The sequence below is a fragment of the Sabethes cyaneus genome, chromosome 2 (assembly GCF_943734655.1).
Source record: "Sabethes cyaneus chromosome 2, idSabCyanKW18_F2, whole genome shotgun sequence".
Taxonomy (NCBI): domain Eukaryota; kingdom Metazoa; phylum Arthropoda; class Insecta; order Diptera; family Culicidae; genus Sabethes; species Sabethes cyaneus.
In genome coordinates, this window is record NC_071354.1 from 186,431,115 (window position 1) to 186,502,962 (window position 71,848).

The 71,848-nt window shown below is 41.1% G+C and overlaps 5 protein-coding genes across 7 annotated transcripts in view; 2 read left to right on the top strand and 3 right to left on the bottom strand.

The window, feature by feature from the left end:
- The first annotated feature begins 3,378 nt into the window (after positions 1-3,378).
- LOC128736444 (uncharacterized) lies at positions 3,379-6,662 on the top strand. Its single transcript, XM_053830928.1, has 11 exons — positions 3,379-3,529; positions 3,589-3,788; positions 3,852-3,956; positions 4,031-4,201; positions 4,278-4,412; positions 4,490-4,603; positions 5,103-5,248; positions 5,345-5,491; positions 5,858-6,117; positions 6,249-6,416; positions 6,562-6,662. The coding sequence occupies exons 1-11, from the start codon at positions 3,379-3,381 to the stop codon at positions 6,660-6,662; spliced, it is 1,698 nt and encodes a 565-aa protein (XP_053686903.1).
- Positions 6,663-11,798: 5,136 nt separating this feature from the next.
- On the bottom strand, positions 11,799-31,998 carry LOC128734514 (uncharacterized). 3 transcript variants are annotated; one of them, XM_053828757.1, is made up of 5 exons: positions 31,751-31,998; positions 18,475-19,163; positions 13,121-13,406; positions 12,910-13,056; positions 11,799-12,850 (listed from the first exon to the last, which is right to left on the bottom strand). In XM_053828757.1, the coding sequence occupies exons 2-5, from the start codon at positions 19,109-19,111 to the stop codon at positions 12,523-12,525; spliced, it is 1,398 nt and encodes a 465-aa protein (XP_053684732.1). In that variant the 5' UTR covers positions 19,112-19,163; positions 31,751-31,998; the 3' UTR covers positions 11,799-12,522. The 3 variants fall into 3 exon arrangements, with proteins under 3 accessions (XP_053684732.1, XP_053684730.1, XP_053684731.1); XM_053828755.1 differs by having other exon boundaries at positions 31,564-31,998; XM_053828756.1 differs by lacking the exon at positions 31,751-31,998 and adding an exon at positions 31,469-31,579.
- Positions 31,999-32,846: 848 nt separating this feature from the next.
- LOC128736445 (RING finger protein nhl-1-like) lies at positions 32,847-46,170 on the top strand. Its single transcript, XM_053830929.1, has 12 exons — positions 32,847-32,968; positions 33,027-33,166; positions 33,247-33,428; positions 33,548-33,634; positions 33,834-33,953; positions 43,992-44,079; positions 44,229-44,434; positions 44,506-44,648; positions 44,714-44,860; positions 45,083-45,271; positions 45,452-45,524; positions 45,590-46,170. The coding sequence occupies exons 1-12, from the start codon at positions 32,847-32,849 to the stop codon at positions 46,061-46,063; spliced, it is 1,971 nt and encodes a 656-aa protein (XP_053686904.1). The 3' UTR covers positions 46,064-46,170.
- Positions 46,171-48,711: 2,541 nt separating this feature from the next.
- LOC128735004 (ras-related protein Rab-43) lies at positions 48,712-55,868 on the bottom strand. Its single transcript, XM_053829452.1, has 4 exons — positions 55,419-55,868; positions 54,338-54,422; positions 54,011-54,267; positions 48,712-53,952 (listed from the first exon to the last, which is right to left on the bottom strand). Exons 1-4 carry the CDS (start codon positions 55,629-55,631, stop codon positions 53,848-53,850), a joined length of 660 nt encoding a protein of 219 aa, XP_053685427.1. The 5' UTR covers positions 55,632-55,868; the 3' UTR covers positions 48,712-53,847.
- Positions 55,869-70,964: 15,096 nt separating this feature from the next.
- The window catches only part of LOC128738500 (transportin-1), a 20,250-nt gene continuing 19,366 nt past the window's right edge, over positions 70,965-71,848 (bottom strand). The window contains exon 9 of the mRNA XM_053833689.1: positions 70,965-71,848. This exon is cut by the window's right edge and continues 7,371 nt beyond it. The gene's annotated coding sequence lies outside the window, so the exon portion shown is untranslated.

Consider the following 71,848-nt stretch of genomic DNA (forward strand, 5'->3'; position numbering starts at 1 on the left):
GTGCATATGTATTGGAGATCTGTTGGGCAGGCAAAAGTGACAGCTCCATATAAAATACACGGGCTGGGAAGAGCAAAATTTTTTAACTGATTTATTTTCTTCATTTAAAACAGAAATTACAAATTGCTTCATACATATGGCAAGGTAATATATTTGTTTACTAAATAAAAAAAATATTTTCAACCAATAAGCTAAGACGCGGTAGCTATGATCAAAAATGTAACTATGACCTGTGTTAGCGGGATAAAACTAAACAAATTTCAATAGTCAGCAGTTGCTTTCGGCTAAGAAAACAATTTATTTCGCTAAAACCAATTTTATATTCCGTTACTTTCAACTTGGCCTATGTCGTATACTGCTTCAAAAAACAGTATATTTGGGACAGCGATTTAACGCGAATTCAGCGAAACCCTACTTACCAAAAGTCAGCATATATTTCAGGGAACATTTGTCGGTTACTTTAACTATTAATTGCTTTAAAATGATGAATAATTTTAGGAAAAATGATAATTTTATCCAGCATGTTTTTGCTGCATCGAATAGGAAAACATGCAATGTGTGCCCAACAGATGTCTTGCATGTGTGTGTAGCAAAAGCCCTATTGATCCCCGCCAATCTGTCTTATAAAGAAGATTGCGCACTTATAACAGAACATTAGAAAAATAATGAGGAATTCAATTTTATTAAAAATTCACTGCACTACGGAAAACCCTTACTTTTATTATATTGTAATGCTTTTTGTAGAGCAATGGTAGTTCCAGATTGACATGAAACTGGCTGTAAATAACTTTTAAGCAGCTGTTTAGCAAATTACTGTGCCAGCACCATACTCAAAACAATTCTGGACGCAGATTTATCTCAAATGTTGACAATTGAAACAAATTTATCAACATTAAATCGTCAGTTTCGGTGATTAAATTGATTATTAATGTTTCAGAAAAATCTACAACTTTCCAGAATTAGGCACTTTTCTGAATATGGTCCTGACACGATATCTGCAAACAAAATATTTTAAAATATGTACAAATACCTTCCTCAAATAGTGAAAAAAAATGCTTTCCTTTTCGACAAACTTTCTTATAGGTCCTTCTCCGCCGGTCCTCCAGAATAAAGGAATGAAATCAGAGATTTTCGCTGCCGACGGTTATCCGCCTTGGCTTTCACCTTTCGCCAGGATAGGTTCTCGTCAGCAGCCCGAACGTTATTAGCGAATCTGCGTCACCATGAGCCTTTGGGTCTATCTTCTCTAAGTTGTCCTTGCGGGTTCCAATCTTTTCTTCAAGGTACGTCTGATCAACTTCCATAGACGTTCTCGAATGCTATCGGCCGTTTATGATATCTGACGACGTTATGACGATAGAGTTCCTCATTGGATATCCAGTTGCTAGGCCACCAGGCACGAATGATATATTGCAGGAAGCAATCAAAAAATACCTTCAGTTTTTGCGTTGTCTCTGCAGAGACGCTCAAGTTTCGCAGGCGCACAACCTGCGAAAATTGGAGTTTTGGTCTATAGAGTGAACTGGTTTGAATACTAAATATTTCACAGACCTGCAGAGGCACCCCTGGCCATCGTGATCCGTGCGGTTATAGCAGTCTTAGTACCACTATTAGGCGTTAAAAGGCTTCCACCTACTCAACCTGTTCTCCCGCTACTGTGAAGTTGGAGGGATTGTCAGTGTACTCTACCGTAGACTTAGTTTTCGCAACATTGACTGTGAGACTTGCTGCCTGAGAGCTCTTGGAGAGGTCATCTAAACTGATCTGCATATCGTTTCGCCGTTCTGCGGGCAAGATAATGTTGTTGGCTAGGTCAAGCTTATTTTACTACTCCATCGTTAGAGGATTCCAGGGTAATCCTCGATTTGGTCTACAACAGCGAGGAGCAATAACAGCGGTTGTAGCCCTATCTCACAACAGCAGTAACCCTTATAGACGGTCCGAGAAGACGCCATTGTTCAACGCCTTGCACAGGAACGTTAACGCCTCGTACTGATCTCGATGAGATCAACTAGCTTATCTGGAACTCCTCTACACCTAAGTGCGCCCCAGATATTTTCGTGGTTGAGACGGTCGAACGCCTTTTCAAAGTCAACGGACACCGGCAGAAGAGAGTCCTGGAATTCGTTGATCTACTCCAATATGATGCGGAGCGTTGTGATATGATCCACACATGATCGGCCAGCACGGAATCTAGCTTGCTGTCGCCGGAGAGTAGCGTCCATCTTCTCCTGGATCCAGTTGAGGATTACCTTACAAAGTACTTTGAGAGTAATACACAGCAACGTGATGCCACGCCAGTTACCGCAGTTCAGTTAGATCTCGGCTGAAATATAGTCTATCCCTGGCGTTCTATTGGAATTCATTCTCTTGATGGCTGTTTCAATTTCAACCAGCGACGGCGCCTCTGAATTGATGCGATTGACTCGACGATCTGTTGGCGTCAAACGCTGCTTGTTTTGTTGGTTTTGACATTTGAAACTCGGAAGAGTTGTTCAAAATGTTCAGTCCATCGCCTAAGCTGTTCTGTACGGTCAGTCAATAGCTGACCAGCTCTGTCCTTTAGCGGCATCTTTGTATTCATCCTGGCACCACTAAGGCGGCGAGAAATATCGTACAACAAACGGATATCACCATTGGCGGCGGCGATTTCTCCTTGTTCGACTAGGGAGTTAGTCCAGGCTCTCTTGTTCCGCCTACAAGCACGTTTAACAGCACTCTCCAGTTCGGCGTATCGTTGACGGGCAGCTGTCTTAGTCGATCTGGTCCGCGCTCGCTCAATGCCGGCTTTCGCCTCTCTCCGCTCGTCGATCTTCCTCCAAGTTTCATCCGAAATCCACTCCCTCCGCTTGCTGCGCGCTTTGCCGAGGGTTTCATCACTGGTTGTGATGAAGGCGTTCTTGATGCCGGTTCATTGCTCTTCGACGGTTCCCCCAAGCGGAAACTCTGAGGCTTGTGATTCAAGCTGTTCGACAAAGGCTCTTTTCACCTCAGGATTCTCGAATCGGCGGGCGTCGTAACGACACCGCTTCCCGTCATTGGCCACGTGCGATGTACAACCGTATCTCATTGATAACAAAGTGATGGTTGCCAAGGAACGTTTTTGTTACATAGCAGCTTATCAATCGCTTGCTCGGGCGAAGGTAGTATTCAGAAAGTTGTCAAATCCGTACCCAATGGGCCGGACATGATATGAGAATGCCGGACAACAGCACCGCAAAAACGGTGTTCCCCTCGAATCCAAAACATACACGAAAAGTACTAAACTTGTGATAGGTACTTGCTACCTTTATTCTGCTCTGACCAATATACATCTCAGCAACCATGGAAAATAAAATAGTTTGTAACCTGCAAACGTGAGGCGGTCATTAATCAGATATGCAAGCAGATAAGGTTTTCTTTAGTCCCAAAACCGGGGAGAATCATGGTATTTTTGGAAGTAAATATTTGAAATATCATCGACTAAGAGATCCAAAATGGCCAGCTGGGGAAAAAATTATACAATATGTTGGAATCGCCAAATTATACGGTAAGATCTTCTGTAGATGAAAAATTTAAGAATATTTTATAACTATTGTTATATCGTAGAGCGTGACCACAAACTGAAGGCTCTTAAGACTTCTATGAAACGAAAAAACAAACAAATTCGGGCTAAGCATATCAAGAAAATACTGAAAGATGATACCGCTTCTTTGCATATTGCTCATTCCGGCGATGCTCAGCGAGTTAAAAACATTTTTCAGGGACATTTACAATTTCAGAGAGTTTTCTACCCAATGATGATTGAGGTAACTGGCAATATCTTCCCTCATTTGACAAAATAAAAAGCTAAAGTTGCTTAATTGCTGTAGAAAATTGTAGTTGAAGTAGATGAAAAAACCCTAGCCAAACGAAAATTATTAAATCGATTAGTGCATCAACTCAATAGTTTAAACAAAGCCTACGAAACAGAATTGGTAAGAGACGCCTCATTGCTTAAATGTTTCTGGAAAATCAATTTTAAGATTATATTTTACATACTGGAAACAAGCTGGAGGTATCCAGACTACAGGACAGGACTAAGTTCAATGATCCGCAAAAACTACATGAGGAAATTGAAGCAACAAACTACGAAGTTGAACTACGAAACTGTGGTACACGCACCTTGACGGCGTATACCGTTCAAAGGGCACTGCTGGAAGTGATTAAAATTATGTTGAAGGTTCAAACAATTTAGTTAAAACTATAATATGATATCAAATATACATAAAATAAATTCTTCCATTGCTTCATTTTAGGATTCAATCTATTACGATCCGGTTCTAGGCGCATTGCACGAAGATTTACTCGAACAAGATCGTTTCATAAAAAATACCATTGGAGCGGGGGTTCCGGCGATAAAAAATATCCAAATTTTACAATCAGAATTCGATGTAAGCACATGTCTACCTACAGAAAAAAAGGGATGATTTATTACAGTCCTAAATGATTCCGTTTTCTTCCATTTCAGGAGTTAGATAGAAACACAAGTAAAGAGCTTGCGGATAGATTTAAAATTTTAATGCAGCAACGAGATATTCTGAATTCGAACAATATACGTGTTAAAACGCTGGTTCGCAGAGATGTGAGTATTTTTACTATTTTCGCTGTTTGTTTTTATAAATTTAGTTTTCTGCGTAAAATGTAATTTTCTGTGAAAATTTTGAAGATTTTTTATTGTTGTCTGCACAGACATTTTGATGGTTAAAGTTTCCGAAAAAGTAATCTGCAGTGGCAGTTGCAGGTTTTGCAAATATGGAAAATAAGCATTTCTTTATGATAGTTTTTGATGTCTCAGCACAGTCATCTTTTTTGTACTTTTATTATACACTTATTTGACTTCAACGGATGTGAAGCAGAAGTGCATCGTTAAAGCAATATATGATTCAGCAATATTGTAGCTGATGATTAGTTCTACAAGTGTCCCGTACATAATTTTTTTTAAATTTTGCTTGGCTAAGGTACAGCTAACTAAATAAAATCTGAATGCAAAAATCATGATGACCGTTCGTCAATACGTCGCGGTTTAATTTTTCGTTAAGGCAAGATTGGTTACATTAATTAGGTGCTAACATTATTTCCAGAGTGATTTTGATGTTAATCCTTCACGATACGACCGAGACACAGGTAGCATGATTGATCTCAAAACTCAACTGGAAGATATTGAGCAAATCTTGAAATTGTTGAAAAATGCAACTTCCTGTGGCAAAGCAGAAGAAATTTATCCCAGGCAGGTGCAATTTCTAGAAAGCCATATTACCTTTCAAAAAATAAGTTTTTTCTAAAAATTTTAATAATTTAATTTTGTTTGTGTTCTCATCACCAGAGTGAAGCAGCAGGATCGGGACAATGAACAGATGAACAAAACTTTGCGCAGACGATCACATCAACGAAAGGTGGGGGAAATAGAGACAGAGCTTGCTGAAATACAACACAGTGAGCTTACAAATGATTTAACTCCGCAAGAAATTCAGTAAGTATTGAATTTATACCTATTAGAAATAATTTACACTACGGTAGTCCTGAAAAATTACCAGTGTAACTTGACATGAGTTTAAAATTGACATTTCAAGTTAAAGGTTAAACCCAGGAACGTTAATTAAATGTTCAAAATTCCGAACTTAAGTCACGTTTTAATAGTTATTTCATATAATTTTAAATTTGTCGTAAATTATTTTCATAAAATTGAAGTTCAAACCGCATCCATTTCAACCCTAAGCTTAGACTTAACTGGTCCCGATAAAAATGGCCTAAATTAATTTAATGGCATAGATAAATGATTTAATGTAAGTGAGTAAAAGTAAGTAAGTAAATGATTTAATTTACAACCATTTTGCAGACGAGTTGCGGACTTCAAAAAACTTCAGGATAAAATAGATAAAGAAAAGCAAAAACAAAAATCATTGCTATCGACTCGAAAAAACATAGCGGACAGCAGCACTTTGCTTGATGTCTCCTTCAAGCACATTTTGAATGTTCTTCAAAATGTAGAAACTGACAAAGAAGTGGACTTCTATGGGCTACGGGCTTCGTACATCAGCTTGCCCCTGAACTCGGATGCGAACGAGACCTCTCAGGAAAATTCAAACAGTAGCAAATGTAAGTTGGTAATTTGGAATTTCCAGCTGCATTACTTGATAAATACGAAGAATGATGGATTCAATATTGCATTGCTAATTCGATTTTATTCAATAATCTCTAAACAAAATAAACCAAGCATTTATTTTTAGGCGCAACCGTCATCTCAGCAGCGAAGGAAAAAATCAAACATCTCATGAGCTTACATCAAATCGATGCAACTCGGAAACATGACTCTTCATTAGAGAAAAACTATCAGAATATCATACTTAATGAGTACAACGAGCAATACATGAAGAGTATGAAAGAAACAGAAAGATGTAAGTTGGTTTCTTTACTACGTCAACGGTACATTTAGAATATCTGAGACGTGTACCTATTTAATTTAGTAGACAACCATAGTCATATTTCTATGACTGTCATCTGGCTTTTTTCTTATATATTATCTTATTTTCGATTTTACAGCATTAGACATAGTGGTTGAAGATCCTACGATATATACCAGAAAACAAATAAAAGCCATCAGTGCGCAAATAGTGGAGAAAAATATGAAACGAGACGATTGAATGGTTAATTCGTAGATGAAACACTATGTCGTCAAATAAATAAATAAAAATATTGGCACTAATTAACATTACAATTTTATGTAAATCTAATTAAAACCGTCTATTACCTATCCTTGCTTGAGGCCGTATACACTATGCTTGCTTACTTAATTGTCCTTACGTCTTATGGCAAGGCCTGCGGAACATAATTCATCCATCCAATTCGGTCCATGGTAACTGGTCTCCAGTTCCGCGGGCACCCAGTCCTCGCCAGATCTCGCTCCACCTGGCCCTGTTACCTCGCTCGCTGGGCCCCTCTTCATCTTGTTCCTACCGGATTTGATACGAAAACCATTTTTATAGGATAGTTGTCCGGCAACTGGATTTATTGAAAATCTTGCCCCGCATTTCGATCGCCGTTCGTCTTATAATACTTTCAAGCACAATATGTTGAATAGCAGGTAGGAAAGACCATCTCCTTGCCGACGTCTCCTGCGAGATTCGAATGGGTCCGACAATCCACCCGAGATCCTCGCACAGCACTGGATCCCATCCATTGTAGTCAATGATAAGTCTAGTAAGCAACAAAAGATGTTTTCGTTGTTCTCGCAGTTTTTTCGGTAGGTGTGTAACATGCCGAAAGACCATGTCGCAAGGAAAACTGGTAAATGACTTCAAATTTGTGTCACCAACCAGTACATTTAACGGACCTGATGGATACAGAATTACAGATACTCCTGAAGTGATCGACGAAATTATTTGCCTTGGCACACTGATGATATTTGTCAATGGTGTTAGTAGTGAAATGGGGAGAGTTACTTGGAAAGAGCGTCAAACATAGCTCTGGTTCTCTCAAGCTCCAACCTAGCGCTTCCACGCAGATCTAAGTCAATTGAAGACGATCGATGGCCTTATCTGGATATGCTACAAGTACAAACTGTAGCAGCAGAGCTAGGAGGTGCGTACTTGAGTGCCTGTACCCCAGGTGAAGGGCGGCTCACACAGCGTCTGTCTCGGAGCGAGCGGCTTTCCACGTTAGAGTATTCAGAAACACACCTGTAGGCATCCAAATGTAAACTGTAGCTCTCCGATCGATCATGTCTTGATTGACGGTCGACATTTTTTGAATGTCATCGATGTACGGTCTTTTTGGGGACCAAATATCAACTATGATCACTATCTCGTAGTGTAAGGCGCAAGGCTGTCGAACACGGCGAAAGCTCGCACTGAGAACAGGCTGCGTTTCAACATCCAGCGGTTGACGGCAGATGACGTGGCAGTGGAGTACTCCAGGAAGCTTGATCAACGAATCGCAGAACAGCAGGTAGAAGAAAAAGATATCAATGGGTTGTGGAGGAACATCCATGGTGCCATCAAAAAAGCTGCGAGTGAGGTGGTAGGCACGATGCGTGGAAGACAGCGTAACAGATGGTTTGATGCCGAATGCCAGAGAGTGACAGATGAAAAGAACCTGGCAGAGAGAGAGAGAGAGAGAGAGAGAGAGAGAGAGAGAGAGAGAGAGAGAGAGAGAGAGAGTCTAGAGCTGTGGAAAAATAGAACCCATCGTCTGAAAAACGCGAGTACGAGGAGCACGTGCTCGCCGGCGGAGAGGAGCGAAGTTTCTACAAAACGGTGAGATGCAGCAATTTTGCCATGCCTGTGATGTGTAATGATAACGCTGGTAACCTGCTTACTGACAAAACGACGGTAACAGCTAGGTGTAAGGAGCACTTACAGAAACTGTTGACTTAATTACTTAATCAGCTCCAGGCCGTAGTTTCCTCTGCTGTACGAAAAAGTCGTCTCCATTCCACTCGGTCCATAGTCGCAATTCGCCAGCTACGTAGTCTGCGTAGGGTCCGCAGGTCGCCTTCCACTTGATCGATCCATCTTGCTCGCTGCGCGCCCCGCCGTCTCGTTCCAGTCGGATCATTATTGAGAACTTTTTTAACCGGGCTGTCTTCCGACATCCTCACGACGTGCTCAGCCCATCGCAGGCGACCGATTTTTGCGGTGTGAACGATGGGTGGTTCCCTAAGCAGCTGATGCAATTCATGGTTCGTTCGCCTCCTCCACGTTCCGTCTTACATCTGCACTCCGCCGTGGATAGTGCGCAACACCTCCCGTTCGAAAACACTAAAAGCGCGTTGGTCCTCCACAAGCATAGTCCATGCCTCATGACCGTAAAGGACTACCGGTCTAATCAGCATCTTGGAGATTGTTAACTTCGTGCGGTGGCGAATTTTGTTCGATCGCAGCGTCCTACGGAGTCCGAAGTAAGCACGATTTCCTGCCATAATGCGTCTTTGTATTTCTCTGCTGGTGTCGTCATCTGCGGTAACCAGAGAGCCCAGATACACGAACTCTTCTACCACCTCGATTTCATCACCGTCTAAATGAATCCGGGGAGGGAGGTCAGCATTCACTTCTCTAGAACCTCTTCCTCTCATGTATTTTGTTTTCGATACATTAATGACAAATCCGTGTAATGATGTCAACGTCGTCAGCGAAACCAAGAAGCTGGACGGACTTCGTGAATATCGTGCCACTCGTGTCTATCCCCACTCTTCTTATCACACCCTCCAAAACGATGTTGAACAGCAAACATGAAAGCCCATCACCTTGCCGTAACCCTCTTCGAGATTCAATGGGACTCGAGACTGCCCCTGATACTCGAACAACACACATTACTCGATCCATCGTTGCCTTGACCAATCGCGTTAGTTTATCCGGAAATCCGTAGTAGTGCAAAATCTGCCATAGCTGATCTCGATCGATCGTGTTGTACGCCGATTTGAAGTCGATGAATAAATTATGCGTCGGCACGTTGTATTCGCGACATTTCTGCAACACTTGCCGAAGCGCGAAAATCTGATCCGTGGTGGCACGGGCACCCATGAATCCCGCTTGATATTGCCCCACGAACTCCTTTGTAAATGGTGATAATCGATGACTTAAAAGTTGGGAGAGTACCTTGTAGGCGGCGTTCAACAGTGCGATTGCGCGTTAATTACAACAATCCAACTTGTCGTCCATTTTGTAGATCGAACACACGATGGCTTCCGTTCACTCCTTAGGTAGTATCTCATCCTCCCAAATCTTGACAATGACCCAGAGCAGCGCTCTAGCCAGTGCGTCACCACCGTATTTCAGCAGCTCGCCGGGTAGCTGATCAGCCCCAGCCGCCTTATTGTTCTTTAGCCGACCGGTCTCTTCTGCTACATCCTGGAGGTCGGGGGCTGGCGTCTTCTGCACGTGCTCCAAGATCTATTGCCATCTCGTCACCTTCATGTTCAGCTACACCGCAGTTAAGGTGTTCGTCATAATACTGCTTCCACCTCTCGATCACCTCACGTTCGTTTGTGAGAAGATTACCGTCTGAGTCCCGGCACATATCGGCCTGCGGCACATAGCCTTTGCGCGAACGGTTTAATTTCTCGTAGAACTTCCGTTTATCGTTAGCACGGTACAGTTCTTCCATCGCCTCGCGATCTCGTTCTTCCTGTAGGTGATTTTTCCTCCAAAAGACCGAGTTTTGCCTGATCTGTGCTTGTTTATATCGCTCCACATTCGCCCTCGTACGGTGTTGCAGCATTCTCGCACGAACTGCATTCTTCTCCTGCACTAATTGCTCGCATTCGCCGTCGAACCAATCGTTTTTTCGGTACGGATTCATTGTACCTAGATTCATTGTGCCGCTAGAGCAGTACTATCGATGGCGGTCTTAATGCCTTTCCAACCATCTTCAAGAGTTGCTGCGCCAAGTTGCTCTTCCGTTGGTAGCGCTGCTTTCAACTGCCGCGCCTATTCCTGGGCAACTCCGGTGTCTCAAAGCTGCTCGATGTTGGGTCGCGGCGTACTACTTCGACGCGTGTTATACAACGTCGAGAGTTTTGAGCGCCTGCGGACTGCAACTAGGAAATGGTCGGAATCTATATTCGCACTGCGGTAGGTGCGAACGTTTATAACATCAGAGAAGAATTTACCGTCAATATCATCAGAATCAACCGTAGAGCAGTGAAAGAGGCGGCGAGATTGGTGCTTGCCATTAACACCACTAAAACGAAGTACATGATTTCTGGCAGTGGTGTTGGTGCCGAGGTGGAGTTAGATGGGGAACAATATAAAGTAGTGGAGGAATTTATATACCTTGGTACACTCGTGACATGTGACAACGATGTAAACCGCGAAGTGAAACGACGAATTGCAGCCGCGAATCGCGCTTTCTACGGATTACGTAGCCAGTTGAAGTCGCGCAGTTTGCAATTTCGCACAAAAATGGCGCTTTACAGAACATTATTCCTCCCGGTGGCCCTTTACGGACCATAGTGGCCAGAATGCCCGACGAAAGAGTAGCCAAAACTATTTTCAGCAGAGGATCAGGAAGAGGCCGTAGACTCCGAAGCAGACCCTGCACCCGATGGGTACTACACGGCAGTGTAAAATGCACTGACAACCTAGCGAGAGTACCTGATGAACAGCAAGCAAAGACAATATTCAGTAGGAACCTGGTAGGATTAGCATTTCCGGCTCGAGCAACACGTTCCTCACAATCGTGTGGACGATTTTTGCCTGCAACATGTGGACAACTCCAAGGCAGACCAGCACACGACGAGTGTTAAATGACGCTACAATCACACTAAGTATAAGAATGGACACATTCGTATTTGTTTATTTTTTTATTTAAAATTCACTATCTAATATCTGTACATAACATATTATTACAAATTAATACTTTTCACATTATACAATAGTTATTATATGACAACGTTTTAAAAGGCACTGTTTGATCAGGGTTTGATGGACTTGAACATACACAAAACAAACTTTACAATGTCCGTGTAGTGCTCAAAAGATTCGTAATAGCCATACTATCTAAAAATTAATGTTTGCTGTCTTGTAGAACCGAGTGCTTTAATAGATTATTGTTCTTTTCTCACGTGAAGCAGCTATGGCAAATCTTAATCTTTTCCCTTTGGGTACTTAATATTTACTATCGGAATAATTCCATTTTCGTAGTTTTGAATTAATAAAAACTTATGAATTTGCAGGAGCAAATACAAAAGTTTATCTATAAGAAATCTATAAAAAAATATTAAAAACAAGTTTTTTTGAGCAGTTTATATAACATGTCTTGACACAGACAAGAGAGCTCAAACTATGTGCTTTTTATAAAAAAAAAACTTCTTTTTAACAAATCTTCAAAACAAAACATGATTTGTAGCAAGATTCTTAAATAATAGTGATGTAATAAAGAAAATTTCAATGGATATACCCAACTACAAATTTTATGTTTAAACGAGACATGTTATAATGTTCGTATCACCAACAGGATATATGAGATATTGTTAAAATTGCAACAATTAAAAATTAAATAGAAAAACTGATTGTGGTCAACTTTTGCCAAAACAGTAAACTAATGCTGTATATTAAGTTCTTTGATTTATAATGAGTTGTTTCGTGGAAAGATATCACGTACATAAACAGTTTTACGTTCCCCTAATCTAGCATTTTTCAAATAATGTCCTAAATCTTAGTAAAGCTACTACTTACATACATATCTATCACCTAGGTTTCCGATGAGATATTGTATGCTACTTATATTATATGGTCACAAAGCACAGCTGCAATATTGAATTCTATGTTTACCTATAACTTCAAATTATGAAATCGTTCACACTGGATTAACAATAATTGCATTCAAGTCGATAAATTAACCGCACATTCAAACGCACAGTCCTTATATAGTACATACCAAACAAGCGTTGTTTCCAATATTTCATTGTCATAGTGTACACACTATTTCTGAAAGAAAACTCACCAATACACACATTTCCAGTAAATACTTCAGCTGTGATATCAAAACGCACAGTGACTCCGTTTACATCGCTATTTCGCTCAGAATGCTGTCTAACTGTATCATGGCTTCGTCTTTGGATTCTACCGTTGATTCCGGTTTACCTGAACTGCGAATCTCGCGTTCAAAATCATCTATACTGTCCTCGTATAGACCATCCTGTCCGTTTGACGACTCACCAGTTTCCCCGGTGGCAGAGTAGCGTTTTTGAAACTCACTCGGCGTTCGAAATAGACTTCTCGGACAATCTTTGTAGTACGGAAAACATTCACCGGGGCCCGTTTTCCCTTTGCCAATATTTTCTGCCGATACATACTCGCTTAGGTGTTCGGAGTAAGGCGACAGAGATGCTCTAAAAAGGGTTTTAATTTTAGCAATTAGTGAAAATATATAATTTCATTTCTGACTTACGTGAAAAACAGTTTCAAAAATTCGCCGACCAGTCCAAAGTTCTCCACCGGCTTGGAATGCACCTCACAAATGGCTCGCAACATACACGCTTTCCCATCAAGGCCAAAATTGGCGATGAAATCCTCTACCACAGTGTAAAGTAACGCTCTACGGGGCAAACAAATGCTAATCATTTTTTTCCACCACCGGAAACATCAATCGAACAAATCACCTTTCTCCTCCATGAAAAGCATGCTTGTGCTCCTCGGGCAACTCGGGCGGTAGCCGCTCGCCATCGTTATCGTCACCGTCCTCGTCTATAACGTTTGCGGTGATCTTGAACTTGTCGCTGCCGCCAAAGCTGGGTACACTTCGCTTGCGCCTTCGGTTGCGCATGTAATCGGAAACATAATCCGCCAGAAAACTGCCCGCGGCACGGCCCATCGACCGAGCGAACAGTGGCGGCAGCACACCCAGCGGATTCTGGTTGTCCGTCAGACCTAGCTTGTCGAAATCAACTGCAACGAGAAAATGGTAGGTTATGTGAAATGCGAATAGAATTACTCAATTAATAATAATAGAAGCGTAAAACACAAAAAATGGTACTGAATTTGTCTGCCTTAATATCTACATCAGCGTTTATCTAAATGACAAGTTGTGATGATCATACGTCATACAAAAAGTTAGAGGGTAAAACAAATTTTATGTTGTATCGCATTTGTTCGAAATTTCATAGTACTCTTTTATGAAAATTTTCTACCCCATAACGCTAGCAATAAAAATAAGAAATAAATTTGTGAAATGCGATGGACTCGTATGGTGTTTTATTTTTGTCAGCAATAAAATGGATATTTTTGGCAAAGACGAATCAAAAACGCGTTTCTATGTCAAAACTATCCGTTTTATTGCAAGTAAACACCAAAACCATGCGTCTTTATTGCATTCTTGCCACTTGATTGCTTTAAAAAATTATTTCTCTAAAAAAATTATACATTTATACTCAAGTCGCGAAGGATGCGTTCCTAGTAAATCAAAACCGCGTAAAAATAAACTGCTTAAATCACAAAATTCGCGTAGAAAAAAAAACCGCGTAAATACTGAATTTAGTATTAAAGTTATTGAAATTGGCTGAGTGTATGAATTTTTAAAGAAAGAAAGTTTGGCAGAACAGGCGAATTTTGAAACCACGCTGACTCAAAAGGGGAGAATCTAATGCGCCAAACAAAAATACGAATCTAAGAATATTTAAAATCAGGGATGGTTCGATCACTTTGACTCAATTTTGATTCATTTGACAGTACCGCCTTAACGAGGCCAAATATGACAAAGCTATATATGGGACATTTGTAGAATAGGTTATTATCTATAATTTTGCTGAATAAAGCTTTACTGTATCTTTTGTAATTATGGCGCTACAATGCTAATATCTTATTAGTGACTAAATGAACGTTCATTTAGTCACTGATGAGTTACTAGCGTTGTAGCACCGTAACTACAAAAGATACAGCAAAACTTTGTTCAGAAAAATTGTAGATTAGAACTAGTTCTACAAATATCCCATATAAGACATTGTCATATTTGGCTCGGCTGAGACGATATTGTCAAATGAATCAAAATTGTGTCAAAGTAATCGAACCATCCCTGTTTAAAATATTTATTTATTTTGCGTTTTTATGGGTTGTAGACCAAAGATCCCTATCCCTATTTTTTATATTTTCCTAAAAGGCTGAAAATTTGTATTAGGTACAAATCAAAAATCAGGCAATCAAAAACCTACATCAAAAATCCAGAAATACATAATATTTGTCTCTTTACCTTGAAGAAGCCAATTGTAAAATGTAAAAATTTTACAAAATACATGATCAGGAGCAGATTGGTTTTGAGATCGTGCATTTTACTCATTTCTGGTTAATAAAAAAGAGCTTCTTCAAATTGTTGTTAAATTTTAAATACACAAACTCAACTTATAATTCACTTTAAGATTAATAAACGTTAACTTTTCTTTTATGTACGTACATTTTCATAAATCCTTCCAAATTTTTATGTCATGTTGTTAAAACGACTGCACAGAAGAAGGTGTGTGCATCCAGTATTAATCTAATGGAATTAAATCGTGAAAGTTTCGACTTTTCTTTACGGGAAGAGTAAATGATTGATGCGACAAATCAAAAATAAGATGGGCTGAAAATCTTGAGCTTAGACTTAAAATATCGACTCTGCGAGGGTGAGAGTCGAACACACAGCTCAGTACATCACAGTAGAATAACGACTCATATTGCATCGAAAACGTAAATGGTTCGGCATCCGTTGGTAAATGGTTGGATAGCGCGTAAAACAGACCCCATTGTGGTCCCTAGCCTCTTATCTAGCAACTCCTACCCCTACCTCCACGTGGTACCAGCTGGAATACGAGCAACCTTAGCGGAGATCGGGTAACCAACCCCGGTGGAAACTAAGGTCGTATACCAACAGGGGAGGAGGCACAGTGTGTCTCGACACTGCAAGATGGCAGCCCCATCATGAGACTCGGTAGCGTAAGCCCTAGTACGGCTACCTATCTAAACAACAAAAAACTTACAACAAGAGTCAAGAAATATCTTCTCGGAATATTCGGCATGGACCAAGGCGACGAAATAAGGACATGGAATGGAGACTTGGTACCTGGAACTGCAGATCGCTAAATTTCGTTGGCGGCGACAGGGTGCTGCTCGATCAGCTAGAACCCCGAAAGTTTGGCATCGTGGCACTGCAGGAGATCTGTCGGAAGGGCGAGAAGGTGTGGAGGATCCGTGGCGGCAGAGCCCGATTTTTCCAGAGTGGTGGAGTGACCAACGAGCTGGAAACGGGCTTCGTAGTGTTGGGTAAAATGCAGGATCGCGTAATGGATTGGAAAGCGATCAACGAGAGGATGTGCGTGTTGAGGATAAAAGGCCGTTTCTTCAACTACACCATCATAAACGTGCATTGCCCACACGAAGGTAGACCCGACGACGAGAAGGAAGGGTTCTATGCGAAGCGATAGAGAGGAAAAAAGAGCTTGGGAAAACTATCTGAGCATATCCACGAGAGAGAATATGGCCAAGTATCGACGAGCGAGAAATGAGTTGACCACGATCCTGAGAAGGAAAAAGTGCCAGAAGGAGGACAGAGATCGTGAGGAGCTTGAAAATCTATTCCGGGCTAATGATACCCGCAAGTTTTACGAGAAGGCCCCCGCCACACCCACACACCAAATCCTGACATGTGTAGGGACGAGAGAGGGGATCTAATCACAAACGAGCGCGAGGTGGTCGACAGGTGGAAGCAGTTCTGCGATGAGCACCTCAACGGCGATATAGCAGCAGGAGACGCAAAGGAATTTAACCTCGGAGTACCTACAAACGACAACAGCGTACCGGCTCCCGATCTCGAAGAGATCCGGTGAGGAATCGGTCTACTGAAGAATAATAGAGCCGCCAGAACGGACCGACTCCCGGCAGTACTCTACAAAAATGGCCAAGAACCTCTAGCAACGGCACTTCACTGGCTGATTTCAAGGATTTGGGAAGAGGAGAAACTACCGCAGGAGTGGATGGAAGGCGTAGTTTGTCCCATCTACAAAAAGGGCGACCGGCTAGACCGCTGTAACTACCGCGGCATTACGCTGGTCAATGCCGCCTACAAGGTACTCTCCCAGATTTTGTTGTGTCGTCTATCCCCAATAGCAAGAGAATTCGTAGGGCAGTATCAGGCGGGCTTTATGGGAGCCCGTGCGACTACGGATTAAATTTTTAATCTCCGACAAATCCTTCAGAAATGCCGAGAGTACAACGTGCCCACGCATCATATTTTCGTGGATTTCAGAGTAGCATTCGATACCGTTGAACGCGAACAGCTATGTCAGATAATGCATGAGTACGGTTTTCCGGACAAACTGACGCGGCTGATCGAGTGATGTTCTACGTGCGCGTTTCGGGGACACTCTCGAGTCCTTTCGAATCGCGCAGAGGGCTACGGCAAGGGGATGGACTGTCCTATATGTTATTGAATATCGCTATTGAAGGTGTGATCCGGCGAGCGGGCATCGAAACGAGAGCAACGATCTTCAGCAAGAGTAGCCAACTCCTAGCCGTTGCAGACGACCTCGACATTATTACTAGAAACCGTGGGACGGCGGAGGCAATCTACGCCAGACTAAAAACGGAGGCTAGGAGGATAGCCAACCAAATACGTAACGTAACGTTAGCCTCCCACGGACAGTGACTATTGACGGCGATGAACTGGAAGTGGTTGATGAGTTCGTATATTTGGGATCTCTGGTCACCGTCGACAATAATACGAGTAAGAAGACCCAACGACGCAGTCAAGCTGGAAATCAAGCCTACTTTTCCCTCCGCAAGACGTTTCGATCTAGGAGCATACGCCGTCGCACAAAGCTGACGATGTACAAAACGCTAATAAGACCGGTAGTCCTCTATGGACTTGAGACAGTACCTCTGCTTACGGAAGACATACGTGCACTTCGTTTTTGAACGAAAGTTGTTGCGGACTATTTTTGGCGGAGTACAGACGGAAAGCGGAGAGTAGCGGAGTATGAATCATGAGCTACACCCGAGCAGGGTTTTAGAGCAAATTGAAAACAAAATTTGATATCTTGATGTAACGGATTTTGAATACTCGGTGTGATTTCATTTTGGTCGACTTAGCGGTTAAAATATCAAAATTGATTGCAAAAATTCCACGTCGTGAAATTAAATTGAATACTACTTTTGCTATCAAAAATATCAAACGGAATACTAATCTTGCTGTCACACAATATTAATAGGAAAGCAGAATTAGTAGTCATTTTACTATCATATCATCATCATTTTGCTATCATCATATAATTTGAACCAACCATTTTACTAGAAAAAAATTTAAGTGAAAATAGATTAATTTAAATATTGAAGGTTTATTTACATCATATATAGAATCTGCCAACACATTTTCTTTCAATAAAAATGAAAGCAAAATGATAGCAAAGTCTGATACATCATAAGTGCCATTTTGAGTTGGTAACAAAACATGTTTTCTAGTTGATATCAACAGCAGAATATGTAATAATTTTGATATATTTTTGTTGTAAATCCTTGCTCGGGCAGGCACTGCTTGGAGAGATTCCCATCGTACGCCTGGCGAAAGTTGAGAGATTACGGTGGGCCGGCCACATCACAAGGATGCCGGACGACTGTGCAGTGAAATTCGTTCTCTTCAAGAACCCTCTCGGCATCAGCAGTAGAGGGGACCAACGTACTAGATGGCTCGACCAGGTTGAAGCTGACTTGCGTGAATCGAAACGTCCAACGAATTGGCGACGATTAGCCCAGGACCGAGTACAGTGGAGAGGAACTCTTGATACGGCGAGAGCAACCGCGGCTCTCTGCTGGTAGACGTAAGAAGTACTTTATATTTTGCAGTCATTGTCCTTCAAAAAGAATCCTATTTTATCACTCATATAATAGTATAATCCGTGTTCATTGAATCATGGTTGAGCATTCCTCCCAAGAATTGAACAAGAATTGTAGGAATTTGAGAGTGATAAGAGGAATAAGCATTCAATTTACTCACTTGTTATCGGTAAACTGACAGAGATGTTGGAAAGAAATCCCGTCGGCGGATACCGGACGAAGGGTAGTGCAATCGTCGGAGCGATAGTCAACGTGGTTCCGGGAGGAAGTGCCAGCCTTCCGTCGTCCGTAACCCAAATCAGCCGTTTCTTGCGACTATGTGGTTTGTTAGATTCATCCGAAAACTTTTTCGATGTTTTTTCCGTCTGCTCATCTTCACTATCGCCGGCAGTTCTATGTTCTCGAATTAATGGTTCACCGGATGGCTGAGATGTTGTTTCTCGGTAATCTCCGTTAGAAATGTACTTTTTGCGATACTTTTTGTTCTCTTTTGCTGCATATTTTTTCACCTTTTTTGTAGTACTACCATGCGTACTTTCTAGTTCACTGTTTACATTTCCGAGTGTTTCAGTAGAATCCCCATGGTTAAGGGCTTGTCTTCCGGAATCGCCTTTTAAAACGATCGACTCTTCCAAAGCGGGCTGTGTACTACTTTGGCTGCCTTTACTGCGGATCGTACTAAGAGGGACAACATTTAAGTCTACACTATCTCGAGAATCCACCATGTCGTGTGTCACTGCCATATGACAGATCACTATAAGGAGCGTTGGTGCAATCCAGTTCCATCGTATTTCCATCCTAATGGTAGCTTTTGATATTCAAAAGGGAGAGGTAGATCTGGTTCGGCAACTGTAAAAAATAAATAAAAAATAGAAATAAATTTACTGTTTGCGAAAACATCAATTGAGGTGACGCGGAATAAACATAATTAATAACCTGATTTGTTTTTTTACACAATCAAGTGCATGTGGAAGCATAGTTAAACTATATTTACAAACTGACAAATGTGTTATACAATATTTTCCGAGTCCCGTCAAAACAGGTTTTCCTCCCGTTATGTACCAACCATATTTCAAAGCTCTGCTCACATGACTCATGGAGATAACTAACGACGCCGGAAACCTGAAAACTAGAAGCCACATTTCATCCACATGCTCAAGCACATGGATACCCGGCTCCAGACAACAGTAGGAAATTTTTCCTGCCGTCGACAGCAGCTAGAAAAACCACTTTCATCTTCACTAACAGCGATAACTAGCCGATAATAGCATGAAGCTGCCGGTCGATCGCAACGATTTCTAGTGAAGTTTTCTCCAACGGAAAGCAAAGTTCTTCTGCAATGCAAAATCTGCATGCTGCAGCAGTGACAAACCAACCAAATTCACTTACCATTTTAGCAATAAATTTTACTGCCTGCTTAACTTTACGACGCTCGGTGCTCATCCATGCGTGAATCGAAGGTTGCGAACCAGATTCAACTGACCGCAAAGTGGGACATGCGTGGAGCCTCCGCAGGCGCTGGCGCGAGTCTCGAACATCGAAGCAATAAGAAATGCAACCAACCCGAAGATGACGCAAAATGAGTCCTTGCAGAATTGACCTCAAAATCGACCGAAAATTTCACTTTTGACTCGCATTCGAAATTATGGGGTCCGGTTTTTGCGGGATCGGAGGGGTCAATTAGCAAACATAACGAAAAGACAGTAAAGTAAGGAAGAAAACTAGAAGATGAGTCGCAATTTTCGTTCCGATATGTGATCAGTGATATGGAAAAGTAGCCTATAATCTAAAACAGTAAATAAGGATGCTGGTTTTTCACAAATTCGGGAAAATTTGTATATTAATAATTTATTTTATTTTCATATTCAATCTAGTTGAATAACTGACAAACTAACTAAAGCGAACTGCCTCGCTATATGATTGAACTAATCTCGATTTTTAACGCTCCGAACAAGCACGTACCACTCTGGACGATGCAACACGCTTGTTTGCTTTTCCGATTTGTACGGGAAGAAACGAAACGGTTTGCCTGGTGGTCGATGCAATCCAATGCAATGCTCACCTGCTGCTGGCCAGACATAAATGGGCGTTCTGTTTATTAATTTATAACTATTGAGATGCTGAGATTGTACCTGGTAGTTGGCACTTGGAAAATTACGCGATCAACTTGTTGGTTATGAATGTTTGCATTCGATAATACAAGTATTATGCAATGATTGATATTGATTAATACAATGGTTCTTTTTATTTAGTTATTTTCTATAATTGTACAAATTACTTGATTATTTTCATATCTTAACACTCTTCAATACTAGAACAGGGCCAGGGGGAAAAGTTGAGCTCGAATCCGATCATAATTGACTCCCATTATTGTTTGACACGTTTTACAAACTTGATAAACGTTGCTTCAATGATCCCCTCCATTACCTAAATTTGCGCTCTCTCCTCTCCACATCTTATTTCATCCTGGAGATATTTTCAATACCTTTGTTTTATTATTATGTTTTCGCACCAAAATCTTAAATCTATTTTATTAAAGCAAATACCTAAATTTAATTTCTTAAACTGGACACCTGCCTGAACAACATTTATATATTTTGTTGTCCAAACTGCGTCATGCGTTTGACGCTCCAGTTTATACCAGTTCATTAGCGTGAAACGCACTGCAACTAGCTCTCAAATGTTAAATTTTCAATGCTCAATGCAATAATGTTGCACTAAAGTACCTAGCTATCGCTTGGCAATAAATGCCTAATTGCTAATTAGAGGTTTCAAACTTTTAGGTAACATTCCAAAGTAGCTCCCTCATCGAAAGCAAGTTTTATCGACTTTCTATCATATGATTCTACGAAAAAAAAATAAAGGATGACTACCCACTACCGGTTGTCATTAACACATGAATCAAACACCCGCTGAGGCAGCAGCCAGTGCCGAGTCCTGCGCGTTAGGTGTTGCTTAGGTGTTACAAGTAATCATGCGTTTGGTCTATTAGAAAAAAAAAACCTCCGCAATTTTTCCTCGCTTCACTTTCGCTTGCCATCATAGCAATGCGCAACTTCTTCCGCTCAGTGCTTCACTCTTTCGGCATGCCTGTCCGAACCATCCCTGCTGACCAGTCAGTCGTCAGTGCCTTCGGTTGAAAAGAAAGATAAAAAAATATCCTCATAGTTGGGTCAAGGTTTCAGCAGTTGGATCGCGGAGGGAATCTGCTGCAGCCAGGCTGCGGCGCAGCGCAGGCAGGTGACCGACGGCTTTTTCTGTATGATATTGGAAGTAGACAGAGTGTCGACAGGGGGGCGGGAATGGCGAGCTGCCCGCCCGCCAGATCGGCTCAAGTGGCTCATGTAATAAAACTTGTTTCTGTGCCTCGGCGATTTTTGCATACCGTGCGATTGGGTTTTCGCTCCTTCGGCGTATTCCGATGGATGGCCGGCGAGGCGTTCAAGTTCAGCAGTACGCGAGAGCAAGCAGGGCGAAGCTGTGGGAAGGGATCGCCGTCATCCATCGTGTATGATCACAATCAGGTACGTATCATACCCGCCCGTCGTCACCTCACCTGCATTGCAGAGGAGCGGTCGATGCAAGCATGGCCATCACAAAATGATCATGCGGGAAGAAATAAACGCTTTCGATTATTTACTTCCGACTAAAGTGAAGATGCTGCCGCTTCTGGAATGGCTTTTCGATTTCTGCGCGATGTGGCTACGTGCATTTATGGAATGAGGCTCCGATTGTTTTTGGGTCACACGGTGAACCGCTCGCCATAGGACAGACGACGACGTTGCCGAAAGTGTGCATAGGATAAAATTGATTATGAGGGTTCATCGAACCGTGGGTTATTCCGGTTGTTCCATACAGCAAGTCACGATCAGTGACTAATATTGGGAAAGCATGGGTCTTCGATTCGCGATATTTGGAAAAACGGACCCTAACCCTCCAACGGGTAAGGCGTAGACTAAGAGCCTGGAGTCATAAAAGGAAATTTGTTTTAAATGGATAACATGAAAAATGTGCTCAGAACTACTTTCTTGACATTTTGATGTAACATTCTATACAATCATGTTTTCTGCCCAAATTTTTTTCTATAATTTTTCATGACTATTGACCCAACCCAACCCGCAAACTGCTCCGGTTTGGTCGCACCATTTTCGGCATGATAGTGCGGAGGGACACCATTTTGAAATTTTGACTAATCAAAAATTTTTGAGTTTTCTCGATGGCCATTTATTCCAAAATAAAATATCAGTAAACTAAAAGATGGCACATTTGTCGACAGGCCTTTACAAAGTCAACGCAACAAACAAATCAAAAATCGAGCAAGAATCGGTTCTAAATCGGTGGTTTCAGGAATTCAACTATATTATTTTCATTCAGAATTCACCCGAAAAACCGGGACAACGCAATATTTGGAAAAATCCTGGGCTACTCGTCACCAATTCGTTGAGCGTCTCGACACGCAAGTCGACTTAACCTGGTCGAGCCATGTTGGGCCCCTCTATTCCAGGTTTTGGTGGGGTTCTTGAAGTGAACAGATGTCACTGCACAGACGTAAGGCATGCTTACAACATGACTGACCTATTGTAGCCTTTCGCCATGACTGTTCTATTGTAGCCTATTGTAGATTTTCGCCAGATGCTTGATGTAAGAAATCTTTCCAAATAAAGTTCGTGGGGGGGTAATAGTAGGCCCGATGTCCAGTTTGAATGCGTCGTTGAGTCTCCCTACTTGTATTATTATCGGCGGTGACCAGAGATCCTAAATTTTATGAACTCATCAACCACTTCCAGTTCATCGCCACCAATAGTCACTGATCGTGGGAGGCGAACATTTTTCTGAGGAGCCTTTACCTACCATATATTTGGTTATCGACACATTGATTTGTAACCCAATCCTCTCCAGCCTCCGTTTTAGTCTGACGAAGATTACCTCTGCCGTCCCAAGGTTTCTAGTAACAATGTTGAGGTAGTCTGCGAAGGTCAGAAGTTGGCTACGTTTACCGAAGATCGTTCTTCCCGTTCCGATGCCCGCTTACTGGAGAACACCTTCAATAGCGATGTTAAATAACATACAAAATAGTCTATTCCCTTTCCGCAACCCTCTGCGAGATTTGAAGAGATTCGAGAATCCTCCTGGTACGCACGTAGTACATCGTTCGCTCCACGACCAGAGTAAGTTTGATCAGCCGCGACAGTGCCTTGAAATCTACGAAGATATGTTGCGTGGGCACATTGAACATTTCTGGAGGATTTTTCGGAGAGTAAGTATTTGATCCATAGTAGCACGGGCCCCATGAAGTCCACCTGATACTGCCTTATGAAATTTCTTGCTATGCTTGGGAAAGAGCTATCGTACGTTACTTCCAGCTGCTCTGTGTTTGTGGATGGAAGTTTGAGGCGGATGGCCTACCGAGTAGAAGTGTGCGCCGGTCAGATTATCGGCGGCGGCGGCGGCGCAGGAATCATTTTTATTCGGCGGCGGCGGCGTGACGCCGTTCGTTACTATCGGCGGTGGCGGCGTGCATCAGCGTGCAAGTATTTTACACCGTTAAATTACCGCATTTCGTATCAGTTTAAGCAAAATCTTTTTAGAATACGCAATATGGTAGACACTAGTACGTAAAAGGCAGGGAAGATTGGGATACGCACCCCATCTTTCTATTTTATGCCATACATATGAACGTCCGATTGCAATAGATCGAATTTAAATTTCAGTTTTCTGCCAATGGGTTTTTTTTAATTAAGGGAAATTACAAGCATTGCGAATGATAAACGGCGCCTAAAATTTGGCGAGTGAAATCGGTAATGTTGCAAATCGAGCAAGAAGTAAAGTATGCCCAGTCTCATGCGAGCGAGTATAAGCAGCACCCAGCGCTTACGCAACTGACGCAAGCGTACGATAAGCAACCACCGATGCTGCGTCCTGCTATGGATCCTGCTACCTACTTACTAGCGAGCGCACAGCCTCGAAGTGTCTTTCTGCAAAGCCCGCTTACAAAGCCAACAACTTGTGAGAAGCCAACAGCCCGTGCGGGCTAGCGGAATACTAGGATATATGGATACTTATTTTGCATTTTTTTTCTTTTTTGTTTACTTTACGCCCTCACTTACACACGCGGATAAGACTGCGAGCCCTTGCGAGTGATCGGTGTCAGCTGCTTGGATTGCAATGACGTGCGAGAGCGCCGACTGAGGCCGATAGCTAAATGCACACTCGCAAAAACTTGTCACAGTGCATGAAAAAATAAGAGCGAGAGTCCGTAGGAGATACTCATGCCGGCGTGTTCGTTAGAACTAAAACGCGCATGTGAGAAAATTAGACCACACCAGTGTGGGCTTGCAACACTGGAAATCAGTATGGGGGTAAGACCGGCACCTAATTTTGGCACCAGTCAGTTTACAACCGCGAAATGAAAAGCAATAATGTCCAATATGTCGTTATTGATTATGGTTGGATTCGGCTAATATATGGCCAGAGTAATTTTCAGTAAATACGGAATATGAAAATGGACGCAATTTGAAATTAACCAAACGTATTATGTGATACTGCACATCACACTAGAATTCAAAGATATGCACGATGAAAGTCAAATCAAGTACTTGAGCCTCAATGATAGAGTAAGTTCCGTATCCACCGACAAAGTGGCCAGTCCTTTGACTTGAAGATGGGTTATACGACCTCAAGTTACACAAAGATACAACAATTAGTTCAATAGACGTCTATCTACAATATTAGCTGGGATAACATTGACTAGATCTAAACATGTCTCGGATACTTTTGAAGAAATAGTTTGGTGACCGGACAATAGTTGTATATACGGCATATAAGAGATACCCATAACAGCCGTAACATTGAATAACATCTGTTTTCTGTAAAAGACTGTAAACGAGTTGCCGATCATTCCGAAATAATGAATACTAACATGTTCAGTGTTTAAAAACACAATTAATTGACGCTATCGAAATTTTGTGTTTGGTAACTCTTGAGGGTCTAAACCCAATCACAGGCACGCATTGTACATGGTTGTTTTCGGACCAAGACCAATACTGGCATCTGATTGTATTATATAGTGACAAAGGGGAGAAGATGTGATTATCCAGACAAAGCTAAACCCTCTTCAAAGGATGAGTTTGATGGCAAAGTCTGGAGTATTCACTACAATAACTTCTCCTCAAATTGTCAAAAACAAGTCTAATCTCTACATCCAACAGATTCGATGATTTATTATATTAATATTAAACCTCTACATTTTCACCTGAAGGCAGAGGCACTGATGCGTGCTTATCGACTACGCGATTGGCTTTTAGTAGTCTCTGGATGACTCCGTTCACCATACTCGAATTTTTCTATGGTGAATTGAGACCCCTTCGCTCTTTAAGAAGGGAATTATGACTCCTCTCCCCTTTAAAAGGATGGGGGAGGACGAGAGGGCTTCCATACAAATGAAATACAAATTTCCTCATAACTTGAGAACTAATCAAACAAATGGAATTAAATTGTGGGGCATGTGGGGATTTTCGGAGCCAGAAATTTTTTCTATGGTGAATTATGACCCCTCCCCCTTTTAAGAGGGGGGGGGGATCCCATACAAATGAAACACAAATTTTCTCATAACTCGAGAACTAATCAAGCAAATGGAACCAAATTTGGCAAGTGGGGGAGTTTGGAGTCTTGAATTTATTTTATGATGGTTATAGACCTCTCATCCCTGTGGTAGGGGGATAAGAACACTCATACAAATAAAGCAGAAATTTTTGCGTAACTCAAAGACTAATCTAACTCAAGAAATTCGAGACTCTTCCATAAAATATTAGTCAATAACAAGACCACAAAAACTAACTATAGTAACACTAGATCATTCAGGGCGAGACGGCCGCGAGTGTGGCCAGCGACTCGCCCTCAGAAGCGCCTGCCACTGGGGGGACAACCCCACCGCAGAAATCACCACTGTCTAGGTTTGTTTGTTTTCCTAGGTCTACTGACCTCTATTGCCTTCTATTTCCTTCAGTTGGGCCCGAACTAGCAACAGCGAGTAAGGAGAGGATCACCCCTGCGAAATGGTACATTTCACGAAAAAGTTTTCCGTGAACTGGTATTCGGCGGGGTGTTGTACAATCACGGCAAATATTGCTATCCGCTTTCTGGCTAAGCAATAAGGCGAGTTGTTTTCTACTTTACTGTGGGGAAAAATTGCAAATTTGTATATTAAACTACCCAGGTAACCATGCATCCAAAATTCTATTCAAATTATTCGTGTCAGTAATTAGCTGCAAATTAGCATTGTCAGCACTATAAGAAGGTTAGCAGTAAAGTAGCTGTATATTTTGCCAAGATAGCATTTAAGTAGCATTTGAGGCGACTTAAATGCTTATTGGCTTGCATTTGAATGGCATTGGTGATGTTACCTGGGATGCCAAAATAAATCATCTAAGGTTGAACTCATCAGAAACTTGCAAAACTCGAGATTGTGACAAAGATCATCCGAGATTCATGATTTATGTCCAACACAGTTTAATTTGTGGCAATACGAAGTTTGTCGGGTCAGCTAGTCTTATATATAAAAATGGATTTCTGTCTGTCTGTCGTTATGTTCCTTATAGAAACGAAAACTACTGAACCGATCGGCGTGAAAATTTGCATGTAGGGGTTTTTGGGGATGATTAGAGACCCCTCCCCCTACTAAGAGGGGGGCTCCCATACAAATGAAGTACAAATTTCCTCATAACTCGAGAACTAATCAAGCAAATGGAACCAAATTTGGCATGTGGGGGTTGAAGACGGTAGAAATTTTTTCTATGGTCAATTATGACCCCTCCCCTTTTAAAGAGGAAGGGCTCCCATATAAATGAAATACAAATTTCTTCATAACTCGAGAACTAATCAAGCAAATAGAACCATATTTGGCATGTGGGGGATTTTGGAGTCTTGAATTTATTTCATGATGGTTAGAAACCTCTCACCCCTGTGGTAGGGGGATAAGGACTCTCATACGAAATTTTTGCGTAACTCAAAAACTAATCGAACTCAAGAAATTCGAGACTCTTCCATAAAGCATTAGTCAATAACAAGACCACAAAAACTGTCTATAGTAACAAGAGATCATATTGTTATCCGCTTTCTTGCTAAGCAATGAGGAGAGTTGTTTTCTACTTTACTGTGAGGAAAAATTGCAAATTTGTATACTAAACTACCCATCCCAGGTAATCAATAAGCATTAACATAAACAGCAAATCAGCATATCTGGCATTTTATACTGCACGTTGTTGTATATTAGCTTTTTGACTGCATAGGTGTTGTAAACTGGCATCCAAAATTCTATTCAAATTCGTCGTGTCGGTAATTAGCTGAGTATGTGAAATGCACTATAAGAAGGTTAGCAGTAAAGTAGCTGTATATTTTGCCAAAATAGCATCTAAGCCGCATTTAAGGCGACTTAAATGCTTATTGGGTTGCATTTGAATAGCATTGGTGATGCTTGTTGGTTACCTGGGATGCTTTCATAGCACCCCGGTGGCAACTTTGACGTTTGCGAACAAAATAGGTGAAGCCAACATAGCTGGATCACTGGATCACTTTTATACGTATCGGATCACTAGTGTGCGTGTAAAAGAACGATTCACACGCTATTTCTGCAGCGCCAGACGTAATTTTCGCTGCATTATCATTTATTTATTGTCCTAAAGGCGACGTTTTCTGTTAGTTGAAACCAAATTATTTTTATCGATGAATTGTTATTAAGATTCATGTAAAATTCTTCATTTCTACGTGATTATGTTTTGTTGGCTTGATCGCCTCACTTCACTGCCGTGTGAATGCTGCGAATTAAAAGCAAAACGCCTGTAGCGCCACCTCATTTTGTGGCGGTTTTAGGAAACATAGTAGATGCCCGGGGGTTGTTTCATAGTTACGTAACTGCCAAAATGAAACTTGCAAAACTCGAGATTTTGACAAAGATCATCCGACATTCATGATTTATGTACAACACAGTTTAATTTGCGGCAATACGAAGTTTGTCGGGTCAGCTAGTAAGCCTGTAAATGAAATACCACGTAATTTTATATTCTTCGTGTGTTTCATTTATGTGCATGTCAGAAAACGTAAAATTATAAGATTTTTTCTAAGTGGTAAAAACTCGAAATCTTCAAACTAATCAAAAATTTAAATCAACTGTGAATCATGTCAACTTGATCCCATGCAGAAAAAAATCACGCGTGAGTTTTTCTGTTTTCATAACAAGAAGCACAAAATTCACACATATTCCTTCCCGCTGGATCACATTCTGCTTTGCTTCAACTGCTACCCGGAGCTATACACATATATGTACATACAAATTCGTTGTTGAACAGCATAGGCATTCCCTCGTGCGATACATAACTGTGAGCGAGCGTAAGAGAATGAATCCCTTAATAAACCGTGAAGTTAAACTAAAACACACATTTACCCTACATTTTTATCTAACTCTTATTAGGCTTGTTACTTTCTAGTTAAGAAAATGTCGATTCCCGCGAAGGAAAAATGTAAATTCCGCCAATATGTTTGCCATCCTAATTCATGAATGTGTGTTGCGTTTTTCGCTACTGATGTTTTCTCTGACGATAGATTCTCTTTTGCTTTCTGGTTCGTTGTATGAAATGTTGTGGAAGAATTGCAAAATGCTCACAGCTGAATTTGGTTCACATCGCATAGCAACAGAGACATCGCGTATAATAGCGAGAGAAATTCATATGTGAGTTTCGCGCTTGTGATCAAGGTTAAAATTTCATGTGTTTGAAATCTCATTGAGTTTTTTGCTGCTATGAATTTTTCAACACTAAATACTTTAAACACCTTTGCTTCATTACTTTCTTCTACCGTCCGCCACGTCGATTGTAAAAACTACCGTAATAAAAAATTAAATATTTCGTGATGGATGCAAAAAGGTGAAGGATTATATGTACATATGTATGTACATATAATCCTTCATATGTACAAAATCTAACATATGTACAAAATCCAAAAGGTGCCGAAGCGCGATAAACGACAGAATACAGTAGGGAAATTACATGCACGGAAGCTCTTGTCGAAACCGTTGTTGACAAAACCGCATTGGCTCGTTGTGGATTACGAAACCTACACAAAACCAGACTATCGGCCGCTTCACTTCTTCACTGCTCATTATAAATTCCCTGTGTCCCTGAAATATTAGTAAGCAGATGTCAAAATTTGCCAAAAAGTAGCAAATTTGGTAAGCAATTTGTTCGTTTGGAAAATGGAGCACCCCATTCGTGCGTAACAGGGTGGCCAATGGGAAAGTATACCCAAAGGAATACTGCCATAAGGATCTACTTCCACTTCTGAGATCACAGAATGGTCCTACGCTTCACTGGCTGAATTTTACCTCATACTATTACTCGAAATATGGCTACAAGGCTAAGGAACAAGACCTTTATATATCGAATCCTTCGATATATAAAGGTCTTGTTAGAAGCAATCTTAATTTTACCAACATAAATTGGAGCCCACGGCACATTGCGCATATTTCAAAGCAAAATAAACCTAAAAAATAGCTATAAAATTGTCAAGTGTTTTAGTTTTCGGTTGTGCATTTAAAAGTTTGGAAAAATATGTCATTAGATGCTGTTGCTATGCTAAACTTTTTATGAACAACATTGACAAAACCATTCAGAACAATATATTAAATGTATTGAAAAAGGGCGGAAAAAACCGATTTTTCAACAGTTGCTAACTATGTACTAATTTTTAACCTTTCGTTACTCGCGTCAACTTCGATTTATAGACATGCTAAAATCTAACAGAATTTGCTCGAATACTAATGTCACTTGGTGAAAACCCTATGAAACTTTTTCCACCGTTTAAAGGATCTTGGTCTGCGGATCAACTTTACTGAAAACAGTAATTTTCTTTATTGCTGGAATCCCGAGATAAAGTTACCGGTTCACAGGCATTGTACAAAATACAACAGCGCGAGTAACGGAGGGTTAACAATAAAAATTCGTTTAAAATCATTTAAAACTATCATAGAGTAATTAAGAAGTCTCAGTGATGGAAAATTTCGCATGTCCCAATAACATTAGACAATTCAAGACATCTTTCCATCAGGATCATTACTTCCTAGCGGAGTACAACACGATCTGAGTTTTACGATTATTTCGATATATTATGGGCCAATCAGAAAAAAACAATCCGATGCGAAAGTCCACTCGCGTGCAAGTTAATAATTCCACTCACAGACACGTCGCGTTAATCGAAAGTTTCATTCCGCTCGTTATCGCGGATGATTTCGAAGTAGGCGAACCGCGGGTAGCGAAAAAGGAGACACTTGTTCCAAATCTACAAATCGTGACAGCAGCGGCAGTGTGCGATGGTGATCGACGCGCATAGCCAAACACTGCAGTGCGATCATTTATTCACCTCACAAAATCGTCGCACTGACTGGCCCACCACCCACCCAGCCCGTGGAATGTAAGCATTGCTGCCAGCGCGCAATGTTATCCAGACGGATTGCAACGTTGATCGACAACACCCGGAAGTATTTGTTTGATGGTAACGAATGGAAATTTTCAAAATCCAATGGATTAAAATGTCGATGTCGATCATTTAGAAAAGCCGTATGAAATGCTGTAATAAATCCATTACCCGTTTTTTAATAATATTAAAGTAAAAATCAAATTATTGGAAAAGTGTTAAAACTGGAACAGCACATATCAAACATCAAAGAATCACTCTACTTCCGTTTGTGCACTAATTTTTCCTTTCAGAGAGGAAGAATCACTTCAATCAGAATGATAATGGCATTATCGTTAATCACCTGCCAGCCAGTGCAATAGTCTGATGCATCATGCATGCATGGAGCGTTTTTCAGAAGGAGGACAAACAGCTACAACTTCACAAACGAACGGATAGTCGAAGCGACGAACAGCATCAGCTCGTTATTCTTGTCGTAATGGTCCAGATCAACTGAGACTGAGAAAAACTGCTAAAGCTAGGCCGGCTTTTCCTCTAGAGAGTGTACTTGGGCCGGAGCCATGCAATGTTGGCAAGTGAATGCAGACGCACGCAAAGCATCCAACATTGGCATCAAAATGTCGCATATAGACCGAACAAGAGTAAGAGCAAAATCGTTACAGATAACATACGGATGTGCGTTTGACAAGTACCTCGCAAGATTTTACTTTCTTCTGTCGGTGCGTTTGCCCATCGACGAGCGACAAGCGCTTATCGACGGATACGGGAAAATCCAGTTTTCACTTACACTTTTCTCAGAGAGATTTCATCTATTCCGGGTTGTGGCACTGATTAGGAAGAATTTTTTTTACAATTTTGCTGATTTCACTGGTTTATTGCAGCTTAACATACACTTCACTAAAAAATTTATTTTGTTTTCCTGCAGATTCATTCACAATATAAATCCCGTTTGTGAAACCGAAATCGCAATTCACCTTGTTTCAAGCCGTAAAAGTCCACTAAAAATCACATGTTCCTTGAAGGCACGTGCCGTTGAGCTGTTAATTCCGTTCAGTCATTCCGCAGTTCATTCCGCGCAAAAAATATCTCAAATTAGCCTTCTATGGGCTCCAGGCACGGCTTCCTCTTTTTACGGGCTCAACACTGAACAGCCTGAGGCGCCGAAGAAACTCCGTACTCCGAAGAGCTGTATCAAGAGACCAAATCGAAGGTGCGACCGCACTGCCAAACGTCCAAAGGAGCACTGAAATCAATGAAGGAACAAAATGATATTAAATGAATAAATAAAATGATAGTAGCGGCTACCAATGCAACAGTCAGTGATAAGTAACGTCGAAGTTGAGAGAGAGAGAGCTGCTAAACCATGTGCAAAGTACGCAGCCAAAAGCAACGTTTTGCACTCCGGGTTCTGCCCGTATGGTGATGGTGCGAGTCGCAAAACCCGCGCGACGTTTAAAGTGCCGGTCTCCGAGGTGTGGTAGCTTGATGACACTCTCCTGCGAAAACAGAAAAACGCAACTTCTCTCCGTTGGAGATCTGCTGGAGATAATAAGCCTAATCGTGTTTACATCGATGATTTGTTTAAGCGCCAGAAAAGGAGTTAATTATGTGACCATAAACAAGTGTTTTAAAGAATGAAATCATATACTGCATGGAAAAATATTTCCCCTATTAATTCAATTTGAATTTGTCAGTAAACATTTTGGCGCTCTTGCAAACTGAGAGGACTTTCACTCGTGCTTTTGCCGATTCGTCCAAACCAATCACGGGAGACCATTATAACCAGGACTATACGTTCATCAATGTCTTAATTCGTTATGTTATGCACTTTGATTCATAATAGATCTCTATCAAATCGTAGTCAAGAAGGAAGCAGCAAAAGTGAAAAAGCAAATTTGTGTCACTGGATGTATAAACAAGTTCCACCTGATGTGCCAATGAACTGAAACATACAATCGTGTTTTGATACTCGATTAGATAAACGAGAACTAAATTGAATTTTTACAAATTGAAAGTTGATGGACAGTAGATTCACAGTTCCCGACCGGTTAGCACGCAACCTTTGCTGTCATGGCCAAAAATTTATCCCGATCCGCTCAACTTATAGATTACGAAAGTGATTCAGAAAATGCTGCCAATATGCAGAAACAACTCGGCCCGAGATCACTTTCTACCGGCGGAATTTCATCAGAGTAAAAAACTATCGTATAGAAAGTGAAATTTAATCTAACCTATTAAGTATGTTTGCAGTGAATCCATGCGTGCCTTGGAGAATTTGATAATTTGTACAATTTGCCAGAACCGCCTGCGATCACCAAAAATGCTCCAGTGTCAGCATACGTTTTGTCTTGCGTGCCTAAAATTATCACTTAAGCAACTTGATCATGAAAGTAGGTTAAAAGGAAATAGTATCATGATACGTTATTTTATTAACATTAGAATGTACACAACAATTTTGTTTTTTTTACAGATTATATTATGTGTCCAACCTGCAATAGCATGCAGGAATTATCGTCCGTTTCCGGTGATATATCGAACTTGCCACCAAATTTGTATATTGACTCTGTAATGAAGGTGCTGGACGGTCAACAGAATGTGCCAGTCTTCCGAGACCAACATCAGTCCTTATCGCTGCTGGCTACCACCGGCAAAGTAAGTTAAGTTTGATAAAATAGCTAATGATGTTATCACTACTGCGGGGTACAAAACATTGCTTCTTCATTAATTTAAGTAAGGAAACGCCAGCTAACCATACTTGGAATGTTTTTCAGTGCCCTAACGAAGAGTCCCATTCGAAATGTTACAAATGCGATACGTTCGGTAGCGTTATGATGCAAAATTGTGATCACTGCAAACAGGTAGGTGATAAGCGCTGCATTGCTGGCCTTACAGTAGAACAAACGGGTGGTGGTAAAGATAAGGATACATGTTTGGTTTCAGAACCTTCTGTTCAAGCCACCTATTAGTTAATTATTAACAGTGATCTTCGTTACCATAAATACGATATTACAACTAAGAATAATATATTGTTGATCACCTCAGACAATTCGATTCCAGATCCTATGTGCCATCTGTTGGCAAACCCACATGGATGAACTTGCCAAACAAGTTCGGCAACTTGATGTGCAACTCAACTCGGCCAGTGAAAAAATGGACCACAAAGTGACCGCCTATAAGGTAAGTCAGTCTCTTAGTTGGCCAATACTATTATATTAGATTACCGTTGTGGTTTTTTGCATCTCTAACATGTATATATTTTGAAATTGAATGATAATGGATATATTAGAATAATATCCCACGAATTCCGCTGCTATTTCAACTTACAAAGACAGAAGAGCTATTTTCAGCTTATTAAGCAGCATATTCATAAATTATTGTAAAACAATGTAGTCAATTTGGAAGTGTTTTTAAAGATTTTTATTTTACTTTTATTAGCAAAGCGTGCAGGGCGCTATATCTCTGCATATTAGCATTGATAGGAGGAAACGCTTATCAACTTAGGGACTATATTGGCTCGTTTCGTTATCCCTGATTTTTATTTTCAGGTATAGGTAATAAGTTCAAGTTGTCACGTAGTTTTCGAGCCGTAAATCTCGCATGTGCATAGTATTGTTCGATATAAATAGAATTATGGTTATATATGAGCACCATTGACATTATATTAAATTTGTGAAAAAGGTATTGTTTATATCTTAATTATTGTAATTACTGGCTTTACAAGAAAATTTTCGAATATCCAGGGTAGTCTCATATAACTGGTGCTTACATACTTACCCTATCCATCTAGCTCCCCCCATCTACTAACAACAATCCCTTTCCCGAAATACTTGTGAAGATGCAGAGGATTCTCTGGTCTTTAGTAGCAACAAGTATTGGACTAACATTCCTTCCCATCCCATCAGGACCAGCATTCGGACGTGGCCGGCGTCGGTATTGATCAGCATGCAGGGACCTGATAAGGTTGCACAATGAGGAATAGCGTGCTGTCCCAAGTATGCTTTTTCCAGCCATCATTTTGCAATTTTCATTGGTCCTGGTCAATAACGGAGTAGCAGCACACGGGCGGTATCCTATGCTTATGCTTATTTTAATTTGATTTTTATTAGCAACTTGGCCGTTAATACTCCAAAAGAGCGTAACTCAAAAATTCATCTAACGATATTTTAAAATTTGGTTAGGAGGTGTAACATGGCGATACAAATCAAATGGCATTTACCGTTTTGATGGCTTATTTTATTTTTTAATAACGGTCAGAGGAACAACGTGCATGTAAATTGTACACATCATTACACATCGGTCTGTCAAGGAACCAATTCGGCATCAGATAAGGCAAATCTACGGTGGATGCCATCTTGTCTGTCACTAAGACAGTCGAGGTGGCAATCCAGCTCAAGCGGACAGGTATCCGTTATTGCGCAGTTGTCACGCTCGACGTGAGAAATGCGTTTAATAGCGCTAGCTGGCACTCCATAGCCAACTCGCTTCGGAACGTCCAAGTGCCGGTGTCGCTGTACAGAATTCTGGAAAATTATTTCCAGAATCGTGTGCTATGCTACAACACGGAGGACGGTCAGAAGTGCGTTCCAATCACTGGGCTCGGTGTTGTGGAACGTCATGTATGACGAGGTGTTGAAACTAAAGTTCCCGGTAGGGGTGGTGATTGTCGGCTTTGCGGACGATATCACCTTGGAAGTCTACAGTGAATCTATCAGAGAGGTTGAGTTGACGGCTGCCCACTCTACAAGCATTGTTGAAGATTGGATGCGATCTAGGAAACTGGATCTAACGCATCATAAAACGGAGGTTATCGTGGTGAACAATCGCAAGTCGGTGCAGCAAGCAAATATCAGCGTCGGGGACTGCACTATTTCGTCAACGCGGTCCTTAAAACTCCTTGGAGTCATGGTCGACGACAAGCTCAAGTTCGGGAGCCACGTCGACTGTGTCTGCAAGAAGGCTTCCACAGCTATTTCGGCATTGTCTCGTATGTTTTCTAATAGCTCTGCGGTATATGGCAGCAAGCGAAGGCTATTAGCCAATGTAGTCCAGTCCATACTTAGGTATGGCGGGCCGATGTGGTCATCGGCGTTAGGAACCAAAAGCTACCTAAGTAAACTGGAAAGTACCTATCGTGGCGACAAGGTACTCAAAATCCCATCATAAACAAAGGTAACTCTCCGTTATGATTCAAAATTTAGCGGATTTTGAGTGCCTTGTCGCCTCTGTAATCTATAGTCTCTATAGAGTGGCGGTGAAATAGCAGAGGCAGGCGATGGGTTTATGGTACTGGGCAAGCAGAAAAAACGAGTCATTCGCTGGAAGCCGGTGAGTGACCGAATCTGCCTGTTGAGGATTAAGGGCCAAGTTCTTCAACTATATCTTGATCAATATATACGCTCCAACGAAAGATAAACTGGATGATGTGAAGGAATCGTTTTACGAATCCCTTGATAAAACATATAAAGAGTGCCCAAAACATGACGTCAAAATCATCATAGGGGATACGAAATCATTGGAAAAGAGAGCCTTCACTCGATGACCAATGATAGCGACCTGAGGTTGATAAATGTCGCTGCAGCCAGAGGTATGGCCATCTATAACACCTCGACAGATGAGAAGAACGTGGCTAGGAGTCGCACGCACACTACCAGGAGCAGGCGCTCGGTGAAGTAGAAGGTTGTTTGGCCAGACATAGGAGTATTTGACCCAAAAAGTTGGCCATAAGTCCGAAATATGAAATGCATGATTTTCATCTTAATATCGTATCTATAATCACAACATGATCTACTAGTCACGTCAGTGTTATTCTATGCCGGATTGATGTCTTTGTTCGCTGAGCACGCTGCCATTTTGTTGTTGCAGTCTGTTAAGTTTTCAAGCAGCATCCTATCACTTCTTTCGTATAAACTTCAAAATTCGATATTCAACATGGTTGAGCATTTATCCGTAAAAAAGAATATTTTTAATAGTTTTCATACATAAATGCATATACCAAAACAAAAAAATTCAATGAACAAAGCGATATTAAAGAGCTATTCCTGAATTGCGGTAATAGTGAGATTTTTGATCAATGTGTTGATAACCTTCCGAGCATGTCCCAGCAAAATTTCACTCACCTTCGGATAGGTCAAAACTTATACAATATATCGGAATCGAAAAATTTTCCGCCTGGTTCCGCTTTGCCATTTTTTCGTCATTTTACTAACCCTCTAACAGGCAAGACCGTATTGAAAAGGTTTTCGCTCAAAGTCCCATTCGAAACAGGTTTTTAATAAATGTCAGGAAAAATAGATGCAGAATTGATACAATACATTTTGGCACCGATATAATAATATTCGGACACTTGAAAATTTCTTGCGCTATATACAGTCAAAATTCAATAACAAACATGCTTTTCGACGAACAATATTCGATTACTGAAGTAGTTTGCACAAAAATGAAGTATTTGTCATTACCGGATAATGTGCATACTAACTCTTTGTTGTGAGTTTGATTGTTTGAGAAAAAATTCAAAATTTTAGAAGAATTTCTTTTGTTAATTTAGAAAAGTATTTTTAAATTGCCCTTAATATAAAAGTATTTGAAATAAACCAAACTTTGGCTGTACATTTTCAAGAATACAATCCAACAGACATGTTTGAAATAGGCTTCTGTGTAGCTGGGATCCACTCTTCAGTATTATAAGGTAAATACCAAAAAATAGAAAAGTGATTTTAGACTACTCATTTGGATTTTGGTACCTAATCAGTTTGAAGTAGAGAATCATGAAGAAAGCATCGACAATGAAATAGATGAGTAATAGTATCACACAGACATACACCAGTCCCACACATGCATGCATGCATGCATATATACACACATACATACAGGTACACACATATATATACACATCATCACACCCAAAACTATTGTAAATACAATGTTTTATAAACACAAGAAAAAGGTATAAATTGCACTTCACGGGGAATTAATCAATGATTCTTGTACTTTTGTATACAGAATTGTCAGACGACAATTTTTTGATGAGGTTTTACCAATTTCGACTAATTGAAAGCAAACTAGAATTTTGGCCAACTTTTGAGCCAAATACTCGTACGTGCGCTGCCAGGAACGACGCGAGAAGTTTTTATAAAATAGTCAACAGTACGGCGAATAAGAGCATCCCGGTGCCAGTGATGTGCAACGACAAGGATAGAAACATGTTGACTGACGAGGCTGTGCTGGCTGCCAGGTGGAAAGAGCACTTTGAAGAGCTCATTTCCCCGATATACAAGGGACACCGACACGATTATAGTAACTATCGGGCATAACACTTCCAAATTCCCCTTATAGGCGGAATAGTCTCCCGTATTCTGTTCAACAGATTGAGACCGTTATCAGAATCCTTTGTCGGCGATTTCCAGTGTCGCGATTTCAAGTTTTTTGAGCGTCTTAGTAGAATACGAAATACATAGTAGAACTAAATTGGATAAGATTTCTTTTTATTTAATTTCCAGATTACCAGTGTGGTTTTCGAGAAGGAAGATCGACTACGGATCAAACGTTCACATTGCGTCAAATCCTTGACAAATTTCGGGAATACAACTTGTGGCCTCATCATCTGTTTGTGGATTTTAAGGCAGCGTACGATTCAGTGAAAAGAAATGAACTATGACACATAATGCTTGAGCACGGTTTTTCGACCAAGCAAATAAAACTGTGTCGTACAATGCTAGACAAATCAAATCAAGTGTCAGAATAGCTGCTGAAATATCAGATGCATTCGTGACGTTAGATGGATTGAAACAAGGCGATGCGCTCTCTAACCTACTGTTTAATATAGCACTTGACGGGGCGATTACAGAGCGATCATCAGGGATGCTGGAGCGGATCATCGAGGGCCTCTTTCCTCGCCACGAGCCAAGGCCCTGGCCTCGGGCCGCTGAGTCGTCCCACGGCCAACGTTCCAGTATCACAGACCATAGCGTAAGATGGTCGGCCTCCATGCCGAATATCCAAAATAACGTGGGCGACGGCGGTTAAGAGGTTGGGGAGGAAGCAACGGTTACGAACGAGATTGAGATCGCTAAATCCCTAAAGGTGAGCAAGGCACCGGGGCCAGACGGAATCCCGAATATGGCCATTAAAGCGGCTAGTCTAGAGGCTACCGAATTATTCGGGGCAGTAATGAGTAGATGCCTGAAAAATGACCACTTCCCGGACAGATGGAAGCGACAGAACCTAGTCCTATTGCCGAAGCCTGGAAAACCTCCGGGTGTCCCCTCGTCATATAGGCCGATCTGTCTGCTCGATACTGCCGGCAAGGTGCTGAAGAGGGTTATCCTTAAGGGGGCATAGTACTTTTTCAACATAAAAAAATCGAAATTTTTTTTATTGATTATTTCGAAAGATTAACATTGTGACCATAAGTGTTTCAAGTCATTTCAATGAATTCCAAGAATTGACAAAGTTACAGCTATTTTTACCGCCCATGTCTGGAGCGATTACACGGCGAATAAAAAGTTCAACGTCGTTTTTCTCGAAACCAGGTTTTGAAAGTCGGTACCATAAATATCTCAAGAACGGCTCAAGCAATTCTCATGATTCTTTTTTTGTTTTAAAGCCAACAAAATTATCTAGTGTTTGACCCATCCTTTTTTGATATTACTATTTTTGTATTTTTTAGAAATGTTTAAAGTCAATTTTTTCGACTAAAAACCTGATTTTTATGTTTGAATGTCCGCCATTTTGTTATGCGTTCGAATTTTAAAAAAAGGATGGGTCAAACATGAGATAATTTAATATACTTTCATGTCGTTTTGGAATTTTTCAATTCGGATAAGACCTCCAGCGCCAATCCATGGTACCGCAAATCATGTTTTTTTCGAACGATCATGTTCAAGGAGCCGTAGGGGAGAGGGGAAGAGGTTCACATATGCAAACAAAATTGTAAATATTAGTATAAAGTGCAATGTTTTGAATGCAGAAAACCCGAATCGATTTGCTTTTCGCGTTATCGAGAATAAAATATTTGAAATTATGCAAAAAATATGGTGTAAAAAGTACTATGCCCCCTTAACAGACTAATACAGTACATGGAGGGTACAAACGGTTTGTCAAGGAACCAATTCGGCTTCCGTAAAGGCAAATCTACGGTGGATGCCATCTTGTCTGTCACTAAGACAGCCGAGGTGGCAATCCAGTGTAAGAGGACGGGTATCCGTTATTGCGCAGTTGTCACGCTCGACGTGTGAAATGCGTTTAATAGCGCTAGCTGGGACTCCATAGCCAACTCGCTTCGGAACGTTCAAGTGCCGCTGTCGCTGTACAAGATTCTGGAAAATTATTTCCAGCATCGTGTGCTATGCTACAACACGGAGGAGGGTCAGAAGTGCGTTCCGGGGTGTGTTGTAGGGGTTCCGCAAGGTTCCATACTGGACCCGGTGTTGTGGAACGTCATGTACCGTAATACCGATAAGGTGGTACCAGGGAGGATTAAGGCTGGAGACTCGAGTAGGGTTTTAGTGGGTCCGGATCCTCACGCCCCATTAGGGGGGTCGGGATACCTAACCCCACTACCTGCGTTGTCTTCTCAGGTGTCTGATAGTACCGTATCTTCTAAAGTGCTCAGCAGATTTCCCTACTCGTAAAAAAGGGCGATACGAAGAGCAGGCGTACAAAGGAATGGAACCATTATCACTAAATCGCACATGCTCCTAGGTTTTGCGGATGACTTCTGTTGCTGTTGATCGTAGAGTTATTGTCGAGGCATTTGTGCCTTTCAGAAGAGAATCTGCAAAAATCGGACTGATCATAAACACTGTGAAAATGAAGTAAATGGTTGCTGGCAGAGAGCCGGGAAGTCTGAATGATGTTGGATCTGAGGTGGAAATAGATGGGGAACGGTACGAGGTTGTCGGCGAATTCACATATCTGAGAACTCTGGTAACATGTGTCAATGACGTTACTCGAGATGAGAAAAGATGCATTGCTGCTGCAAATATGGCTTTCTACGCACTCCGTAGCCAGCTAAAGGCGGGAAGTTTACGGACGCATACAAAATTAGTGATGAACAAAACATTAATATTACTGGTAGCCCTCTACAGTCATGACTCATGGACGTTGAGAGAAGCAGATCGGCGTATACTTGGTGTATCTGAACGAAAAATTTTGCGGTCAATACTTGGCGGCAAGATGGCGAATGCCGTAGACTCATGAACCACGAGTTGTACGAGGTGTATAAATATGATGACATTGTTAAGCTGATCAGGTACAGTCAACGGTGAGTTGTGTGATTAAACATTACTACGAAACTCTGAGCATCGAACGGAAGGAGAAATGCGGTCAGCGTTGAAAGCGGGAAAGCGTTTAAGCGGAATCCCAATGCTTCGGTCAGGGATGTGGCTAAAACTGTAAATCTGTCCAAGTCTTTCATTCCAAGAGCCTAGGACCGGGAGGGACCGCATAAGTACAAAGTGCAGAAGGCTCCAAATCGTGACAAACGGCAAAATACGGTGGGAAAGTCACGGGCCCGGAAACTGTACACCAAAATGCTGACGAAGCCTCATTATCTCATCATGGATGATGAGACTTCCATCAAGGCGGACTTCCGGCAGCATCCAGGGCTACTGTTCTTCACTGCCCAGCACAAATTTAATATTCCGAAGGAAGTAAGAAAGCAGAAACTTTCAAAGTTTGTCAAGGAATCCACGATTCGGCAAGCGATCTGCTCATGTGGCAAATGGAATGCGCCGTTCGCGCCTACCGGTACTGTAAACGGGCAGATCTACCTCAACGAGTGTCTACAGAAGAAGCTTCAGCTAGATGTTGCACAGAACCATATGAGTGAAGCTAAGTGTATGGTGCGAGCATACGTTTATGGTATTAAAGTTGAATGAAATAAGTATGCCAAACGCTTAACAATGGGTTATATTTTATTGCCTGAAAGATTGAAAAGGATCGGTCAACCAGGTAATTTTCTACAGCGTTTTTCCATGATGCAATCTGATGAGGGACACCTTTTATCAGCATACGGCAGTCTGGATTCTCGTGCAAGTACCGCGAAAATATCGTTAAATATTGAGGAAAATATTAGTGGCCCGAAGTAGCTTCCTTGTGGAACGCCAGAATGGTTACAAAATTCACTAGAGGAGACATCGTTCAGTTTTGCTGAAAGCGACAATTAACCTGGTATGATTTCAATATGTTTACAAAGCTTGGATATCCTACGGTCGAAGGTGGCTGTCAGATCACTACACCGTGTCGATTTGAGCACCATCTTTCGTTTTACATATACAGTATTATGTAAATGTAAATTGTAAATGTTGTGGAAATTTAATTATGAGATTAATGACAGTAGAATCCGTGCTGATTACAGCAGATGGTTCGCTTGGCTTCGTACATCAATTACTAGCTTACAAAAATCTTAAGCAGTTTGGATCCACTGCTCAAAGAGGTAATTCCACGGTAGTTTGCTACGTCACAACAATCTTGCTTTTTAAATACACGAGAAAAAGATGAACCGCTTCCAAGTATCAGGGAACATCGATTGGGATATGAAATGAATACAGCAGTAAGAGGTGCAAAAAGACCATTACAACACTTCTTAAAAATAATAGGTGGAATGTTCTCTGGTCCAAGTTTCCACGATGATTCTAATTGCTTGGGAAAACGTAAGGCTCCGCATTTCTAGAATATCCTCTTGAACATTTAGAAAAACCTCGTCGATTTGCTGTGCAGGAATGATTCCGCTTTCTAATCCATTGCTAAAGTTTCTGGCAAACAATTCGCAAACATGCCTCGAAGAGCCTGCTAAATCAATTCCGATTGACATTACGGATGCTACTAGACCTTGTGGTTTTCGTTTCCCTTTCACAATGACCAATGTGGTTGTGTTTCTGTTTTGAGTCGCCTATAGTGATTGTATTGTAGTCGCTAGATAAATGCGATGAGATAAATTTCGATTTCAGATGTTTTCCACAACAGATTACACGAGAAACTAATTTCTTGATGCAGCACGTAAATATAAAGAATCAATTTCAGTGTAGAGTTGAAATACTGAAATACTTGTCACTTACTATCAATTCAATATGTCGATGTATTTTGAAACGAGATGAATAAATTATTACATATTTTGTCTTAGCATGACTGAGTGACAAAAGGTGTTCCACAAAGAAAACCTGAAGCGTTATCAAATTTTCACGTAGCTGGTTAATATCAGTGTCAGATTTATCATTAGGGTAAGATAAAAAAGTATTATCTGCAAACATTCTTGGTCTTCATTTATAAGGATATTGGCAAGATCGTTTTTATAAATTAAAAATGTCAGAGCTCCCAGGTTACTGCCCTGCGGAACAAATGATCGTTAGCTAAAACGTTAGCTATTGTCTAATACCGTAAAAATTTAGTTTTTTAATAGGATTTTGTGATTGATAGTATCGAAACCATTTTTTTGAAATCCTTCTTTGATTCAAATGTGTCGTCAACTAGCTCACTAGCGGCAATTAATGGGACCGAGCTAGCTCTACTAGTGAACACACAGATTACTTTCTTGTCACTTACTATACCGAACAATTGTCATAAGTGAAACAATTGGCAAATTTTCTATATTTGCTAGTCACATTAAATTTTTGTTGATCACTTATCTTTACCACCCACATTATAAACCGGCGTTGGTACCGATGAACATTTGACATGCGAGACAGCAACATTTCGTTTCGATCTAATTGGTCAGCTTTCGATTTTCATTCGCACAAAATCCGTTACCAATGATGGCAGGGAACAAGAAGCCGCGTGCCGCACACCGCGTATTGCAATGCAGCACACGTAATTGCAATCGCAAATACCGATGTGCCTTTTGGGCACACATAACTTCGAGGGTCTCGATCTAATTATGAATACTAAAATTTTGCTGGTTATACGCACCAAGTCGCTGCCCAGGCAGGTGTAGATTTGTGACCATTATCGTTATGAACAAGCAGAAAAAACTCAATCGGCAAAGTTTTCTCCGAAACTGTTTTCTTGGTGATCTGAATTCAGAATAGAAATTCTGTTCCGAATGGGTTTGAACAAGAATACAATCAATGTAAGCATTGATATATTTTTTTAATATTTGATTTTCACTTATTATACAAAGCTCTGCCTTCTACAGCCTAATATGAGTAATTGTAACATTTGTAAACTTTATAGTTGTATTTAACAATGAAGAAAACAATTTGTTTTTTTTTTCTTTTACAGAGTCGCTTCAACGACATCAACATGCAAATCAAGGAATACTTTGAGGAACAAATAAGCCTTCTCCAAAGTAATGAATGCTCTTTGCTAGGTAAGATTTATGATTTACCGATTTGTCGAGCTGAGGAGAAACTGCAACTGCACTGATTGCAGTTATTTTCATGATAATTTCCCCTCATTTATTTACTACCTTTTAACCATTCTCGGTGCATCGATGCAACCGCCGGGTGCGAACGGTAGACAGTTCGCAAAGAATACTAAACGATGGGCTTTGTTCACACGAGCTCGTAATGGAGAAGATACGACACCTGAGGGCCACCATCGGGGACAGCGCCATCGGTGCACATGGCAATCTGGTGCAACTCTTTCTGAATTTGCATAGAGAAATTTCGATTGTCTTCGAAGAAATTTCCCACTGGGGCAAGGAGATCATCCTGTTTGATCAGGTATTTGTTGGTTTATCATTTATTATTACTAATTCTAATGGAAAGACATAAACTTTATTTATGTTTTACAGCAAAATATGAAAATTGAAGTGCTGAATGCGTGCAGTGATAACAAACCCCAAAACGAAATTAGCAAGGAAAACGAGGCACGAAAACCTTGTCCTTTAAACAAGGAAACACTAAACGCACAGGAAAATGTTTTGGTTTTCTACAGGTCAACACTAATTAATGGTTTGATTTGCGCGAATTCCAATTCAAACTAATGTTTCATCTAAACAGGAACCACTCTTTTAAACCGAAACTATTCTGGAACAAGTGTCATCGTCCGGCAGGGGTTGGTCTAGCGCCATGGAAACACGCATCAACTGATCAACCGCTAATTTACATTGCAGGAGCCGAGAGCAAAATTGTGTTTGTCATTAATAAGTGAGTACTGTTGATCTTTTTTTATTTAACAAGTTTAAACACTAAGTTTATCATTCGATTATGCTTGTCGAATTCAAGAATACCATCATCGTTCGATCAGATATCCGATACCTCGTTTCATACCTATGGATAACGTCTAGAACGTCGCTCAATTCAACGAACTGTGTGAATGACTTAACATTTGAATGATTAGTTGGGTTTTCATTTTTATCTAAATTCCAGATCGAATGGGGAAATAGTACAGCGCATCTGTCACGACAACATGGTCTACCCAAATGGCATAGCATTCGATGCAACGAAAAAGGCAGTTTTCGTATCGGATAAATGGAAACATTGCATTTTTGTGTTCACTGCTAGCGGAGAATTTCTTCGGCAGCTTTGTGACAAGGGAGATCAGGAGGGCTACTTACGGTAGGCTGATTCGAGTCATGTCGAGTGTCACTTTGGAATTATAAAATTCGAGCTCGATTGAGTCGAACACTCAACGAAGCAAAATTACTCGATTGGTCGCGACCATTTCTGCTCGACAGTCGATTTATTCGACTCGACTTACATAATAGGGTATACATAATTTCGAACTATATATTTCAGGTCACCAGAAGGATTGGCTGTTGGTCCCAACGACTCACTCTTCATATGTGATACGGGTAACGATAGAGTTCAGGTGACTTACCTTATATTATTGTGAAAAATGACTGTTGTTTAACTATTTTTTCTCACGTTTTCCAGTGCATCAATGCGGTTACCGGTCGGATGCTCTCCCAATTTGGCCGTGTCGTAAAGGAGCAGCTACTTAAGGCAACACAAACAAAAGTTCCAACGCGCTACGTAGATCTCAAGAGTCCGACGGGTATAGCGATTCACAATGACACGGTCGTTGTTCTGGACAGCGGCAATCGGCGAGTCAAAACTTTCAACAAACGTGGCGAAAAAGTCAGGGAGTTTGGCCAAACTGGTTCCGCGACGGGGCAGTTCCAGTACCCGGAGGTGATTGCGGTTGATTCGTGCGGTTTCATACTGGTAGGCGACGGTGGCAACGCAAAGGTGCTGATATTTCGTCCGAACGGTCAGTTCGTTGCGGCGGTTGGCTCGCGAGGTGAATCGCCCGGGAAGTTCAACTGGTTATCCGGACTGGCTGTCACCGAGGACCGTGAGATTATCATCAGCGATTACCGAAATCACACCGTTCAGGTGATTGTGTAGAACACCGAAGAGAGATTAGGAGTTTATTGTTTCGGCCATATTTACAAAAATATATATCTGTAGTTTTTGTTCAACGGTCACTCTGTGGTATAATATAATTAAATAAATATCTATCACCTCCGGACGCAGTGTAAATTAGTTCTATAAGAAATAAAGTAATGTTCTCTTCTAAGTATTGGTACACAATATAAATCTTCACCAAACCAACTGATAGACCCTGTTTGCTATTTCTCGGCAATGCGACCATTTTGATTATGTGTTGTTTGTTTCAGTAATATCGTTTGCTTAGTGCCATTCAGTTAGAAAAATCTGTTAACATGAAGATAGCTATTTCTTACTTTACAATCGAAATGAAAATCAAAACTGAAACAATATGAGATAACAATCGATTTGCTTAAAAATGGTTGAACTAAGTTTCAAGAGATTCAATTTTAACGCTTTGAACTGTGCTGTAAGAATACGGTGCCAAACAATTTATATAATTTTGATATCAATTTTTAAAATAATCATCGAAAAGTGGGAGGACACCAGAAAATTTCAAGGGTTTGATTAGAAGAAAGGCACGCTGCAACCGCGTTTCAGATGAACAACATAAAGTCGTAAAAGTAAGCTTATCTCAATTACAATAATAACTGTATTTATTTTATAACGTTAACTCCTCTCATAGTATACTTTTTTCTATCTGACAAGTATTTTATTACCTAACAAGCTGTACAAAGATATATACGTAAATGTTTGATAACATCAGTACCTATTTATTAGTGATGTTTTCGATTGTAAAACTCAAATCCTAGCGATAGTTGCGAAAAGAAAAAAATCTACGAATAAATTAGGAATATCTTTCCATATAAGTATTAATTTTGATTACCAAGAAGCGCCAGTTTTGAGGCAAACTTTATTTCGCGACTATAAAATTCTAAAAAATGGCCTCACTTAGTAGCTTATTGCGTGCTTACACATTATGGTGAGAATATTTTTAAACCCTTTGAGGCACACATTTATGTTTCGATAGTTGGTCAACACCCTGACTGCATTTATGCAGGTAACTTCATGATTGGATAACCAACCTCGGTGGAAACTAATGTCGTATATGGAAAGGAAAGGAAGTAATGCTGAGTGTCAGCATGAGGCGTAACCTTGCCAGCTATTAGCGTTTGTTTCATGTCAGGGGCGGCTCTTAACGGTTCTACATTCTAAGTGCCTGCACTCTAGGTTAGGAGCGGCTCACGACAGCGTCTGATCCAGAGTGGGCGGCTGAACTAGGAAACGTGGTGTCACGGCACTAAAGCTAAGATGGCAGCCTATAACGAGACTCGGTAGCATGACCCTAGCAAGGTAACCTATCTAAGCTAAACTATTACGAACATTCAAGCAAACACGGATCGAAATATTCGGCATAGACCTAGGCAACGAAATAAGGACGATGAATGGAAACTCGGTACTTCAAACTGCAGATCGCTGAATTTCGTTGGTGGCGACCGGGTGCAGCAAGGCACCAGGCCTAGTACGAAGCACTCTTGCCTCACGCATAGATACGTTCCCTACGGACTGCGGATATCGATTCTGACCATCTCCTAGTACTAGTATATGTGCGCTCAAAACTGTTGTCCTCTTTGGCTGAATATTAGGTAGAAAGATAAACCTATATCTGTCAAGAACTACACACGAATACAAAATGAAGCAATGCCTTCTTCTGCCGAGTTCGGTGCTTCAACTCTCGAAGACGGTTGGGACAGAATACGCTCGATCATCGAAGAGGCCGCTACCACGACACCATGTGAAGAGCCACGGAGTGTATGGAATGCTTGGTTTGATGGACTGCCAATAAGCGGGGAAGAGGAAAAAAATAGGTTGGAAAAATTATCTGAGCATTACCACTAGGGCGAACATGGCCAAATACCGACGAGCAAAGAATTAGTTAATAACGATTCTGAGGAGTAAAAAACGCAAGAAGGAGAACAGAGATCGTGAATAATTAAGCTGTACACTGGGTTATTTCCAAGATTTGGGAGTAGGAAAAACTACCGAATAAATGGATGGAAGGAATTGTACGTCCCATCTCCCATCTAAAAAAACGCGCTAGCTCTTGTTGGTGGCAAAAAAGCCTGCGTTTCAGTACAGCATTAACAATAACATAAGCATGAAAAATGACTGATTTTAGCGATTTTTACGCCATGTTATCAGCAGCCATTGCGAAAACATTCAAACAACTACGCTCGATTCTTTGTTCGTACTGCCAGCTCCACCCCATAACGAAGAAGTTGGACATGGTGAAGCACTTCGTATCCGCTGAATAGAGCCAATCTGGAATAAACAACAACATCCTCTCCCGCGATAAAGGCGAAAGCGATGAACGAAAACCTGCAGCAACGTGCAGCAGGAGCTGAACATGAAGACCGAGAGCAAGGCGTTCTCAACGTTGCACGCCATGAGCCGGGAAGTATTTTACGTCCCCCACCAAGAAGGTAAGCGATGATATCAAGTATAACTTCCGCGCCAAGTTCCCGGAAAAGATTCTTCCGTGGCCGATCAGCGACCAGAGAATTCGAGGCTTACGGTGAATGAGGAGATACGAAGATACAGTACGAAGTACCTACCGGAAGCTGCCACCTTGTTTTGGAACAACCCCCCCCCCCCCTCCCCACCACTTTGGAACCTTTTGGGCGGACCAGGCCTTGGCTCATCGTGCCAACAGATCACAGATGGAGCTGAACCGGCTGAAGATAATCGTTGTACCGATGATAACCAACTCTCCCAACGTCCCCCAACTGCGACCAATAGAATATTTTTGGGCTGAGCTCAAACGAAGGAAGAGCTGATCTACAAGGCCACGAGTTAGAGGTACAAGAGTTGAGTATACCGACATCTATCTATCTTTTGTTCCACCATAGCGATGGTTCTGGTGAATCGCTTGCTGAACGTCGAAGAATTTTTAGAAGGAACACTGATTTAAGAAACAAGGGGGAACCAAATTTGGTTTCCGCCAAAGGCGCCACAATGTTACGCTACGGCTCTGATTACAGTACAGGACAGTCACGGGGCTAGTGAAACAATCCTACTGACTCTATTTGTCGACCATCATTTGAAAAGGGCGGATAAGCCAACTGTCAAACAGAACGAGTGAGAGTTCATTTTCCTATGCTGCTCTAGCAAAAAATAACTCTCTCTCATTCTGTTTGACAGTTGGCTTATCCGCGCTTTTCAAATGCTGGTCGACATTTAGCAGCCCCATTTAGGTTTAACAAATAAATTTTTTTGTGCAACGTAAGAGCCATTTAGGTTTGTTTAGGTTTGACATTTAGGTTTGTTGGACCAGCATCGTACTTCGAAACCAACTAAGCGGTTTCGTAAACGCCGCCTAAAAAGAGCTCTCCCAGATACTGTTACGGCGGCTGCCACCGATATAACAAGGTGTCGTAGGGCGGGCTTCATGGAAGCCCTACCACGGGAGTCCTGTAGCCGTAAGCTTACCGAATCTGCCTTGACAAGCGAGTGGTCGGGGGTTCAAATCTTAGTAGAATCAGGCCATTCGATGTTAAGTGACTTTAGCATGGGTTTATTCTCACGATCCTACACATCCTTCTTCCTGAATTCTGCATTTACTAATAACGGAGCCTCTTGCCAGGGCAAGTTATAAGAGTGGAACTTGCTTGAGGTATGGATGAAGCCTCTTGTTCAAGGGCAAATTACAATTAGTATCCGCACTCCCTGGCTCTAGTTAGATTAGTTGAAAAGTAGTAAGAAGCGTAGACGGAAAAAAAGAGTGAAAACACCGACACTTAAGCACGGATAATAAGCAATTTTCCCTCACTCTATAGCGATACTGCAAAAATAATGAAGTGCGGAACAACACCTGGATGATATCACAATAGATCAACATGCTGGTCGTAGTGACAATATCCATACAAAAAAGGACTACCACACATCTTTATTGATTGACTTCAAAGCAGCATACGATACCGTCGATCGAAACCAGCTATGGAAAATAATGCACGAACACAGGTTTCCGGACCAACTGATCAGAGCTACATTGAATAACGCGATTCGTGCGCATCTCGGGAACAGCCGCGTCGAGGATTAAGACAAAGTGACGGCTTATCCTACATGTTTTTCAACATCGTTTTTGACGGGGGACAAGTGGGAATCAAAACGAGAGGCATGATTTTCAGTAAAACTAGCCAACTCCTGGTTTTTGCAGATGACTTTCATATCATAACCAGCAGGCTTGGCATACACTTTTCGCTTTGATTTTGCTCTTTTGATTACTGCTCCTCAGCCAAACAGAATTTGAAAAAGTGGTATATGGGGCATTTATAGAGCTAGTAATTATCTATAATATTGCTGAAGAAAGTGAAGCTTTATCTTTAGTATTTACGGCGTTGTACGGTAGCAGCGCCGTTTGTAGCAAAAAGAGCGCTCTTTTAGCTACCAAGAGGGTAGCAGCCTTATAGCGCCATAAATACAAAATGCACAGTAATGCTTCCTTCAGCAATATTGTAGATTATAACAAATTCTACACACACCCCATACATCACTTTTTCAAATTTTGCTTGGCTGAGAAGCAGTAATCAAAAGAGCAAAATCGAAGCGAAAAGTGTATGCCAAGCCTGATAACCAGGAAATTTGCGACGGCGGAAGCAATCTGCGCCAGACTGAAAGCGAAGTCTAGATGCGTCGGGATAAGACCAAATACATGAGAGGATAAGGCTCAAAGGATGCAAACGCACGCATCCTACGGACGGCGACGACCAAGAATGATAGAAGATTTCGTGCATTTGGCATCGCTGGTGACCGCAGACGACAACACTAGTAAGAAGATTCAACGGCGCATCAAGTGGGAAATCCGGCCTGCTTTGCCCTATGAGGATGACAATATACGGAACCCTTTTTAGACCAATAGTTCTTTGTGGTGTTGAAGCTTTGACGCTGCTTACGGAGGACATACGCTCCAGATCTAGCACCGGCACTACAAACAGAGGGGTCAAACGTCAGTAGTTCAAAACATTTTTGCACCAAATTTGGGAACATTTATTTTCATGATTTACACATCGTGACCATATGACCATGTGACCATCTGTGGATTAATTCTGATGTTTTCTGAATTTGGTTTGAAGCATGTTGATTTTTCAATTCAAACAAATCATCGACTGTGTTAATTTCAGTTAACCAACTTTCGCTTTTAATCTGGTGGTTAATGGTGGTGGTTATCTGGTGGGCTTTTTATCTGGTGGTGGGCCTAGAAGTTGAAACACTTTCGAAAAAATCGTACCACTCAACGATACGACTACCGTTCCCATAAGTTTAAAAGCAAATTTGATCAGCAAGCACAAAGGAGGATTACATTGTCTTAGTGTTCTGCCGGATTTGTATTCGCACGATTCGTGAGAACCTTATTCAATCAAGTAAGTTTATCCGAGAGGATGTCATTATTATCGTAAATCATCTGCTATAGCTATTTTTTCTCAACTACATTATATACCTTGAAGTAGAAATTTTAATAGAAATTAGAAATTTAATGTATAGATTCATATACTTTGGTCCACGATACTAAGGACTCCCAGTGTACCCACTTAGCGTTGGCCCATGAGCCTCGTGACTTACGATTATAGACGTCGAAATAGGATAGTTGCAGTATTCTAGGTTGTCACCACTTTTGGAAGAAGGGGGGGATAGCTCACTTTATCCGCTACCTTTTGGTAGTATTTGCTTCTTTCAGGTCCGGAAAATAATCCACTACAGTAGCCTAGTAAGAGTTTCTCTGCCATAACTGAAGAGCCTTTGTCGGCGGCTTTGTTATTCCTCACCTTGCTATACTATACGCTATACTCGTGAAAGTCGGGTGTAACGCCCAGTTATTTCACGAATTGGAAGTGGTAGAAGTGGATCAGACACACCTTGAGGAAACGAGCGAACAAGATCTGCAGAGAAGCACTTAACTGGTATCCGCAAGCACAGCGTAGAAGAGGTAGACCTTGGTGAAAGCCTTGGCGGGTAACCGTTGGCAGTGGAGATCTCTGATTTCATCCCTTTGTTTTATCGGACCGGTGGACTTGGGCACATAAGTAAGTGAAGTAAGTAATGTGGGTTTTATTACATACGTATAATGATGGTAGGTAATAATAGCCTTGTATAAGATTCGTTAACTTTAACGGTTCTATGTCGGGAAAGTAGACGAAGACCCATCGGAGACGAACCCACCCAGCACCCTAAGTATAGAATGTGAGAAAGTAACAGAAGAACCGGAGCAGAAGTCAAATGTTCACAGCGACTAGGCGTCGAAACAGAGACATAATGATCCTAGAGCTGAAGAATATATACTTCATCGTCGGTAGTTCTCGATGATGCAGAAGTTAGTATTGCTAGGGATGACCCATATAGTTTAGAAATGCGAACGGTAGTTAAGTTGTATTGCCATCAGCACAAGACAGGATGGATGGATGGATTTGAATACTTGAGCATAGTTTTCCAGCAAAACTTATAAAGCTCATTCGAACGACACTAGAAGGATCCCAATCAAGCGTCAGAATAGCAGGTTAGACCACAGTCCACATGTTAGACGTTCCCGTTGGATGGGCTGAAGCGAGGAATGCGCTCTCAACTTTTTATTCAACATTGGCTTGGAAGGTGCAGTACGAAGAGCAAACTGGTAAACGAACGGTACCTCCAACACGAGATCTCAAGAATCAAGAAGAGGCTTTTTAGCCTTTAAATTGGAAGTAGCGACGTTGGGATTCATAATCAACAGTGCTAAACCAAAGTACATTGTAGCTATCAGAGAATGTTGGAGTACAAATGGTATTGGTGTCGAGCTGGAGTTGGTTGGGGGACGCTCGTAACGTCGAACCCGGTGGATGTGCGCGTCTGCTTGCTTCATCTCCACGCCTGGCTTCAAGCGACAGATGATAGCCCTTGTTCGATCGATTAATCTTTCCGTAAAACTATTGCGCTTCATTGGTAAGAGCCAACTCTTCACGATTCCATTCTTCCCGTTGGTGCTTCTTCTGCCTCAACATCGTGATCATGCCATTCCATGCCTGTCTGTGCTTGGCCAGGTTCTCACTCGTCCTAACACTCAGGTTGTAGATACAATTTGTTCTGCAACTGGGAATGCGATGCGAAGACCCATTCAAACTAATCTTCTCTGCCGAGCGGGGCCTCAACTGCTGTAAGAATCCTACACCAGCCATTCTGAAGCGGTGCTGCACCTGACCCCTAAGTATTAATCTAGTTTGCACAAATTTTTATGAAATCTTACTAAAATGACCTACAAACAAAACATAAATAGGCCTCAACAGTTTTTACCGTTATGCAAAACATTCTCCCGTTTACATATCCTTATTAGTATCTAGGTAGATGCACTATTGCTAATCAGTTCTTCGCCATAGTAAAAATATAGTATTTGAAAATAGTACCGGTTGCAGAATGAAGTATTTTCCCTAACGTATGTGAATAATAGAGCGTTACATGTTAAACAAAATCATTTGTTACCTGCATCTAATATGTTAACGTTAAACTTAGCATAGACAGCCTGCGGGATTGGAGGAAGCAAATGGTCGCCTGTTTTTCAACTGTAGGTGATGCTCAATTATTTCAACAGAACAACTTTAGATTATTGTTCGATATAAGTTATCTCTCTCTTTTTCGTAAAATTCAACTTATAGTTTTACAAACTACATTAGTTTTCACAGATCACGAAAATCCATGATAATGAGTTGTATATACATAAAAACAAACCTACCTTTATGGATCATCATAAGTAAATACGACAGTAGGACTCAACGACTTTACGTTCTACTACATAGGCTACAGTTACTAACCGATAGGGACATACTTTGCCCCAGTGTGATCCCCTCGATGTCATCGTCGGCGCTAATATTATCATGCCGCCTCTGCAAATAACAACTTTTTGTAAAGAAAAAATCAACATTTTCACCCGAATTAACCCACCTTCAGCTCAGTGGCTAACGTCATGAAGGCATCCTCAATGTTCCGATTGTCCTTGGCCGATGTTTCCATCACAAACATAATCTCCGGTATGTATTGGCACATGGTTTGCGCTTCGGCAAATTCCACCTCCCGTATCGCGTCCAGATCGCACTTGTTGCCTATCACAAAAATCATCACATTGGAGGCGGTGTAACGACGCACTTCATCGATCCATCGTTGCAGGTTTAAAAACGACGATCGCTTAGTGATATCATAAACTGTGAGATGAAAATATGGTAGAACAATTGGCGTACCTTAGACAAGTAGGGATTTTATTTAAGTACCAACCTATGATAACACCATTCGCCGATCGGTAGTAACTTTGTGTTATGGTCCTGAAGCGTTCTTGACCGGCAGTGTCCCAAATTTGAAGCTGAAATTGAGTGTTGTCGAAATCGTTAAGTACCAACAATCATTTTTGTTTAAAATACTACAGCTTAATGCATACTCGTATAATTAAAGTTTATTATCATTGCGTTTGGATCTATTTTGCGTACAACACATTTTCACCTTTGTGCTATTTTAAAAGTCGATAAAAAATTTTTACTACTAAGACATTATAACGAAGATAACGAACGTAAGTCACATGCAATTAGCTAACCCTGCTTTCGAACGATCTAATTTCCTATGAGTCACACACATTTCATCAATTCAATCCTTGAGCCACGCAAAGACAAATGAAGCAATAAAATATCAAAGTTACAAAATTGCCTTAGATTGGGAAGGCTGCACACCGAATCCGCGCTATAGGTATGTACCTACTATGCACCAAAGCTTAAACAAAGCCACCGATTGCTTCCCATACAAGCCAATCATTGCAGTTCGAACGATTGCAATGAAAAACTTCGAACCAATGAATGAAGTAACAAACAAAGCATCTAACTCTCCACCGTGCCTGCGGCGGTGCATCGATGAGCGCAATCACGCGCTTCAGCAGTGTCTATTTTAAACAGTTTTTTTTTTCAATCCGTGCAGCGTATTTACTTTGTTTGCACGGAATCTTCTTCACGCGTCAAGAGAAACAAAACTCCCTTATCTCACAGGGATTTGCTGCATTAACAATAATGCAAAAACCCAACTAATCCACCCGACCGTATTCATATCACCACATATCACCACTGGGAGTTGTGTAACCTGAATGCATTCTAGCAAAAGCTTTCTTCCGTGACAGGCCATACAGGTCGTGTGAAGCAATCTCAATTATCATGCTAATTAATTACGTCCAACAGGCTAGGCTTCACCAAACGTCGCACAGAGGCTATCTAACATACCTACATATATGTAGCAGTATTTTTTCACGAGAACAAGCTCATAAACAAAACTATATTATAAGCACAATGTAAAAGCCACAACCAACATTTGTACCTACCTTGACTTTTTTCCCATCTACGGTGACTGCTTTCATCGAAAAGTCCACTCCAATGGTGTTACCATGACTTTCGATAAAATTTCCGGATTTGAAACGTTGCACAATGCAGGTTTTGCCAGTCCCACAGTCTCCGATCAAAACGATTTTGAACAGGAAATCGAAGCTTTCCTCGTTGCTGATGGACATCAGCGTAGTTGGATTACGGACGGACATTTCGGGCAGGTGTCATCAAAAAAGAATCCTGCAGTGCAGCGTTCCTGAATTCCTGGAACTGGTCTGACGCACAAATCCCTAGCAGTAACGAGTGAGCTATCTAGAGGCTCACTTCTTGGTCAATTTTCTCTGCGATTGGGTTACTTCCTGCCGAGATATCGTAATTAAATAATTCAGTTTAGTGACACTTTTCCAGCGAGTTTGCACATCTGTTGTTTTCCTTTGAAATTTATGATATACTGCAGCAACTGGGAGACTGAACTGACACGGGCAGTACGGACTTTTGACAAACGGGGCGTGCATGTGTTGGTGCAATGGGCGTGTTTTGACGTTTTACGACGTACTGCACTGTTCACTAGTGAACGCTTCTTTGATCCCGAGCGCGAATGTGAATGCAAAAGAAATATCTTTTACGACTAAGCCGAATGAATTTATTACGAACAGATCGATTCAGTTCGATCCCAATATTTGTTTATTTGTTTGTTTATTTGTTTATTTTTAATAATTCCATCCGACTCAAGGTCTTAATGAAATATATGGCTGGGAAAAGCCATCTTGAGTTGCACAATAAACGCATTCTCAAAATGGCATAAAAACCCAGCATCTTTTTATAAGTTTACATTAAATCTTAGCAGCTAAAAATACATACATAAAATACATAACAATCACCACAAATTAAACATAATTAAAAACATTGGTCCATAAGTTAAAAATCAAAGGTTTGTCTTCGACGGTTATATTCATTTGCCAAGTGTCGAACTGGTTCATGTAAGCCGTAGTTAGTGCGGTGAGTTCCTACACGTAGCAATTGTTGATGTCGTTGAGGACGTAGTGGACAGTGCAGCAGGAGCGAAGATAGTATGGCGGGGCTGTCGTATGTTCCCATCAAAATCTTTTGTGCCGTATTAGCGACGATATCTTTCCGCCGTTCCTTAAGCGAAGTTATGCCAATTAACAAACACAGGTTCTCATACGATGGCAAGTTATCAGGATTCCTCCATGGTAGCATGTGGCATATTCTTCGAACGAAACGTTTCTGTATCTTTTCGATACGAAGTGACCAACTGTCAAATTGGGGATCCCAGACTGCGCAGCTGGTTTCTAGAATTGAGCGTACCAGCGAGCAGTACAAAGAGCGTAAAGTGCCGGGCTCATGAAACTCTTTACCAATCTTCAATATCATTCCCAGTTGTCGATTAGCTTTGTTGATAATCATGTTGTAGTGTTGTCTAAACGTTAGTTGCTGGTCTAATACTACTCCGAGATCAGTAACCCTATCGCTTCGTTGCAGTGTTTGATCATCAATGCAGTAATTATATACCAACGTGTGCTTCTTTCGGGAGAAACTAATGATGGTACATTTTGGAATACTCACAGCCATACAATTGCATTTGCACCATTCAACAAACAGATTTATTAGTCCCTGAAGCCTCATACAATCATCAGTATTACGAATAACCGAGTAAATTTTGGCATCATCTGCATACAGTAATCTTGTGCCAGGCGGTAATAGTCGGGATACGTCGTTAATGAACAAAGAGAACAATAGAGGTCCTAGAGTGCTACCTTGAGGTACACCAGAATTGTTTCGAAACCAGCATGATAGGGATGCTCCCAATTTTACAGCCATTCTACGGTCTCGTAAATAAGAACTAAGCCACGCAGTCAGGTCTGCTGAGATACCCAGCTTATCAAGCTTAGCTAGCAAAATTCCGTGATCGACGCGATCGAATGCGGCCTTTAAATCAGTATAAATAGTATCCACCTGATCACGCTGGTCCATTGACCGCAAACATAAAGAAGTAAACTCCAGCAAATTAGTCGAAACAGATCTTCCAGGAAAGAATCCATGTTGCGATGTAGAAATGTAATTCTTAACATGAAACCAGAGATGGTTGTAAACAATTGCCTCTAGGACTTTCGAGCAAGCGCATAGAGAAGTAATTCCACGGTAGTGCTCGACATTCCGTTTGTCACCTTTTTTAAATACAGGGAACATGTAGGACGACTTCCAACTCCGCGGAAATTGATGGCAGTGCATGGATAAATTAAATAAGGAAGCCATTGGTGATTTCAAACTCGCACAGCATTTCTTTAACAGTACAGCAGGAATACCATCCGGCCCAGGGCAATAACACTGTTTCATTTTCCCAACGGTATCAGCAACTTCAGCTTCAGTAATTGTAAATGTCCAAGTTGCAATCTCATTACATGGAACAAAACGTAGAGCTGCTGCAATATTTTCAGATGAAGCACACTCATCGTCGCTCATGAAAACACTTGAGAAATGTTCAGCAAACAAATCGCATTTATGGTTTACGGTTGACGCTTCTTCGTTTTTCAGGAACACACTCGAAGGTAATCCATCTTCCTTACGTTTCGAATTTACAAACTTCCAAAAACTCTTCGGATTAGACCGAAGGTTACGTTCTGTATTCTGTACATAACTCAAATAGAGCCGCTTGTTTAGAGTTTTGTATCTTCGACTTGCTGATGTAAAACGTGCACGATTAAAAGCGTTCCTGTTTTTATTATAAGCACGAAGAGCAGACTTTCGCCTGCGATTCAGGCGGGAGAGTGCAATATTTCCCCAGATGGGCTTACGACGTGGACGAACTAGAGGAATATGTCGAGCAATGACCTCATGAATTTTCATGGTGAATTTATCAACAGCTTCATTTAAATCATTACAACTACAAATCGACGTCCAATTAATTGTGGCTAAATCGGCGTTCATAGCATCATAATCACCGCGTCGAAAGTCAAATTCAGAAGGATCAAATTCGTCGATAAATGTCTGTTGGAAATTCCGGTGAAAACTAACCATTACGGGCGGATGGTGAGCGTCAATAACACTCAAAATATCCGGTGCAGGACAAACATCACAAGCAGGCAAAGCATGTTGATTGACGAAAATGAGGTCGAGAAGTCGGTTATTCTGGTTGTGAATTCCGTTAATTTGATACAAATCATTCAAAGCAACTCCGTCTAGTAAGCAGGAACTAGTACTATTGATTGTAGAATGCAACACGTCAACGATAAAATAGTTGCTACGTGGATGGTTCGACCAGGCGAGACCAGCACGATTATAATCACCAAATAATAACACGTCGTCATTGGGTCCTACCAAATCGGTAGCCTTTTCGATTGATAAAACGTGGCGTTCTACTACGTCAAGTTCATTGCGCAAATTTGGGGGAATATATATAACACCAATTACGACTACTGAATTCACTGCTTTGATTTTTATCCATAATTGTTCGAGTGAATCATCCATAGCGTCCATTAGTAGAGCAGATTGCAATGAACGTCGGACTGCAACAACAACCCCGCCACCGGTCGACTTATTACTGTTTGATGCAGAACGATCGGTACGAAAGATGGTGTACTCGGATCCAAACAGTTGAGCTGAACATATTTGAGGGTCCAGCCAAGACTCAGTCAGAACAATACAGTCATATGGAGAGTCAGATACGGCCAATGAAAATTCCGCGATTTTACTACGCAGACCCCGGGTATTTTGATAGTACAGCAGCATAGGCGCTTGTGTTGTAGCAAAGGATCGGTGACTTACGTTAGCACAGGTAACATTCATATCGTCAGCAGGAACATCATCATTGCGCAATACATCTCCTCCCTCGACGTGTTGCTCAGTCGGCTGCCGTTCACTATGAAATACGCACATTCTCTCAGTTTTTTGATTGTTATTAAAATACATATACTTAACTGGAACGGGGGGCCGTTGCCCCCCCGAATCCACCGGTGGAAGAGCGGCATTGAGCGGAAACTGTCCAACTGCATAGTGAGCCGAACTTATTCCATATGTGTATCTTCCCTTATTTTGAAGTATTTTAACTACTTCAAACGGCGTCACCCTACTGCTTTAACATAACTATGGTATCAGCAGCAGGGTTAAAACATAGCGGGCAACGAAACGCAATTGAAATATTAACCAAGTTTTCCCGTATTGTTGATGTCATCGCTGATCCGTTAAAAACTGTCCATAATTTTTTGACGCTACTTTCAGAACGATGATGTCTAACTTCAGATTGGAAAAGCGTTAACATTTCGCCCTACACATTCGTACGTTGGTGAATATGTTCCTTGCACTGAAGACTCCCATTCCTGTGAGCAACCGCTTCCAATTTGTGTTAAAATTGCGTCCCATGACTCAGCCGGTTTCTTCAATGTCTTCGAACATCACATGTTTTCTTGCTCCATCAAACGGGTGCTTTATCGAGTGGATTGCATTCATAGTGCCAATCTAACCAATCTTCGTGGGTTCCAAACAGTGTTAACTGATCCACCGAAGACAATCGAACCAACTCTCGATCAGAGCTTTCTACAGTAGAAGCTTTTTAGCTAGTTTCCCGAGATTCGAATTCACAACGTTGTGTACAGAACTCTCTAAGGAACGAGTTAGCCTGTTGATTCCAAAAGCCGTCCAAAAGGTCTGTGTGTATTGCGGTTCTGAAGAACTTACTTGTATGGTGGGTCCAACGTCCAACTTATACTGCGTTATTATGATTATCTTGGATATATTCGGATAGCTGTTGAAAAAAAGAAAAAATATTTGGATAAAAACCGATATTTGTTAACTCACCTGACTGAACGCTGTCTTATAATAATGCTTTATGTCAATTTAAGGTGAAGGTCGTCAGAGTGCAGTTGCTTTTTTACCGATTTCAGTACTTGTTGCCACTATAGTTTTGTTGAGAATAGAGAAGCTAGTAGTAGGTAATAATCTGTTATGAACAATTATGAAACATAGAATCACGTATCTATTTTTGCTGTTGAACTAGATCCGACAGTAATTCTATCACCTAAAATGTTGTTTACGGTAAATTTTATTATCAGTGAATTTTATAAGTATATTATCGACACTCTACGACCTTTACTTTAATATCGAAAATAATTGGTCAATTTCATGCTCAAATGTTTACGTTGGCATCACTCCATATATAAATGTCCGTTCCCTTGGCAACGTACAACAACGACGGTCGTGGATTCGGAATTGCAATCGAAACGAAGTGAAGTTTTTCCTATCAGTTCAAGTGAACAATTTGAGCAAAACGATTATAATATCTCTCTAAATAACTGTTCGGGTGGTAAATTAAAATTTTTGTACCTCAAGCTAAGTTCCGCGAGTGATTTGATGATTGAAGCGGCTGAAAAAAATTAATGAAAAACCGACGGCGAAAAACTGAAAATATAGTGATGAATCTCAGTATTTAGTGTAATTAATACCCGAAAAAGTAATAGAACTAATAGAATGCAATGTTTAGTGCTTCGAGTTGCAAGATCTTATTACGGCTAGCAGGTTAGTTGAACTAATTTTATATTTTTGTGATGGTTTCCCGAGCCTATGGGAGCATGTTGGTACACTGAAGAAGGGCAGGGAAGGGTGATATTCGGTGCCATGCTGACTGCCATAAATGGACTCTGACGACCTTGTCGTTAAGTGCTTTTAAGCATTGATTTACATTGGTATAATAGTTAGTCTGTGACAATAGTATTCAATCTAGTACAAAAATCGAGACAGACTGTGCCTAATTTTAAATGAAACGGCTAGATGTTGCTGCTCCATCGAATTGAAGTTAATCATTTTAATTTGAAAACTTTCCTGAATATTCATTTTATTTTCATTATCTGTTTGCAGTGCAATTTTGCTGTTAAATTACGTTTTATGGGAAGGTTGTCCCAAAAAATAGAAAAACGAAGTGGTTAGATTGTGAACTCTAAATAACTAAATGATTAACCCCGCTGGAGTTAAAGGAGGGGAGACCGAACGTGGTGAAGGTGCAGAACGGTCCAAGCTCGATCCGGAAAAGGTGAATACATGCGGGGTAATTTATTTTTATTTAATAATTAATATTACATTACAATTAATAGTTCATATTACAGATCGACTCTATGAGCGTAGATGCGCCCAGCACAACTTATGATAAGGCGGCACGAATTTCTTCCCTGATCACCGGAGTTAGCTGCAACAACCCGGTCATCAAACCCGCAATTAACTTTACTTAATTTACTTTACTTAAGTTTATTAACTTTACTTATATTATACTTACTTTACTTAAATATTACCTTTACTGAAGTTACTACACTACACTCAATAAATACTAAAGTAAATTACATGAGACTAAATTGATTTATTGGATTGAGAACATCCGCAGATCTTATTTTGATTTTCACCAATTTAACTGCAATAACAATTTTTTATCTGAATTTTTTCTTAATCAAATAACATATTCAGTTATTAGTTTGCTGTACAATATCTTTTAAAGACTAAGTAGTGTTACTGATTTTCCATACCTCGTATGTGATTGGATTTGATATCCAATATCATGATAAAACTAAAATATGTTATTCTAATCTCTAAATATATTCTTGTTATTTTCTTGTTATTCAAATAACACAAGTTAATATTCTTTTGGTCTTGAAGGAGCAATTTTTTGATATTATTTTTTGGTATTTTACCAACTATGTCAGCAAAACGATACCAAATTTTGGTATGCAAGTACCTATTTGATTTCCAATAACGCAACTTGATATTATTTTGGTTTTCTTCGCTGCTCGGGTACCTAGTCAAGTTTCTATAACAGTAAACAATTTTGAAGAGTTAAACCACCCATTCTTTTCAACCGTTTGCATCGCTGGATCATTGAAAATAGTTCAACTTGATGTCCTGAGAGTGAACCATTATAGAGGTCGTATAGATCTCTACGTTTTAAACAATTATGTCGATACGATGTAAGGATTTGTTCGAAACTGAAGTCTTGTATGAAAACGTGATTGACGGAATACTCGCGCATGTGACGTGACGCGAAAATTCTCAAAATAAAGAATCACTCTAAAATACTAGTGACGGTTTTATCCAAAATATGTGGTAATTCTCTTTCGAGGGAGTCGGATGAATTGTTCTAAATGCAGAAATAAATTTATATTTGAAAATATTAATATACACTCAAGTCGCTTTTTACGCGAAGGATACGTCCCGCGTAAATAAAAACCGTGTAAAAAAACCGCGTAAATTCCGAAATTCGCGTAAAAATACCGCATAAATTCCGAAATTCGCTTAAAAAACCGCGTAAATTTCAAAATTCGCGTACAAAAACCGCGTAAATTCCGAAATTCGCGTAAAAAAACCGCGTAAATTCCAAAATTCGCGTAAAAAAACAAAATTTCGCGTAAAAAGAAATTTTGTGGTTTTCAACACTACGCGAAAAAATAGACGTTTTGAGCACATCCGCGTAAATTCCAAAAATCGCGTAAAAAACCGCGTAAATTCCGAAATTCGCGTAAAAAACCGCGTAAATTCCGAAAATCACGTGAAAAAAACCGCGTAAATTCCCAAATTCGCGTAAAAAAACCGCATAAATTCCATAATTCGCGTAAAAAAACCAAAATTTCGCGCAAAAAATAACTGCGTATTTCAACACTACGCGAAAAAATAGACGTACAAAAACCGCGTAAATTCCGAAATTCGCGTTAAAAAACCGCGTAAATTCCGAAATTCGCGTAAAAAACCGCGTAAATTCCAAAAATCGCGTAAATTCCGAAATTCGCGTAAAAAACGCGTAGATTCCGAAATTCGCGTAAAAAAATCGCGTAAATTCTGAAATTCGCGTAAAAAGTGACTTCAGTGTACAGTTGATTTATAGCGTTATACACAAGTTTAATAAATTTCATACTTTCCCTATGCTAATCCAGCAAAAAATAACCCTAACTCAGTTTGTTTCCATTTTGCAGATTGGCCCTTTTGAAAAGTTGGTGCCGATTATTCTACTTATGCTTCCATTCCGCGAGATGGTAACTGCTTTTTCGGGGCCCTAACTCATCAAATGAACGGGATATTACCCACGAATCCACATTTCACGACGTATGCCTCAGATTTGAGGTTAACAGCACGAGACGTGTTTTTGGGAGACATGCCGAGCTACAGAGAACAGCTAGCAGATTCGTCAAGAGAAAACATTCAATGGAGTTTTCTAACCTAATTACAGGAGAAAGAACGAGTCACAAGAACCATTGTGACAGTATTGTTTCCATAAGGGCAGCTGAACTACAAATACGTACTAAAACCTCTGAACACGTGCTTCTCACCGACGCCATTTCCGTTGCTGAGGGTTTCACTCGGTATGAGATGTTCGGAACCCAACTTCCGGCCATTTCGAACGTCACTCTTCAACCACATATTGGTTTACGAGTTGCGTCACTAAATGTTAATGGATGCAGAGCAGTTGGTTAGCGAGAGCGTTTAGATTCGGTGTTGTTAACTCACCAGGTTCATGTTGCTCTATTGTAGGAAGTGAACATAGATAGAGCTGAAGCTCTTACAGAGAATTATAAATGGTATGTCGGTAAAAGAACCACAAACCTCCGGAGAGGCATGCTGGCGCTTTGTTGATAAGATTAGGATCAGGTATATCCATCGGAATCAAAAGAAAGGTCAATGTGAATCTCCAGTACGTAAAGTTACTATATAAGGAAATATTTTTATAAATTTGATTATTTAAATTCAGTTTGACCCAAGTCTTCATACGATTGAAACAAAACCAAAACGAAACCAAACAACAAAATTTTACGATACAAATATTGATGGACAAGACACAACACGTATCCCTTTTACAAAACGTTGTGGAGTGGTAGTACTCTTACATTTGCATAGAAGCTATGTGAAGATTCAACAACCTAATATGACAAAATAAAAATAGATTATATAAGAAATCTCTCAACGCGTTCGTTTTATTTATTCAACTACAATAATTTTTCTGTGTATAGCATTCAAGCGGCAGACTTCAGCAGCCTCATGATTCATAAAACGAATTAAGCAATCAATTGACTTGATTGCTTCGCCAAAATCCGGTTCCTCTGAATTGTTTGTGGAATTATCAATAGACTTGCTACTATTCTCTACCTCTTCCAGCCATTCCTCTTGCGTACTGAATCTATCTTTATTGAGCACAGTTCTCAAAAACTCCTCGTCTGTGAAATGAAAACTTCGCTGGTAATAAAATCATTCGTCCAATAATCGAGGTTTGTGTAAGTTGTTATTGTTACTGCAAGATTATCGATAGCCGCTGCAAGTGTCTGGAAATCCTTATGGTCCACATTCTCACCTTCGTATCTACCATCGCTGGGTAAATTGTCTAAAAGCTTTCTCCAAGAGTTACGGATAACTTCCGTAGAAATTCCATTCCAAGAAGGTGCCAACCATAAAATGCATTGCTGCAGGCTACTCTTTCCGGGCTAAGGGCTAATCGTTCCGTCAACCACGTTTTCAAACAAGACTTCAATGTTGAACAAATTCTTACAGTATATCGATATAAGCGTCTGTCTGTAGACGTCCTTCACTTTTAGAGTCCCAGAACCGCATACCAAACTTATTTAAAATCGTAGTTAGTGGTGATATCACATTGAGTTTTTCGTGTGATTTGTATCAAAAGGTGACTTTAGATAACTGGCTGGAAACTACATACCAGTTAACAACGCTTTTTCACAATCTGTCATAATAAAAGCGGGTTTTAAATCCAGTTTTATGCCCTCAGCTGCATCCTGCAACTCGCCGAAAACTCTTCTATTGCAAGGTATCAGCATTTGACGGCATCAGTTTATACATTACTGGACTGGAATGCTGATTGGACGGCTGAATACAGGCGTGAACTCACTGACGACGCGTCACAGCGTCACTAATTGACGAAAAATATTGGGAACCGTGGAAAATGTCCCATCAATCACTCAGTACTTTGCTTGGCTTAACCATTGTAGGCTTTCAGTTGATCCAAATAGTACTACTTGTTCACCATTTTCATCAACGTCTGCCTCCAAATATCTATCTCCAGTCTCGGTTGTGTTGGAGGTATCTGGTGCAGAAAATTTTTCCAACGATTTAGGCTCGAGTTCGTCCCTTCTAACTAAATGCACTCTCTCGATTATTTTTCTTCGGACATCTTCTGTCATCCGGCTCTACATGTTTGATGAATAATTAACGAGGACTGACTGTGTAGTTTTCGCAGTGCTGCTGGAATTCTCATCGACTCTTTTTTTTTAGGGTTTTACGGAATTTCAGCTCCTCCGACTGTAACGATCGGGTTGGGGTTGTGCTCGCTTACTCTCACAAGATGCTGCCCGTTTACAAAGCTTGTCTCGGGTACTAGAACAATTCAACGTCACACGACGACGTGTTCTGCATTCCCAGTATACAACTTCTTATTACGTTGTATGAAAATTTAAAATTGAAGCATATATTTCTCTCACAGGCAAAAAACCTTCCTTTATGTATATATGACAAAGGAGTGCACTTCCAGAGCGTTAGAAACTCTTTTAAGAAAGTGCATTGTACATTGTACAAGTGTGGTAATTCCTCCAGAGGGTCACGATTGGGTCTGAACCGACAGGAGCTCTCATAGTACCTTGCAGTGTGCGTCCCAGTTGATCTCCACCAGGTAACCGATGAACTTGGGCTAACGTACTGACTACAGCGATCACAAGACTGCGATGATATTGATGGCAGGAAACAGTACGGCTACGGTGCGGTGGTTCGTTATGAGGGTGAAAACTGGATAAGAGCTAACAGGGGCCTTGTTGTCCGCGTCCCTGTTTAAATCCGGCAGCTGCCTGACGTACTTTGGATTACTGGACTCTAGCTTTATTCGTAACTTATTCGAATTCGTTATCCGCATTCGTGTCAACGATTTTACGGCTTGCTTATATTTGTTTGCATTAAATTGCTATGACTTCCGTGCTCTAGGTAAGGAATTGAAACACTTCCTGCTTAAATATGAAATCGATCTCTTCGCCATTTCTGTATGTGTTCGTGCCATAAGTAGAACGCAGGATTCCTTAGTAAATATCTGTACGATGGGCATTCCAGATTTTGATTATGATGCGCTTTTTCGTATGTGCAGGTTATTGTGAATTATTAAATGCATATTGTAAATTATCCTACTTCTTTTCTATGCCAGATAAAAATATATCCCTTTAATCCCAATATATCATTGCCTTTGGTGGATTTTTATATTTCGATGTCTTGAGGTCTTAAGGATCAATCATTATTATCGTTATCTTAGTCTAGCAAGTTTTCTAGGCTCTTTTGGCTTTTCGATTACTTTTCTGCTTATCAGCAACACAACCGGAAAAGTATGTAAAGATTTCTGTCGCTAGTCTTTGCATCATGTCATAAGCTCGCATATTCCGTCTACCACATTTTCGTACGAGATTTTAGTTTCGAATAAATTCTTACAATCGCCTCGATTCTGTATTTCGATCCGAAACGTCCCGATCGACATGTGTTATAGCATACGATGTATTCTGATCGAAGCGCAATTGCTGATCGTAACCGACTCCGATCGGTATGTAGAATAGAGGCGAATATATCGATATAATCGGTTGAATGAAAGGGATGGTTGCGCTTTTTTTCTTAAACGGTTTACTTTCAGGACATCAACTTGATCTAGACTCTAACTTCTTTATAAAATCGAAGTAAACCAAACTGCATGTGTATAAGATTGTCGTACCGGGCATGAGAAGCAAAAGCGTGCTTAGATATGATAGAATGATACGTTCATGCTTGACAATGCATCATATTTATGCTTATTTCAATAGTGACTTGACTAATTTCTATTATATTCTCTATATCAAGCAATGCATAGAACAATTTTTGAGCGGACGGTAGATGCAAATATCTTCAAACTTTATAAAAATCTCTGAGTTATAAGCGTACAAAACGTGATCACTTTTCGTTACATTCTTCTTAAGTGCACCCCAATATAGCAATTAAAAACGTAGTTCAGCGTAAAAGCTAGTTAGGATAGAATTAAAACTATCGATGAATAAATTATTCTCGTGACAGTACAGCATTCTCCAAATCTCCGATTTTTTTTGTTATGGGGCTTTAACCGCCGAACGATCATTTGCCCCAAAAATCTTCGATTATCTTCACGCTTTCACGATTGTCTTCATAAGATATCACAGATGGCAAGATGTAGTAAGATCATTTTGACGTTTGGATGGACGATGGATGTCCATCCAGTGAAAAATAGTGCTCATGTAGTAAGCAACTTGCATTTTCAAATTGGTTTTTAAAGTGACACAGTTCATCTTCTGTTCAATTTTTTTCATCATTTCAAAAATTTTCATGATTTCATTATGATCTGGTCTTTTTGTGTGCCGCTGAAACGTTTTGGAGTGGAGTGGTGGAGAATATACTCCAAAAATCATATCCATGCGTCTAGAGTTGACAACTGCAGATCGCTAAATTTCGCAGGTTGCGAGCGAGTGCTGATTGAACAGCTTGAACCCCGCAAACTCGACATCGTAGCTCTGCAGCAAATCTGTCGCAAAGGAGATAAGGTATGGAAGATCTGTGGCGGAAAGGCCCAGTTTTACCAGAGCGGTGGCGCTACCAACGAACTAGAACGGGCTTTGTAGTGCTGGGCGGAATGCAGGATCGCGTGATAGATTGGAAGGCGATCAACGAGAGAATGTGTCTATTGAGGATAAAGCGCCGTTTCTTCAATTATGGACCCTATTCTGTAAGTCACGTCGAGTGTCACTTTGCTCGACTAGTCGACTTTTGGTATTATGTAAGTCACACGCGACCCGATTTTGTCGAGTAACTCGACTGAGTCTACCGCCAAAAAGCTAGTGACTAAACGGTTAGCAAGTGACGCCTCAGCTAGCTTTGTTTTGGTCGTGCATTGAGCCGCTATGCTGCCCGTTCTTCTTGCACTCGACACTCGACAGTGACTGAGTCGAGCCGAGTTGCTCGACGTGACTTACAGAATAGGGCCCTAGCATAATTAACGTGCACTGCCCGCACGAAGGTAGGACCGACGATGAGAAAGAAGCGTTCTACGCGAGGCTGGAGGCAACGTACGACAGCTGCTCGTCACGCGACATCAAGGCCGAGGCCTGGTGATCCGAAGCACATTTTTCCCGCGCAAGGATATCCACAAAGCCACCTGGAGATCACCTGACCAACGCACAATGAACCAAATTGACCACGTTCTCATAGAGGGTCGGTTTTTCCCTAACATCACGAATGTACGCTCCCGTCGGGGTGCGGATATTGATTTTGACCATTACCTAGTAGCAGTATATGTGCGCTCATAGCTATATACCATATACCAGACACGTCAAAGCCGCCCTCCTCGGTTGAACATCACTGGCACTGCCTTCTTCCGAGGAGTTAGATGCTTCAAACCTCAAAGACGGTTGGGGCAGAATACGCTCGACCATCGGAGAGGCCGCTACCGCGGCACTAGGTATTCAGCCTCGGAGTACACAAAATGATTGGTTTGATGGGGAATGCCAACAAGCGGCGGAGGAGAAACAAAATGTTTGGAAAAATTATCTAAGTGTTGCCACTAGAGAGAACCTGACGAAATACCGACGAGCTAGGAACCAGTTGATCACGATCCTGAGGAGAAAAAAGCGCCAAAAGGAGGAGAGATCGTGAAGAATTAGAGCAACTATTCTGCGCTAATGACACGCGCAAGTTTCATGAGAAGGTGAACCAAATTCGGAAGGGCTACGCACCGAAACCTGACATGTGTAGGGACGAGGGAGGGAATCTAATTACAAACGAGCGCGAGGTGGTCGACAGATGGAAGCAGTTCTTCGATGAACACACAATGGCGAAGTCGCAGAAGGAGGCGGAACAGAATTAACCTAGGAGCGCCCATGGAAGATAGTAATGTCCTAGCACCTGATCTCCAAGAAGTCAAAAACGAGAAATCGGGCTGCTGAAGACCAATAAAGCCGCTGGGAAGGACCGCCTACCGGCAGAGCTTTATAAGCATGGCGGAGAAACGCTAGCAAAGGCTCTACACTGGGTTATTTCGAGGATTTGGGAGAAGGAAAAGCTACCGGAGGAATGGATGGAAGGAGTGGTTTGTCCCATCTACAAAAAGGGCGATCGGCTAGACTGCTGCAACTATCGTGGTATTACGCTGGTAAACGCCGCCTACAAGGTACTCTCCCAGATCCTGTTACGCCGGCTGTCACCGATAGCACAAGGTTTCGTAGGGAATTATCAGGCGGGTTTCATGGGGCTCGCGCAACTACGGACCAAATTTTTACTATCCGACAGATCTTGCAGAAATGTCGGGAGTACAACGTGTCCACGCATCACATCTTTAGTGATTTCAAAGCAGCATACGATACAGTCGATCGAGACAAGCTATGGCAGATAATGCACGAATACGGTTTTCCGGACAAACTGGCGCGACTGATCAGAGCTACATTGGATCGAGTGATGTGTTTCGTACGCATCTCTGGGACACTCTCGAGTCCCTTCGGTTCGGACGGTTTATCCTGCATGTTCAACATCGCTCTTGAGGGGGTGATCCGACGAGCGGGCATCGAAACGAGAGGCACGATTTTTACCAAGAATAGCCAACTTCTAGGCTTTGCAGATGACTTCGATATCATTGCCTGGAACTTTGCGACGGCGGAGGCAATCTACGCCAGACTGAAAGCAGAGTCTAGGAGAATTGGGCTAAAAATAAATGCGTCGAAGACCAAATACATGAAAAGAAGAGGCTCAAAGGAAACAAACGCGTGCCTCCCACGGACGGTAACCGTTGACGGCGACGAACTAGAAGTGGTAGAGGAGTTCGTGTATTTGGGATCGCTGGTGACCGCGGACAACAACACTAGTAAGGAGATCCAGCGGCGCATCCAAGCGGGAAATCGGGCCTACTTTGCCCTTCGTAAAATGCTACGATCAGGAAGCATACGCCGCCGCACGAAGCTAACGATGTACAAACCCTTTATTAGACCGGTAGTTCTTTATGGACTTGAAGCCGTGACGCTGCTCACGGAGGACATACGCGCCTTTGCCGTGTTTGAGCGGAAAGTGCTGCGGACGATATTTGGCGGAGTACAAACTGAAAGCGGAGAGTGGCGAAGCCGTATGAATCACGAACTACAGGCACTGCTTGGGGAGACTCCCATCGTACATCTAGCGAAAGTTAGCAGGCTACGGTGGGCTGGACACGTCGTAAGGATGTCGGACGGCAGTGCGACGAAAATAGTCCTCTTCAACAACCCCACTGGCACCAGCAAGAGGGGGGCCCAACGTGCACGATGGCTCTACCAGGTCGAAAGCGATTTGCGACTTCTGAGACGACTAGGAAATTGGCGACGAGTGGCCCAAGACCGAGTTGAATGGAGACGAGTGCTTGAAACAGCACGAGCCACCCCGGCTCTATGCTGCCGAAGAGGAAGATGATTGAATGATTAATTTTGAAATGTAACAACATTTTCATCCATAGTATTGTGTCATCCGGACCAAACAATAAAGCAACCTAACCGCTTCTTGTACTACTAAATTTATTGACTTCAATTAAAGCTACTTTCCTATCTCAAACCCCTAGAGAAATGTTGAATACCACGAAGTCCTGCGGAATCGGACTACTCTCTTGCCAAGCTAGACACGTTTCAACAACTAGAATCGAGCTGCTTCTAGAGCATTTTCTATAAGTGGAAAGACATGCAAAAATGTGGTACAAAAAATTGAATCTTATGCTTCTTATTATACTACTAGTCCATCCTAGCTGCTGTCCAATAGTCTCGAGATAAATCTTTACTCACTTAGCTATTCAAAACTAACACTGAGACTATGAGGTGACTATGTGTAAGTGTATAACTTTATGTATAAGCAAACCAGACCATCTATCTATGTCCAGTTTAAACTACTGTTTTACATGCTGACAAATGTAAATATTTTGACTGTTGTTCAAAAAGTGTAATCAATACTATCGGAGGAGATATTGATCTTTGGATTTTCTTAGGATATTCAGCGTTCAGAGTACGATTGGATAGGACCAAGGATTGGGACTTTTGAGACTTCTGTTTGTAATCTTAAACCAGTTTTTTTTCTCTCGCAAATACGAACACAATCACTCGAACTCGGTCACACTTTTGCATACGGTACTTATACGTTTGACAATAATATTACCTACATTATAATAGCAATTTATTTCTCGTTTTAAGTATAGATCGGCCTGTACTATATGTGATAAAGAGGTTGGATTGCTGGTAGTACCGAAAGAGAAAAAAAATCGAATTGATGCCACCAGTGTGCTTATTATAGTGGGGTATGCGTGAGTTCACACACACTGGCGTTTGGAATTCAAGTTTTTTCCTTTCATTTTGGGTGGTCCAGCTAGCTACTATACTATGCTTGTAAGTTTCACGTTAGGTGTACT

What these genes read in the sequence shown, in the direction of transcription:
- LOC128736444 (XM_053830928.1), top strand. Translation starts at nt 3,379, where the DNA reads ATGCAAGCAGATAAGGTTTTCTTTAGTCCCAAAACCGGGGAGAATCAT. An exon ending in TTTTACAATCAGAATTCGAT is followed by an intron (nt 4,413 to 4,489) that starts GTAAGCACATGT and finishes CTTCCATTTCAG; the next exon opens with GAGTTAGATAGAAACACAAG. An exon ending in AAATTCAAACAGTAGCAAAT is followed by an intron (nt 6,118 to 6,248) that starts GTAAGTTGGTAA and finishes ATTTATTTTTAG; the next exon opens with GCGCAACCGTCATCTCAGCA.
- LOC128734514 (XM_053828757.1), bottom strand. Translation starts at nt 19,111, where the DNA reads ATGGAAATACGATGGAACTGGATTGCACCAACGCTCCTTATAGTGATC. An exon ending in TGTCAGTTTACCGATAACAA is followed by an intron (nt 13,407 to 18,474) that starts GTGAGTAAATTG and finishes TTCTCGTTGCAG; the next exon opens with TTGATTTCGACAAGCTAGGT. An exon ending in TTTTTGAAACTGTTTTTCAC is followed by an intron (nt 12,851 to 12,909) that starts GTAAGTCAGAAA and finishes AACCCTTTTTAG; the next exon opens with AGCATCTCTGTCGCCTTACT.
- LOC128736445 (XM_053830929.1), top strand. Translation starts at nt 32,847, where the DNA reads ATGGCCAAAAATTTATCCCGATCCGCTCAACTTATAGATTACGAAAGT. An exon ending in TAAGCAACTTGATCATGAAA is followed by an intron (nt 33,167 to 33,246) that starts GTAGGTTAAAAG and finishes TTTTTTTTACAG; the next exon opens with ATTATATTATGTGTCCAACC. An exon ending in ACAAAGTGACCGCCTATAAG is followed by an intron (nt 33,954 to 43,991) that starts GTAAGTCAGTCT and finishes TTTCTTTTACAG; the next exon opens with AGTCGCTTCAACGACATCAA.
- LOC128735004 (XM_053829452.1), bottom strand. Translation starts at nt 55,631, where the DNA reads ATGTCCGTCCGTAATCCAACTACGCTGATGTCCATCAGCAACGAGGAA. An exon ending in TAGATGGGAAAAAAGTCAAG is followed by an intron (nt 54,423 to 55,418) that starts GTAGGTACAAAT and finishes ACTCAATTTCAG; the next exon opens with CTTCAAATTTGGGACACTGC. An exon ending in GGCGAATGGTGTTATCATAG is followed by an intron (nt 54,268 to 54,337) that starts GTTGGTACTTAA and finishes TTCATCTCACAG; the next exon opens with TTTATGATATCACTAAGCGA.